General features: G+C 39.7%; 1 protein-coding gene across 1 annotated transcript; it reads right to left on the bottom strand.

Annotated features, from left to right (window-relative positions):
- Positions 1-21,686: 21,686 nt before the first annotated feature.
- On the bottom strand, positions 21,687-49,711 carry TNFRSF11B (TNF receptor superfamily member 11b). The gene is made up of 5 exons (XM_068525785.1): positions 49,478-49,711; positions 30,764-31,133; positions 26,753-26,944; positions 24,836-25,060; positions 21,687-22,898 (listed from the first exon to the last, which is right to left on the bottom strand). Exons 1-5 carry the CDS (start codon positions 49,505-49,507, stop codon positions 22,510-22,512), a joined length of 1,206 nt encoding a protein of 401 aa, XP_068381886.1. The 5' UTR covers positions 49,508-49,711; the 3' UTR covers positions 21,687-22,509.
- Between the last annotated feature and the right edge of the window lie 22,378 nt (positions 49,712-72,089).

Consider the following 72,089-nt stretch of genomic DNA (forward strand, 5'->3'; position numbering starts at 1 on the left):
AGAGAGATCCTCATATCTCCTTAAGGACCTAATTGGGATGGAAGAGCACAGTTAATAACTGGCGTAAGTGCCAATAAATGATCAGGAGAGACCTTCTAGGTGTGCTTCACCATCTCCTTTTCCTTACTTCCTCTCTTTCTGGTTTGTCCTGTTTTTAAATCCCTTCTCTTTTCTTATTTTCCCTTCACTAAACTCTCTCCCAATCAATAGACTCACCATGGCATTCTCAGGCATACGTCGCTAGCTTCATTAGAAGTACAGTCAGACTCGGTATAGAGGTTCTACATCTGCTGATTCAACCGACTGCGATTTCAGTCCATGGTTGGCTGAATCCACTGTTGGTTGAAATGGATGCAGAACCCGCAGATACGGAGGGCAGAATGAACTATACCATATTATATAAGGGACTCGAGTATCCTCGGACTTTGATATCTGTGGGGGTCCTGGAACCCATCCCCCGTGGATACTGAGGGACGACTACCCAGAGCCCAGCAGTTGTAGAAATTTAGTCCAGGTCAGAGAGTCTCATACCTTGCTGTGTATTGCAGTTACCTGGAGACCTAAAAAACGCTGATGCCTGGGGCCCAACTGAATTAATATCTCTGCAGGGAGGTGGGCCCTGGGCCTAATATTTTTAAAAAGCTTCCAAAATGTTTCTAACCTGCATCCAGATTACACTGGTTAAACATACTTGGAAAGCAAAGATACGACAAAGCTATACTAAAACTAAAATAAGATTTATGGCTCAAAGAGCTGCAATCATGTGGTTTGGCTACACTTGCTTGTTTCCTATCCATCAAATAACAAGTGTTTTTTGAGAACCACAGAAAGAGGGGCTGTTTATGCCCAGGCAAAGCTTGTAGGTGAGTTTCAAAGATAAAGTGAATGGCCATGAAACACTCTTAGAGCTAGTATTGGTTGGGAGCACACTCTGAGCCGTGTGCTACACTGGACACTTTTCATGCATTATATCATTCAGTGTTCTTAACAACTCTGTGGGGCATTATAATTCTTCCCAGTTTACAAATAAAGAAACATAGACACCAAGTGATTGCTTAAATAGCTCAAGATCTGACCACTAGTTAGAAGTGGAGCCAAAAAATGTGAATACAGGTAATTTGACTGCAGTCTTGTTTTTAATCAGCCTGTAATACCTCCTCTGTACACTGACAGATAAGATGAAAATACAAAAATTCCCCCAGGGGGATTAACCAAGATGGCGGAGTAGAAGGACGTGCTCTCACTCCCTCTTGCGAGAGCACCAGAATCACAACTGGCTGCTGGACAATCATTGACAGGATGACCCTGGACTTCACCAAGGAGGATACCCCACGTCCAAGGACAGAGGAGAAGCCACAGTGAGACGGTAGGAGGGGCACAATCAGAGTAAAATCAAATCCCATAACTGCTGGGTGGGTGACTCACAGACTGGCGAACACTTATACCACAGAAGTCCACCCACTGGAGTGAAGGTTCTGAGCCCCACGTCAGGCTTCCCAACCTGGGGGTCCGGCAACGGGAGGAGGAATTCCTAGAGAATCAGACTTTGAAGCCTAGTGGGAATTGATTGCAGGACTTTGACAGGACTGGGGGAAACAGAGACCCCACTCTTGGAGGACACACACAAAGTAATGTGTGCATCGGGACCCAGGGGAAGGAGCAGTGACCCTGGGGGAGACTGAACCAGACCTACCTCCTGGTGTTGGGGGGTCTCCTGCAGAGGCGGGTGGTGGCTCTGTTTCACCATGGGGATAAGGACACTGGCAGCAGAGGTTCTGGGAAGTTCTCCTTGGCATGAGCCCTCCCAGAGTCTGCCATGAACCCCACCAAAGAGCACGGGTAGGCTCCAGTGTTGGGTTGCCTCAGGCAAAACAACCAACAGGGAGGGAACCCAGCCCCACCCATCAACAGTCAAGTGGATTAAGGTTTTACTGAGCTCTGACCGCCACAGCAACAGGGAGGGAACCCAGCCCCACCCATCAACAGTCAAGTGGATTAAGGTTTTACTGAGCTCTGACCGCCACAGCAACAGTCAGCTCTACCCACCACCAGAGCCTCCCATCGAGCCTCTTAGATAGCCTCAACCACCAGAGGGCAGACAGCAGAAGCAAGAAAAACTACAATCCTGCAGCCTGTGGACCAAAAACCACAGTTACAGAAAGATAGACAAGATGAAACGGCAGAGGGCTATGTACCAGATGAAGGAACAAGAAAAAACCCCAGAAAAACAACTAAATGAAGTGGAGATAGGCAACCTTCCAGAAAAAGAATTCAGAATAATGATAGTGAAGATGATCCAGGACCTCGGAATAAGAATGGAGGCAAAGATTGAGAAGATGCAAGAAATGATTAACAAAGACCTAGAAGAATTAAAGAACAAACAAACAGAGATGACCAATACAATAACTGAAATGAAAACTACACTAGAAGGAATCAATAGCAGAATAACTGAGGCAGAAGAACGGATAAGTGACCTGGAAGACAGAATGGTGGAATTCACTGCTGCGGAACAGACTAAAGAAAAAAGAATGAAAAGAAATGAAGACAGCCTAAGAGACCTCTGGGACAACATTAAACGCAACAACATTCGCATTATAGGGGTCCCAGAAGGAGAAGAGAGAGAGAAAGGACCAGAGAAAATATTTGAAGAGATTATAGTCGAAAACTTCCCTAACATGGGAAAGGAAATAGCCACCCAAGTACAGGAAGCGTAGAGAGTCCCATACAGGATAAACCCAAGGAGAAGCACGCCGAGACACATAGTAATCAAAGTGGCAAAAATTAAAGACAAAGAAAAATTATTGAAAGCAGCAAGGGAAAAACGACAAATAACATACAAGGGAACTCCCATAAGGTTAACAGCTGATTTCTCAGCAGAAACTCTGCAAGCCAGAAGGGAGTGGCATGATATACTTAAAGTGATGAAAGGGAAGAACCTACAACCAAGATGACTCTACCCGGCAAGGATCTCATTTAGATTTGATGGAGAAATCAAAAGCTTTACAGACAAGCAAAAGCTACGAGAATTCAGCACCACCAAACCAGCTCTACAACAAATGCTAAAGGAACTTCTCTAAGTGGGAAACAAAAGAGAAGAAAAGGACTACAAAAGCAAACCCAAAACAATTAAGAAAATAGTCATAGGAACATACATAACGATAATTACCTAAAACGTGAAGAGATTAAATGCTCCAACCAAAAGACACAGGCTTGCTGAATGGATACAAAAACAAGACCCATATATATGCTATCTAGAGATGCACTTCAGACTTAGGGACACATACAGACTGAAAGTGAGGGGATGGAAAAAGATATTCCATGCAAATGGAAATCAAAAGAAAGCTGGAGTAGCTATACTCATATCAGATAAAATAGACTTTAAAATAAAGAATGTTACAAGAGACAAGGAAGGACACTACATAATGATCCAGGGATCAATCCAAGAAGAAGATATAACAATTATAAATATATATGCACCCAACATAGGAGCACCTCAATACATAAGGCAACTGCTAACAGCTATAAAAGAGGAAATCGACAGTAACACAATCATAGTGGGGGACTTTAACACCTCACTTACACCAATGGACAGATCATCCAAAATGAAAATAAATAAAGAAACAGAAGCTTTAAATGACACAATAGACCAGATAGATTTAATTGATATATATAGGACATTCCATCCAAAAACAGCAGATTACACGTTCTTCTCAAGTGCGCACGGAACATTCTCCAGGATAGATCACATCTTGGGTCACAAATCAAGCCTCAGTAAATTTAAGAAAATTGAAATCATATCAAGCATCTTTTCTGACCACAACGCTATGAGATTAGAAATGAATTACAGGGAAAAAAACGTAAAAAAGACAAACACATGGAGGCTAAACAATACGTTACTAAATAACCAAGAGATCACTGAAGAAATCAAAGAGGAAATAAAAAAATACCTAGAGACAAATGACAATGAAAACACGACGACCCAAAACCTATGGGATGCAGCAAAAGCAGTTCTAAGAGGGAAGTTTATACCAATACAAGCCTACCTCAAGAAACAAGAAAAATCTCAAGTAAACAATCTAACCTTACACCTAAAGAAACTAGAGAAAGAAGAACAAACAAAACCCAAAGTTAGCAGAAGGAAAGAAATCATAAAGATCAGAGCAGAAATAAATGAAATAGAAACAAAGAAAACAATAGCAAAGATCAATAAAACTAAAAGTTGGTTCTTGGAGAAGATAAACAAAATTGATAAGCCATTAGCCAGACTCATCAAGAAAAAGAGGGAGAGGACTCAAATCAATAAAATCAGAAATGAAAAAGGAGAAGTTACAACAGACACCGCAGAAATACAAAGCATCCTAAGAGACTACTACAAGCAACTTTATGCCAATAAAATGGACAACCTGGAAGAAATGGACAAATTCTTAGAAAGGTATAACCTTCCAAGACTGAACCAGGAAGAAACAGAAAATATGAACAGACCAATCACAAGTAATGAAATTGAAACTGTGATTAAAAATCTTCCAACAAACAAAAGTCCAGGACCAGATGGCTTCACAGGTGAATTCTATCAAACATTTAGAGAAGAGCTAACACCCATCCTTCTCAAACTCTTCCAAAAAATTGCAGAGGAAGGAACACTCCCAAACTCATTCTATGAGGCCACCATCACACTGATACCAAAACCAGACAAAGACACTACAAAAAAAGAAAATTACAGACCAATATCACTGATGAATATAGATGCAAAAATCCTCAACAAAATACTAGCAAACAGAATCCAACAACACATTAAAAGGATCATACACCACGATCAAGTGGGATTTATCCCAGGGATGCAAGGATTCTTCAATATACGCAAATCAATCAATGTGATACACCATATTAACAAATTGAAGAATAAAAACCATATGATCATCTCAATAGATGCAGAAAAAGCCTTTGACAAAATTCAACACCCATTTCTGATAAAAACTCTCCAGAAAGTGGGCATAGAGGGAACCTACCTCAACATAATAAAGGCCATATATGACAAACCCACAGCAAACATCATTCTCAATGGTGAAAAACTGAAAGCATTTCCTCTAAGATCAGGAACGAGACAAGGATGTCCACTCTCACCACTATTATTCAACATAGTTCTGGAAGTCCTAGCCACGGCAATCAGAGAAGAAAAAGAAATAAAAGGAATACAAATTGGAAAAGAAGAAGTAAAACTGTCACTGTTTGCGGATGACATGATACTATACATAGAGAATCCTAAAACTGCCACCAGAAAACTGCTAGAGCTAATTAATGAATATGGTAAAGTTGCAGGATACAAAATTAATGCACAGAAATCTCTTGCATTCCTATACACTAATGATGAAAAATCTGAAAGGGAAATTATGGAAACACTCCCATTTACCATTGCAACAAAAAGAATAAAATACCTAGGAATAAACCTACCTAGGGAGACAAAAGACCTGTATGCAGAAATCTATAAGACACTGATGAAAGAAATTAAAGATGATACCAACAGATGGAGAGATATACCATGTTCTTGGATTGGAAGAATCAACATTGTGAAAATGAGTATACTACCCAAAGCAATCTACAGATTCAATGCAATCCCTATCAAATTACCAATGGCATTTTTTACGGAGCTAGAAGAAATCATCTTAAAATTTGTATGGAGACACAAAAGACCCCGAATAGCCAAAGCAGTCTTGAGGCAAAAAAATGGAGCTGGAGGAATCAGACTCCCTGACTTCAGACTATACTACAAAGCTACAGTAATCAAGACAATACGGTACTGGCACAAAAACAGAAACATAGATCAATGGAACAAGATAGAAAGCCCAGAGATTAACCCACGCACCTATGGTCAACTAATCTATGACAAAGGAGGCAAAGATATACAATGGAGAAAAGACAGTCTCTTCAATAAGTGGTGCTGGGAAAACTGGACAGCTACATGTAAAAGAATGATATTAGAATACTCCCTAACACCATACACAAAAATAAACTGAAAATGGATTAGAGACCTAAATATAAGACTGGACACTATAAAACTCTTAGAGGAAAACATAGGAAGAACACTCTTTGACATAAATCACAGCAAGATCTTTTTTGATCCACCTCCTAGAGTAATGGAAATAAAAACAAAAATAAGCAAGTGGGACCTAATGAAACTTCAAAGCTTTTGCACAGCAAAGGAAACCATAAACAAGACGAAAAGACAACCCTCAGAATGGGAGAAAATATTTGCAAATGAATCAACGGACAAAGGATTAATCTCCAAAATATATAAACAGCTCATTCAGCTCAATATCAAAGAAACAAACACCCCAATCCAAAAATGGGCAGAAGACCTAAATAGACATTTCTCCAAAGAAGACATACAGACGGCCACGAAGCACATGAAAAGATGCTCAACATCACTAATTATTAGAGAAATGCAAATCAAAACTACAATGAGGTATCACCTCACTCCTGTTAGAATGGGCATCATCAGAAAATCTACAAACAACAAATGCTGGAGAGGGTGTGGAGAAAAGGGAACCCTCTTGCACTGTTGGTGGGAATGTAAATTGATACAGCCACTATGGAGAACAATATGGAGGTTCCTTAAAAAACTAAAAATAGAATTACCATATGACCCAGCAATCCCACTACTGGGCATATACCCAGAGAAAATCGTAATTCAAAAAGACACATGCACCCGAATGTTCATTGCAGCACTATTTACAATAGCCAGGTCATGGAAGCAACCTAAATGCCCATCAGCAGACGAATGGATAAAGAAGATGTGGTACATATATACAATGGAATATTACTCAGCCATAAAAAGGAACGAAATTGAGTCATTTGTTGAGACGTGGATGGATCTAGAGACTGTCATACAGAGTGAAGTAAGTCAGAAAGAGAAAAACAAATATCGTATATTAATGCATGTATGGGAACCTAGAAAAATGGTACAGATGAGCCAGTTTGCAGGGCAGAAGTTGAGACACAGATGTAGAGAATGGACATATGGACACCAAGGGGGGAAAACTGCAGTGCGGTGGGGATGGTGGTGGGCTGAATTGGGCGATTGGGATTGACATGTATACACTGATGTGTATAAAATTGATGCCTAATAAGAACCTGCAGTATAAAAAAACAAACAAAACAACTAATACTAAACTTTCATTGGGATATTTGTATGGAAATATGTTAATATAAATGTTTCAGACATTACATGAAATTTCTAAAAATCTTATATTTGTATTTGTATGGAAATATGTATGGAAATATGTTAATATAAATGTTTCAGACGTTAAAAAAAAAAAAAATTCCCCCAAATTCAGTGTCTCCCAATTTTGGCTGCATATTAGAATCATTGGGGGAGTTTTGTAAAAAAAAATCCTTTGCTCAGGTAACACCTTGGACCAATTTAATCCACATTTCTCAAGAATGGGACCCAATCGTTTTTGAAGTGCCACAGGTGATGCCAGTGTGCAGACAAGATTGAACACTACTGGGTTAGAGGAAAGAGAACAATGCAGGTGAGAGCCCTCAGGGAAAGCTTCATAGGTAATGGGTTACCTGAACTCAGCATGAGACAGAATAATGCCCTCCCCTGGCCAAAGATGCCTATGTCCTAGTTTCTGGGACATCTGAATATGTTACCTTATATGACAAAGCAGAAGTAAGGATGCAGGTGGAATTAAGGTTGTTAATCAGATGACTTTAAACTGGAGAATTAGCTTGGATTATCCAGTTGGACCCAATGTAGTCGCATGGGCCCTTAACTGTGGAAGAAGGAGAACCAGAGAGATGACACCATAAGGACTCGGCCCACAGTTGCTAGCTTTGGAGGTGGAGAAAGGACTCAAGGAATGCAGATGGCCTTCAGAAGCTGGGAAAGACAAGGAAACAGGTTCTGTACCAGAGCATCTAGAATGAACACAGCCTTGCCAACACCTTCATTTTACTCCAGTGGAATTCTGACCTCCAGAACTGAAAGAAAATTAATGATACCCCTGTTCATGGTAATTTGTTCCAGCAGCGATAGAAAGGTAATATAGTACCTTAAAAAGGAAGGGTTTAGAGAAATGAGAGTGAAAAACACCCCCTTAACTGCAGATTAGATTTTCTGTGTCAAATAACCTAGGTACTGAGCACCTTACATCTCTGCCCTATGCAATGCCTCTACAATGTAGGTATCTGTAGCTTGCAGTTGAGTCAGGATTCAAACCTAATCCTTCTGGACTCTGGAATCAGTGCTCATTCCAGTTACCATCCTGTGTGCTTTTCCTTAAGACCATTTAGAACTCTGGTTGCTTTTCTGATCTTTCTTGAGCAAAAAGCAAGGAAGGGTGATATCACAGGGGACCTTATGGTATAGAGAAAAGGATTCTCATACAGGTTGCTCAGAGGAACAAACTACTGCTAATTACTGGGATGTTTAATGAAGATTGATCTGATAGTTTTGTGCAAGAAGGATTGAAGTAGATGAAGCTGGGGCCAGGCAGATCAGTCAGGAAATTGGACAACAACTTAGGCTCCTATGGGTTTGAATTCTGAATGGCAGTGGTAATGGTGGTAGTAGAAGTGGAGAGGAGAGGATGAACCCAGGAAACCTGGAGAAGAAAATCAGCCCAAGGGAAATTAACCTACCTAAGAAGAGCAGAGAAAAGGCAAAGACAACTTCAGGTTTTTAGTGTGGCAGGCTTAAAGGGTCGTTGGTGGTGCCCATGACAGAATTGAGATGCTAGGAAAGAGAACAAGTTTGGAGAGTGGGATAGGGTAGGGTGGTGGTATATAATAAAGAATTTTACTGGCCTTTGTTCCTGGGAGACTTTAAATCCTTAAACTATCCCAACTGTTGAAGAGTGTCTTTATTATGCTTATATAATTACAGATGGTAGACTCCTAGATAGTTTTAGTGTAGGGTGTGGTCATAAGATAAACCAACCATATTGATTAGTGTTGCAACTTTTGAGTTATTTTGACTTCTGGGTTGTGGAAGAGGGCTAGAAATTGGGTTCAATCAATCATGCTCATGTAATAACACCCCAATAAAAACTCTGGACAGTGGACCTGCCTTGTTGGTAAACACATTATTCATGTGCTGGGAGGGTGGTGCATCTGATTCCAAAGGGCAAAGCCATGGATCCTCCCAGGACCCTCCCAGATCTTGTCACTAGGCGTATCCTTTATAGTAAACTACAGTCGTAAGTACAGCGCTTCCCTGAGTTCTGTGAGTTATTCTGGCAAATTATCAAACCTGAGGGGGTTGTAGGAACCCCTTCTTTGTAGCCAGTCAGAAGTGTGGGTGGCCTGGGGACCCCCTGAAACTTGTGGCTGGTGGCTGGGCAGGCTTGTGGAGGACGTTTCCCCTTAATCTATGAGGTCTGTGCTAACTCTGGCTAGTTAGTATCAGAATAGAATTTCTGCTCACCCACTCGGGGGAAAACAGAATAGGTGGACACTAACGCAACGTAACTATCTGTGGGCAAAAATCAGAATTGTGTGAAATCAGTTACCCCTCCACACTAGGGCAAATGCACAGAAAGAAAATGCAGAGAACATTAAATGCAACTTTTAAATGCCCACTTCTTGATTCTTAATTTACTGCTGTCTGACTTCCCCAATGCGTTTGGACCAGCGTGATACAATGAAATATCAAGAGTTTTAAAGATAAAATGGAGTTCAAAATCTATCTCTGTTACTTCCTTGCTATGAAATAGTGGGCACATAATTTATTCTCTTTGGGCCATAGCCCTTTATCTTTAAAATGGTAATATTAAGGCCTAATGTGTAAAGCTGTTAAGAGAATGAATATAGGAAGGTAAGATCTTGGCACATGACAGATACTCACTGATTGCTATTTTCTCCTGTCCTTTAAGGTGATTTCCAATTGGAATGGTTCTTTGAGAGAGATTTTGTTTTATCCAGATTCATCAAAAAGGAAGTCAAAGTGATTGATGTGGCTTCACTGAACACTCAAAGAACTGTCCAACTTTGGGGGGATAGGTTAACTCAACCTCTCAAATGTCAGTGACTGTTAGACTTTTGTCTTGAAGAGAGTCTTCTCATAATTGAAAAATTCACCATCTCTGCTAAGAACGCGAAGAGACAACATCTCTGCAATGTCTGCATCTGCTACCTTCATGGTGCCTGCGATTGCTTGGTGCTGCATTTGTCACAAACCATCTGAGCTGCAGGTGCACTGTGTCCGTACTCTGCATAGCACCATTGTCATAGGCACTCCAAAGCTTCAGTGGGGCCCAGAATGAAAGCCAGGCCTGTGGATACCTCTTTGTGTCCTTAACTGCCTTCTCTTGACTTGCCTCTCTTCCCATTTTGGGATGAAGTGGTTACAACTCTGAACCAAATACCCAGCATAGTTTTCTGGAGGAATGCCCCTTTCTTTTTTCCCTCAAAATGATCACACAGAATAGCTGGGAACCATCCTTTTTATGAAGTTTTAAAAAGCACTTGTTTACTATGCCATGTAATGTGTTAGAAACTTACATGGGATGTCCAGATAAGCTTCTGAGATTTTAGTCTATGGATTATGCGGACAGAGAGGCTGAGCCCCAAAGCAATCATGTTGCTTAGGAGAAGAGACAGGATTTAAAATCAGGTGTGTCTCACTTTAAAGCCCTTTCCTTTACTAAAGGTTTATTAACTCACGTGGACCTGCTCCTGAGAAAGACAGCTACTTATTTCTAAGTGGAATCTGCCCTTATTTTTTAATTCCCAGACCCCATCAAATTTTATTTTTTCTAGAAACTTTATTGTGAAATTCCCTATTCTTTAAATGTGGCTTAATCAACAGAGGCAATTTTCAAATAATCGGGAAAACGTATAGTGCCAGTTATACCCAAGTGTGAGTCTGCAGGCTTTACGTTTTTTTAATACCCAGTTTCAACTTCATGGTTTGGGTTTAAACAGAAATTTATTCTGGAGACTTTAACAAAGCTGCTTCTTTTGCCATCTCCTCTTAGTAAGCAAATCCTGGATGTGTTCCTTGCCACGAGTGCTTAATGGCAGAATACATCATGCCACCATCCAAGGCAGATTTTTTGAGTGGCATATTCTCCTGGCTGGAGGGGAAAATCTGATCCAGGTGCCACAAAAAGCAGATGGAATTTTCCATACAAAACCATTACTCTTGGATTCCTGGCTAGTGGATTTTGTTTTTCAAAAATGTGACTTTTTCCTCTCTTGCCTCTTACTGTCATCCTATTTCAGGAGTGATGTTTGTCATCTTGAGCTAAAATCCAAAGGTGTCATCAGGATAGATCGTTGTAGGAAGTATAAGACTTGGGATAGCTGGGACTAGATCAGGCAAATATGGTACCCAGTCCATGCAGTAGATAATAATAGAGATCTAATTTAAAAAAAAAAAAAATGGTGGCTGTCAGGGGAAATCAGCTGGTAGGGCTGTAAGGATTTAGTGAAATAATGACATCACAAGTGGGTTAGGGAGAGTTAACGAATTGGGTTGTTGAGATTTAATGAGATGATGTCTATTAATGGGCTGAAGTGCAGGGTTATGTTCCTAGCACGTTTTTAAAGGGCATTTACTGTGACTTCCGAGGTCATTGTAGAAGCAATGGCAAGTTGGAAGATGAATCAGGGACTTCCTGGCTTTTGGCTTTACAGAACACTGTGTTCTTATTTTATTTTATTTTTATTTTTTAAGTAATTTTTATTGCAGTATGCTTGCTTTACAATGTTGTGATAGTTTCTGCTGTATAACAAGTGAATCAGTTATATGTATACATATATCCACTCTTTTTAAAATTTCCTTCCCATTTAGGTCACCACAGAGCACTGAGTAGAGTTCCTTGTGCTATACAGTAGGTTCGCATTAGTTATCTATTTTATACACAGTAGTGTACATATGTCAATCCCAATCTCCCAGTTCATGCCACGCCCCCTTCCCCTCTTGATAACCATAAGTTTGTTCTCTACATCTGTGATTCGATTTCTGCTTTGCAAATAAGTTCATCTGTACCATTTTTCTAGATTCCACGTATGAGCAACATTATACGATATTTGTTTTTCTCTTTCTGATTTACTTCAGTTACAAAGCATTGTTTTCTAAGAACCTAAATGGACCCAAATCTGGGGACAACAGGAAAGCATGTAATAAATGATAGCGATTATTATTACTGCTGTTGTTATTATTACCATTAGCATCAGTATCAAGAGACAGTTAAACTGTCAATTGATAAGTGCGATGATATTGAATAGATACATGCACAGTGTGATTAAGTGCACCCAAGGAGGGAAAGCTAGTTGTTTCCCATCTTCATTAAGAGAAGCACAAAGTTAAACAAGAGTCTTAGTAGAGTTCTGAGTCTTAGGAGGTCTCAGTTCTTCCAGCTATGCAATTTAATGTCTCACAGCCTCATTTGGATCCTTAAGGATTATTATTTCCAAAATTGCCCAGTAAGAATTCTAGCATCCTACTCCTAACCCATGGAATCAAAGTCATTCTGGAAGGGTACTGGCAATGTGCATTTTGAATAAGTATGCTTATATTAGGTTATGTCTGATAAACACTGGGTTAGAACAATCTAGAAAGGCCCACCTGCTCTAAAATTCCAAGTAAGAATTTCTATTAAAGAAACCATTTTTCCCAGTTTCAATTTCAGAGTGAGAGCAATTAAGTCCTGGAATTCGGTTCCATTGGCTGCGTGTGTCCATGGGTATATGTCGTGGGGGAATCACTAAGCAATAAGATACTTTTAAAATTATTAAATCCGAGGTCATCACTCTCCAGGATGGTTTAGGAATGGCTGGACCAGGGGATGAGGGATGAACAGATGACCTCATGTTGTCTCTTAGAAACCTATGATTCCATCAGGATGACATGGGTTTTATGCATGATCTGCCCTGTTTACCTCCTCTTTTCTGAAATCAGTGAGTCATAAAAAACCAAAATTGCTATAGAAATGTCAATTTGGAAGACGTCTTTGTTTTAGTTAGAAGGATTTTTGTGGAAATATGACTTAAGCTTTTGTGTCTCAAAAGATGAGGTGGATTTCCCTGGGAAAAGACTCAAGAAACCCAAGGAAATGGGAGATTTATTTGGTATTAAATACTTGGAAAAAGACAGAATCTCAATCCCTTAGTCATAACCAAATGTCCAGTGATGGCACTCCTCCTTTGATGACTCTTTTGGAAAGATTAACGATTCTTTAAAGTGATCTTCCTCTTCCACTCTGGGCTCCCACCCCCAGTCTGAGTTGTGTATTTACTTCATGGCTGAACTGTTCTCATAGTCACCTCTTCTGCTTTAATTGTCTCTAGCCTATTTCTGCTCCAATCCATTCTATACACTCCTGCCAGGATAATCTTCTTGAAATGCTGCCTTGCAAACTTCAATACCTTTCTTAAGACCTCCATGGCTCCTATTGTGTTCAGCTGTAAATATTATAAAACTAAAGATTCTCAGGTGGATAGGACCTCACAATCATCACAGTTAGCTCCTCAAATCCAAACATCTTTGTCTGGCATTTAGGGACCTCTTATTTACTCCACATATTAGTCAGGACTCTTGTTTATGAATGACAGAAACTGGCTTGAGTGAGAAGGAAAAGTCAGTGGTTCACAAAAATAAATAACAGGAAGAAAAAGTATGGCCAGAACCAGAGGCTTGAACATCATTAGGATTCTTTGCCTATCTCTTCTTCTTAGTTCTCTCTGTTAGCTCCCTTTCTCTGTGGGCTCTAATGGCTTTAGGTTCACATTTTTATAGTTTTTCATTGAACAAAAAAAAAAAATTCAAGTAATTCCAAATGCACAAATCCTAAAGAAGGTATCTCATTGAATACCTTGGAATAACAATGGGGAAGGGTTGAGGCTGGCAGAAAGAGAGGCTATTAGGATCAGCTCCCATTGGAACTACCTGTTGAGTTTGGGGTGGAATGGGAGAGAGTAGTTCCTTAAAAGAAGGAGGTGCTTACCAGACTAAAAGGAAGAGTTTTGGGTAAATCAAGCAATTTTATCTATAACTATGTGGGTTGAAATAAACTTCTACAAGCTAGGTTAATATTACTCTTTGAATTTTTATATAAACTACATGAGTCTAGACAATGTTTCTTCAACATGTTATGTACATTTTTAGCCTCTGTGACTTTTCCAATACAATTTCTTATGTCTAAAATATCCTACATGTTCTCTCTGCCTAAGTGTGTCTACAAGACCTAATTGAACTTACTGCTTCTTGGCCTTCCCTGAGCTTAAAAGATGACATTTGATGACTGTGCCATGTTTATACAAATCAACTGGCATGAAGTATATCCTGTCTGATATTAGCAATTACTCTCTCACGTGTGTATCCTGTCTTCCCAAATAGAGTATAACCATCCTCAGAACAGATGTATTTAAACTCAGTTACAGAGATGACTGCTGCTGGCTATTATTATTGTTAAATCCCTATTTTATGGTTTACTAGATATGAAGAGAGAGAGAAATTTGGCAAACAACAGCAAGAAAGTCAAAGAATTAGAATATAGTTGTATTCAATATCAACAGTCATAATTATAGTAATTGAACTGATAACAGCCACTGTTATGAACTTTGATCAAGGGAAAAGAATAGTAAAAGTTTATCAGAGAGTTTGGCTATCAGTTTAGGAAAATCTTCAAAGGTGCTAAGTATTTTGAAAAGAGCTACTTCCAGAGCTATCTCTGCATTGGTAAAGGAGTGTAGAGTTCTCTGTTTTTAAAGTCCTTTCTTTCACACTCATCTCTACACCTGAGCATAAATACCTTTGTGCTTGACAGGGATGGTTTCACAATTAGCAAATTAAAATAACCTAAGACTACACTCTTGAGAGCAATGATGGTTTGCCACTGTGTCTCTTGTTTAAAACTGGGTATAAAGTACATTCTATTGAATACTCTAATTTGGCACTCAAATATTTTTTCAATAAATTAACAAATTAGATTTTTATCATATGAATAAAATACTGAAGATAGTCTATTGAATAAGATGCTTAGTAAAATAGGTAGAATAGGAAAGCATGGGTATATAAATTAAAACTTCATAGAATATTTTTCATGACAGGTCTAGAATAAGGATTTAAAAATTGTTTCTTGGTCTGAATCCTTTTTTTCCATAATACTAACTCATTAAAAATACTTAACAACTTGTGTAGGTCTCTGGATGGACCAGAGGAGATAGTGGGTCTGAACTCATGTGGATAGTTTTAACTCCCATCCAATCTTTCACATCAAGTCTTTAAACAACAAAATTGACTAAGTTTTGGCTTCCTCCTGGGAAGAACGTGTAGAGCTGGAGGATGTAGAGAGCTGGAATGAGTGATGTTCAGAACAGAACTAAATTCAAATCCACGACTTTTAAAAAACCCATTAGATGTACACCACCAATAGTGAACTCTAAGGTAAATGATGGGCTTTAGGTGATACTGATGTGTCAGTGTAGGTTTATCAATTGTAACAAACCTACTACTCTGGTCTACTCTGGTGGGGGGATGTTGATAATGAGGGAGGCCATGCATGTGTGTGGGCAGGGAATAAATGGGAAATCTCTGTACCTTCCTCAATCTTCTGTGAACCTAAAACTGTTCTTATACAATAATCTTAATTTAAAACATGCAAACACTCACTGGAGACCTGAGGTCACAGAACAAATAACAGACCCGAAATCTAAGAAGAGATAGTGATTCCAGGGAGAGAGGACATACAAATATGTGCTTACCTGGAATAGATGTAACTGGACACTAGTAAGAAGAGCTTAGTAGTTGGAAAATTGATGAAGGCTGTGTGTGGGCTGGTGGAACAGTGTGAGACTCCTGGGTGCTGCAGAAACTGGGGGAGTCTGCACCCGTTTGTTGGTTTGCAACCTCAGGAGCTTCCTGGGTGAAATCTGAAATTGGCCCCCATACATGGAGGGCAAGGAGAGACCAAAGAAAGAGGAAGATCACTCCAAATCGGTAGGTGGCAGGTTTAAGAAGCAAGGGAACTCATATACAAGTCCTGTCTTGGGTAACTGCAAGATGAGTAGATCTCTGATCCTACCCACAAGAATCTTAAAAGCTTATGCAGAGGACTTAACAGGATTTAGTCACATATTCAGTCCAGATGGTCTCAATGACAAGTTACTCTTTCAAGCCTGAGTCCTTGAAAACAGTCCCACTCTGAGAATGGTGGGCAGAGCATATGTTCCAAGGACAGGTGGGGTGAGAAGCCTCTGATTGCCCGGGTCCAGCTCTTAGGTCAACTGGGGGTCACATCCTCTGGACCACGTCCTCTAACACTTTTGCAGGCTCTTTCTCCATGAACGCCACTGAGCGTTCTCAGAATAGATCAGAAAGAATGGTAAGATCTTGGAGGGAGGGGCAGTAGCCCTATAGGGAGAACAAGACACCTCACCCAAAAGAATAAAAGCATTAATCTGGGGAAAGGGCAAAACTGCTGGCTTTAGGATATCAGGAAGCACTCCTTGCAGCTGAGGAAAGGGAACAGGAGGGGGAAAAAATCTATTCTGGGGAGAGAGTGCAGAATTAAGTGCTGAACCCAGAACTGCAGCCAGGGGAGGGGCAGCAAAACTGAGAATGCCACACACCCCAGGGACACAGGCGTGCTTAAGGGCATTAATCAGAACAGTGGTGACTGCACTTCCCACCCCCGACCATGAAGCTAAGAAACTTCAAATGACAACAGCAAAATACCGCTGGGTGAGGGTTGGGAGAGGAATGAGAATGTGCAAAGAGAACCAGTTTGAGGCACAACTCAAAGGGAACACCTGAAACTCAGGATCCAACAGCCATTGCTCTAAGGTACATCAACCACCTTAAAAACAAGTGTCTGTAGGGATTGGAAACCTGTGATGCACTGTGTATAACCATAGCAGCAACAGCAGCAACAAATCACAAAACTAGTCCAATTACTAACTGGATTAATGGAAAGGCTTCCTTTACAATTCTAGCAGAAGGAAAGGCATGCTCATATCCAGGTATAAAAACTATTTACCTCAGTTCCAATGACCTATCCAATATATTTGGCTTTAACAAAAAATCATGAGACAGACAAAAAGGCAAGTAAAATATCAGCGCATTCTCAAGTGACAGAGTAATCATCAGAAAAGACAAAGTCAGTAGTTAAGACAGTATGAAACAGTATAGTACTGGCACAAAAACAGACACATAAACCAAAGAAACAAAGTAGAGAGCCCAGAAATGAATTAACAGTTATGTGGTCAATAAATTTAGAGGCAAGATTATACACTGGGGAAAAGACAGCCACTTCAATAAATGTGTTGGGAAAACTTGACAGCTACATGCAAAAGGATGAAACTGGACTATTTTCTCACACCGTATACAAAAATAAACTCAAAATGGGTTAAAGACTTAAATGTAAGACCTGAAACCATAACACTCCTAGAAGAAAACATAGGCAGTATGACCTTTGACATCAGTCTTAGCAATATTTTTTGGGATATGTCTCCTCAGGCAAGGGAAACAAAAGCAAAAATAAACAAATGGGACTATATCAAACTAAAAAGCTTTTGCATAGCAAAAGAAACTATCAACAAAGGAAAAGGTCACCTACTGAATGGGAGAAGATGTTTGCAAATGGTGTATCCGTTAAGGGATAAATATCCAAAATATGCAAAGAACTCACACAACTCAAAATAAAAAAAAACAAACAATCCAATTAAAAAATGGACAGAGGACCTGAATAGACATTTTCCCAAATAAGACATACAGATGCCCAACAGACACATGAAAAGATGCTCAACGTCAATAATCATCAGGGAAATGCAAATCAAAACCTCAATGAGGTATCACTTCACACCAGTCTAGCATCAACATATATACACTACCGAATATAAAATAGTTGGCTGGTGGGAAGCAGCAACATAGCATGGGGAGCTGAGCTCGGTGCTTTGCAATGACCTAGAGGGGTGGGATAGGGAGGATGGGAGGGAGGCTCAAGAGGGAGGGGATTTGGGGACATGTGTATGCATGTGGCTGATTCGCTTTGTTGTGCAACGGAAACTAACACAGTATTGTGAAGCAATTATACCCCAATAAAGATCTATTAAAATAAAAAAAAAATAGTTGATCTAAGGAAACAAAACCAAAAAACAAGTTTTTTTGAGGATGTGGAGAAAAGGGAAACCTTGTACACTGCTGGTGGGAATGGAAGTTGGTGCAGCCATTATGCAAAGAAGTATGCAGGTGCCTCAAAAAATTAAAAACAAAACTACCATACAATTCAGCAATCCCACTTCTGGATATTTTTCTGAAGAAAACAAAAACACTAAGTTGAAAAGATACATGTACCCATATGTTTATTGCAGCAGTGTTTACAATAGCCAAGATATGGAAGCAACCTAACTGCTATCAGTAGATGAATGGATCAAGAGGATGTGGTATATATACAATTGAATATTATTCAGCTATAAAGAAGAATGAAATCATGCCATTTGTGACAACATGGGTGGACCTAGAGGATAATATTCTAAGTGAAATAAGACAGAGAAAGACAAATGCCATATGATTTCACTTATATATGTTATCTAAAAAACAAAACAAATGAACAAACATAACAAAACAAAAGCAGAGTCAGATACAGAGAACAAACAGGTGGTTGCCAGAGGGAGGAGGATTTGGGGAAGTTTGGGGATGAATGAAAGGTAAGGGAGATTAAGAGGTACAAATTTCCAGTTACAAAATGAATGAGTCACAGGGATGAAATGCACAGCATGGGGAATATAGTCATTAATAATGTAATATCTTTGTGTGGTGATAGGTGGTAACTAGACTTACGGTGGTCGTTTTGTAATGTATAGAAATATCAAATCACTATGTTGTACACCTGGAGCTAATGTCGTGTTGTAGGTCAACTATACTTCGAAACAAACTCAGAAATCTCATCGGAAATGAGATCAGATTTGTGGCTACCGGACAGCAGGGTGGGGGTGGGTAGAGGGAGGGGGAATTGGACGCATGTGGTCAAAAGGTACAAACTTGCAGTTATAAAATAAATAACTACTAGGGATGTCATGTACAACATGATTAACATAATTAACACTGCCATATATTATATATGAAAGTTGTTAAGAGTAACTCCTAAGAGTTCTCATCACAAGGGAAAACATTTTTTTTCCTTTATTTTCTATCTATATGAGATGATGGGTGCTCACTAAACGTATTGTGACTATCATTTCATGATGTACAAGTCAAATCATTATGCTTTGCACCCTAAACTTATACAGTGCTGTATGTTGATTATATCTCAAGAATACTAGAAACTGAGTGAACTGATGAGGATGATTATAATTTTTGTGACTTTCTGTTTGAAGAAAAAAAAAAAAAAATCCCACAAGGACTCAGAGGCAAAAACTGTACAAATCAATTTTCACTGCAAAGTAAAGGAGCTGTTACAGTGGAGGATTACTGGACTGAATGTCAATATTATGACATAGTATGAGTGTGTTTCATGTTTGGTAATTGCAGTCATTGTTGCTTTTGTTGTGGTCATCAATTTACAATGCTTGGTGTCAGTTTATTTATCTCTTGTAAAAATAAAATACAGTGTGTGTGTGTGAAAAAAAAAAAGATGTCACTCTTTCCATCTGCAAAAAAAAAAAAAAAAAAAAGACTGTGTGGTACTGGTGAAAAGATAAGACTTACAGATAAATGGAACAGAATAGAGAGTCCAGAAATATACCCACAGAAATATAATCAACTGATTTTTGACAAAGACGCAAAGGCAATTAAGGAAGAAATGCTTGTCTTTTCAACCAATCCTATGGGAACAAGTGGATGACCATATGTAAAAAAAAAAAAAAAAAAGGACTTCAATACATATCTCACATCTTATGTAAAAATTCACTCAGTTATCAAGGTTAATATCAACAGTAATTAGTCATGCTGATATCATTTGCACCTGGTATGATGTGAGAAGGGCCATTACCTATGTGATATTCTTTCCCCAAATCCATAACATCATCTATTCACGAGAAAACAGACAGACTGAAATTGAGGCATATTTTACAAAATGGCTCACTAGGGATATTTTATATTGGCTTTTCAATGATTCTGTTAAGTCTAAAACTATTTCAACATTAAAAGTTTTGAAAAAGAGAAACTGACATGAATTTACGTATTATATTTCCCTTGGAGGAGAAGCTTGAGGCAGACTGAACCCAAAGGAGCAGCAGGTAAGCCAATCAAACTAACATTTGAAGGATTTATATTTGATACCATTAACTACCAAACTTTTCTTAAACTTAGCTGATGTATATGAGGCCATTTCATTTTCTGTGCACGAGAACTTTGGTGGAAGAACTGGAACTTCTGAAGGGAACGTGATGGCTGTTAGTTAACCCCTGTCCTCCTACTTAACGACTTCAGCACTTAATTTCCACAATATTTTCCACTCCCCGTATTGCAGCCTTGGGACTGATTCTCCAGGTTTGAGCCTCTTGACTTTACCTCTGCCTTTTCTTTCCCCAGATTTATGAGTTTGTGTGACATTTACCTGGATCTACCCTTCTGTCAAAGCGGCCATAATGATCTGGTTTCACAAAGGTAAGGTCGATCTGTGTTACATTCTGAATCATAGAAAAGTGAGAGAAAAGAGAAACACAGACTGTGAAAGGATGGGGTATAATGGACCCTGTTCCCAGTAATATCCCCTTCTTGGGAACTGCAGCTGATGAAGAGAGACCCTCACTAGCCATGTATTGAATATTTATACCGGTTCTCACCTAGGACAGCCAGAGTCTCTCTGCTAGGAATTTGACATTTTGAACTAAAAGATACAGAAATATAAGACTAGGAGAAAGTGTAGGAACTTCTGCCATCAAGGAGCCCAGAGTTATCTTAATTCTACTGTTTCTGAGGCTTGGATACAACCTGTATTATTACCTGTAGCTGTTCTGGCAAATTACCACAAACTGGGTGGTTTAAAAGAACAGATATTAATTCTCTCATAGTCCTGGAGGGCAGATCCAAAATCAAGATATCAGTAGGGCTGTACTCGCTACAGAGGCTCTAGGGGAGAATCTGTTCCTTTCTTCCCTGGCTTATGGCTTATTGGCTGGTAACCACATCACTCCCAGCTGTGCCTCTGTCTGCACATCATCTTCTCTCCTGTCTTTCCCCTCTATGTGTCTCTTATAAAGACACTTGCCACTGGATTTAGGGCCCACCTGGATAATCCAGGATGATTTTATCATCTCAGGATTCTTAATTACACATACGAAGAAAGATCCTTTTTCTAAATAAAGTAACGCTCACAGGTTCTGGAGATTATGACATAAACATATTTTGGGCAGGGGGCACCACTCAACCAAATACACCATGCTTCCAATTAATTTTTTCTTATTAAGTAGTGCCAGTTTCTATTACTTGCAACCAAAAGAACTTAAATAGTTTGGTCTCTTGATGCTAGTGGCAGTAGTTATAAGTTGTTTGTGCCATCTGTATACTAAGCTTGACTTCAGAAGTTCTCCAACTTTAGTGTAGTAAAAATTACTTTGGAACTTGTTAAAAATGCAGGTTTCTGCCCTCCTTTCCAGAGTTTCTCAATAAATTGGTCCAGGAATCTTCATTTTTAACAATTCCCAGATGGTCCTGATGATAAAAGAAAGGGAAAATTGTGAAAGCTCTGACCCATTCATGTCCCGTTCACATAAAAGCAAGAGGAAAAGCGATGAAAAATAATTTGAAAACTTTAATGATGTTGTTTATATAGTAAAAACATAAAATCTTTTAAATAAGGTACATTCAGTTTCTCAGAGCATCTAATATTCAGATAATTTATATTTCATACACTTTCCAACATTAAACAATTGACTAAATAATGCATTTTCTATAAAATGATAATTCAGTTTACACAGGTAAAAGTATATTACAAAAATACTCTACACAGGAAGAATGGCAGTACCTATTAGGAAATGTTACAAATGTTCTGTTAAAAAATATATTTTATCTCTTTCATTTGTCATAATAATAAACAGAATATATATTTTTTTCTTTCTAAAATTAAGTCTTACACAGTTTCCCTTCAGGATGGTAATATGTACAGACCTTATATCTGAATGAATATAAATAGCAAATACTATAATAGTGTTACAGATATATTAGCAACTTTTACAGAAAAAAAATGGCTTTCTAATAAAAGCCTCTAGTACAGCTGAATTCTCAAAGCTATTTAAGTTAGACATTCCCATGTTTAGTAAGGCACAATGGAGTCTAGTTTATTTCCAGTTGAATTACTGCAAGCAGTAACAAGGAAAAATATAGTCAGTAGATATTGGACCAAATCTGTTAGTTGGATAAATTATTTGGGGTTTATTAAACTTTGGGGAGAGATGTGAGTTCTTTCTCCACACCATAGTTTCTTTTCAGGCACTGTGGCCAAATCTAGTCCTCGGTGATGAGAAAGAAATCATTGTACCCTCCTCAAGCGCCTGAGAAACAGTTTACTCATTTATTGGATCTGGTCCATGGTGAGGAAACAGCTCAATGACCATTTCCGGTTATAAGCAGCTTATCTTTAATGATTGGACCTGGTTCCCTATCATTTCTAAAAATAGCTTCTGATATAATCTGTACATGGTGAAACTGTGAAGGAACCTGATGGTCTTCTTCAGACTCTGAGTGACAGTTTTGGGGAAGTGGTATGTCTTCAAGTGCTTTAGGGCATGCATCAGGCCCTTGCGGGTGTCTTGGTCATCATTTTTTATTCTCCAGAGGCTGAGAAGCTTCAGGATTTGATCACTTGATTTGCACGTCTTCATTGTTTTCTCAATGTCTTCTGTCGTCACTTTCTTCCCCGGCAAGCTTTCCATCAGCCTTCGAAGCTGCTCGAAGGTGAGGTTCATGTGCCCAATGTGCCTCTGCACGCTCTTTTCACAGAGTTCGATATCTGCATAAAGCAAAAGCCCAGAGACATTCACGTAATCCACCTAAAGCCACCGTGAAACTACCCTGAGGCAAAAGGAGGTTCCCCAGAATTTCATAACTTTAAGGATAACCTCCTCCTTTCCCTTTGGGGAGGACTTAAGTAATGCTAGTTATTTCTGAGAATTGAGTTAAATATTATTTTGTGTTACACTAGGATAATATGCTTTCCTATATTCTAGGCATCCAACACAGCTTTGTGAAAAGCCCAAATTTGGGAAATAACAGTGGGAAACTACAGACACACCGTTTTCTAAGAAAATTTGGAGAAATTAAAAGTGTAACCTTTTAGGAAAAACACAAAGTTAGCTATTTTATAATACAAACTTTCATTAACTGATACCCAATATATGTGCTATTTGAAGAATTAGGTCCTTCAAACGGTCTTTAATAAATAGCACCAGGAGATCATCAGCACAAAGGAGGAGCCGTGAAAACCCAATAATATGAGGCCAAAGAATAGTAGGATACACATGGCCTGGAGAATATTTCAGTAATGAGCTAGGACATAAACATAAGAGGGAGTAAATAACGTTTCTATTGATGACATGAGTCATTTATTATCTGTGGGCCCGAAGGCAAGTCTCTTCATCTTTCTGGGCTGAAATGTCCTCATTTATAAAATAGGAAATTCGGTCCCTTCCAATTCTAACAGTCTCTGATTCTCTCCTTCCCTCTCTTTTTGCTTCAGGGCTGATTATGCTTTCAAAGAATACATTTTGTTTGCCAAAAACAGAAGACAAGTTTACTCTTTGCACAAGTGAAACCATTCAACTGTTAAAACTGTTAGTCGCCTAAGATCTGTTGCCTCAGTTTCAGATGTTTGAGGCTTTAAGGTTGCATAGGACTCCTCAGTCATTTAACTACATGTGAAGAGCAGAATGGCTTTCTCCTTGACACTGTCTGCATTATGAAAACGCTCCCTCATTTTTTCTGCCATGTCCTCCCAATGCTAATTAAAGTCAGAACTTTTTCTACTGTGTATCCTAAAGCTTATGGTCCACACTGGATGAAACTTACTTCCTTTTCCCCTCCGATTCTCTCCCATCGTAATACACACACAAACACACACACACACACACACACACACACACACACACACACACAGAGAGAGAGAGTTTCTAAAGGAGATTCTTTATAAAACTCTAAAACATGAGAGTACTTGGTTTTAACTAGCCCTTTTCTCCCAGAAGCTCAAACACTTTGCAGACCTTATCTCATCAATCCTCACGACATACGCTATTAAAATGGAAATCTTAAAATAGGCTGTGTTCAGATGCAGAGAACAAACGTATGGACACCAAGGGGGGAAAGTGGCGGGTGGTGGTGGTGGGATGAATTGGGAGATGGGGATTGACATGTATACACTAATATGTATAAAATAGATAAATAAGTAAATAAGTTTTAAAAAATAAAAATAAAATAAAATAAAATAGGCTGTGTTGTGAGGATTAATGAGAGGATACCTGTAAGACACTTAGAGGCTCTCTGGAGAGAATTACCACATAAATACAACATAGTTTCTTGGTAGAAATGCAAAGGAAGATCTAAAATGGTTAAAGAACTTCTAGATAGGCCAGAAGGGATGCTCCTGAAACTGCTAAGGGGATCCAGAGTCAGATTTCCTGAGGTCTAGTCCCGCATTTGAAATGTATTACCTCTCCCTTTAGAGAGACACTTGAAAAAGAAATTGGGGAGTAGAGGAGGTGAGAATAAAACCTCACATGACTGCTCTAGGAATAGCGTATCCACTATCACTTGATGAATACGTTTTCAGTCCAACAATCATTCCCAAAGGGAAACATCATCCACACAACTAAACAGGTACATAGTCTTGTTTCTGTTGTATGATAAACAGGTGTCCTGATTTCTGATCGAGTTGTTTATTTCAGGTTACCATACCTTGGATGATCTTCTTGACCATATCTTGGTCTTTGTTTTGATGCTTCCATAACTTCAGCAGCTGGAAAGTCTGTTCTCGTGAGCTGTGTCGTCGTTTTATCCTCTCTATGCTCTCTGCGTTCACCTTGGTGCCAGGCAAATTGTCTACCAGGACGCTGAGCCAGTTCGGGGTAAGCTTTGTGGGAACAGCAAACCTAAAGAATGCCTCCTCACACAGGGTCATGTCTAAAGGAAGGTGGGAAAACCAAGAAGATTTACTCAATAATTGGATTCTTGGACGTCTAAGGGACAAAAATAATAATAATAATAATAGTAATAATAAAAACCAACACAGTTGAGTTTTCCAGGATATTGCATGCTAAAATGAGAAGTTTGAATAAAATCAATCTTCTGTTGCCTGGTCTTAGTGGCAGATCACCAGTCCAACTGGGTTTGTCCTTTCTAATGTTCTTTTAGGGCATTTTGTGGGGGGAGAGTTTAACAAACATCTAATAAGAATGTATTATTGCTATAAATAAATTACAGCAAAAATTCTATATATATAGCATAATGTGTATATATATGTTAATATATACATTAACATATTTTAATGTAACTATGAAATATTTTGTTAAAGGTTTAGCTGGTGTCTACAGGTTACTTCAAGATCAATGCCAAATCACTGTCTTTAAGGGAGCTTGAAAAGTAATCTGAAATAGTGTATTATTTTCTGCACACACACAGACACATAGTTTACCTTTGGGAACAAGGATGGATACAGATGTATAAGCGTACATTAAGTGGGAAAATAATCAAACACAAAAACATGTCATTTAGAAAAGAAGTGCAATGGCCTGAGTGTCTGGGTAGGGTTGGTATATCCCAGGGATTAATAGTTTATTTTTGGATTCATTAGGTCTGGGTTTGAATCCTGACTCTGCCATTCAAGTTCATACATTAACTCGAACAAACTTTACAGTATTTTTATAAAGATTAAAGTCCATATAGCAGAAGTGTCTGGCATATAGTAAGTGCTCAAAGAATGATAGAAATAAAATTATAAAATGAATTAAAGAGAATGTTAGAGGTCACCCTTCTTACTATCCCCTCCCTCGTTCCATTATTTAATAAGAAAGCAGAAAAGCTGAATGACTTATCTAAGATTTTTGCAACACTGTGAAAGAATGTTGGAACTGGGTTTGAATCTTCAATCTCCCAACCCACATTCCTATGTTTTATATACTTCTATGTCGCACAAAAAGATGTTTGGGGAGAGTGAAGCTGATTAAATGCTAAAAGGTCGATCCTCCTTGGTGTGATGAGTCCTTGGTAGAAGGTCTGAGGTTAATGTGGTGGTAGGAGTGGCAAGGTGAGGACAGCAACATGATTAGTGCCATCACCAACATGAGGTGCATTCAGGTAACTTGAGCTTGGAGCTACTGACCTTTCCTGAATAAAGAGTTTAAGACAAGTACAGGAACTTAGAACTTCCACGCAACAGATGCAGTAATACCCTAGGTAACAAAGCCAGTATTGCACTTCTAATTTATCATCTATGTATGTCACTGTGCTTCTTTGTTGCCAATTTATACTTTGGCTAATAATACGGATATTCTTAAAAGTGATAAAAATGCATAGCTTAAAAAATTCTGCAATTTGGACTCTGATCATCGAGCCTTAAACAAAATCTTTACACCACCCCGTTCTCCGAGGGTAACATTCGATTCAAGTGTGAAAGTCAGGGTTTGGAGCATGATTGTGAAAAGATGGGAACTTTTTGAAAGATTTCGAGTTGTGGCTTCAGCGATGATGCACAGGGAATAGCCTCAGTTGGTTAAAATTCAAGAAAGGGAAAATATAAGTTTGACTAAGAAGGGCCGGAGGGTCTTGTATTCAACTCAGAGGTGGTACAAAACTGATACTTTGAAACATAATTACCTATTCCACATTTGTGAGTCGATTCACTGTTTCCAGAACATCTATTGTCATGCGTTGCATTTCCTTTCTGGGTTAGAAGGAGCCCAAATGCACTGCAATTTGTGTGCTTTCTACAGGGTGCTTTAGATGACGTCTCATTGGAGAAGAACCCATCTGGACATCTTTTGCAAACTGTATTTCGCTCTGGGGTTCCTACAGAAAATACCAAGCCATTTAGCACATTCTTCTCAAATACTTTCGCAGCAGATACCATCTTAACAGAGTTTGGATAAGATTTTTCACTTGGTTTTTACTGCTACTATTATATTGCACAGAACTTGAGTCATTTTCATTTTTCACTTCATTAGACAGAACAAAACTTCTAGAGTTAGACCCTTAGGCCGTCTCTCCTACTTGTAATACAAACACAAATGTGTTTTGTTGTTACCTACAAGCACAAAATTGGGGAGGAAAGAAAAGAAGGGTATGATGTTCAATTAGTCCTGCCTGTGCTAAACTGTCAGTAAGATCTTTTCATCAACCATATTCTCCACACAATTATTCCTGGGAAATCATGAAGATAACTGCTGTGTAACTGCTGTAATATCATTCTTTGAAATCAGTACCCATGGAATGCCGCATCGTTAAATTCCAATCAGTTCCTACTGAAGTTCCTTCTTTCCTGAATCCTAATTGTGAAGCAACTCATAAGTATGCTAACCTTGAGAAGTAAAAATTTACAGCATCATAATAAACTTTTGAAGGTGGCAATAAAGTTGACCGTAGACTCAAAAGGGTAAGCCTGCAGTTACATAGTAAATGGAAGATGATATACCATTTGCTTAAACTGTTGAGTCTGAAAAGAGCACAGTCGTTAAAATTCAGGGAAGGGTGACTGTAAGGGCATTTTATTTCATGGTGGAAAGATACTTGATAAATTTGGGGAAATCATTGGCAGGAAAACTTGAACCAGTCAACAACTAAAGATGCTATTAAAAATAAATATCTTCAAACCCTTGACTCTATGCCTGTGTAGATCATACATTGCAGTGTACTTGCATATGAAAATACCTCCATCTAGTGTAAGCTAGTTGAACAGATTTAGACTTTAATATTCAAATGTAGCTTTTACAGGCCAATTCTGGCTGACGCAAAATACCAAATACTAAAGGGACAAATGAAAGCTACAGAAAGTTAATAAATTTCATTTATTAAAATTTTCAACCTCCCATCTCATTGTATCCTTTACCAAAACCAGAAAAAAAGAGCACAATGGATCGGTTTTAGTTTCAACTCTGGCTTCTTTCTTTTCTAAAGGGATTGATGATGCATTGACCAATAAACATGACAGACGGTTGGCAGAAAAAAAAGAGAAGGGGTAACCATGCATGAAACCTTCACATGTTAAATGCCATTTCCAGGGTTGCAGTGACATCATCTTAGGAACCACCTTAAAAAGAGGTCTATTTTTTTAAGTACTATCTTGCTACACTCCTCTCCTTAAATGGGATCCAACTTGATACCAAATTCTACAATATCTTAAGCAGAGGTATTTGGACAGAGATTCCATGGTATTCTTTCATTGCTAATATTCTGGGGTTAAATGATCTTGGACATCTGGATCCAAGTCTCCCTTTGCCAACTGCACAAAGAAGAATCTTGTCGTTCTTCACATACACGTTGATGGCTTGGGTGTTCTCATGTGTCCCAATGAGAAAGTCATAGGTACAAGACATTCTTTCAGGTAATTTAGCCTTTAAAGTTCTTTACCAAGAGGAATCCAAGAATTATAGAAGGAAAGTTTCTTAATGTATTTGGAGGCTTTATGTAATGACCTTTCTGAAAACGACTCCCCTCTTCTATGATTGATACAACTTCTTATAAAAAGATATATCCATCTAAGTAAATGATTTTGCCTTATTAATATCAACAGAAGCATACAAGGTACAATCTGGCAGGCAAAATGTGAAATAGAATGGCAAGAGGAGTTTTGCTTTTCAGTGGAGAATTCACCATGCTAGCCATAAGCAATTACATAAGAATTACAGGACTAACAGGATGATGTACAGTTGATCCTTGAACAATGGTGGGTTAGGGGCACTAACAGTCTTGCACAGTCGAAAATCCCATTATAACTTTATAGTCAGCCCGCTGTAGTCGGGGTTCTGCATTCACAGATTCAAGCAACTGGGATCGTGTCAGTACTGTAGTATTTACTATTGAAAAAAAATGTGCATACAAGTGGACCTGCGTAGTTCAAACCCATGTTTTCAAGGGTCAGCTGTAAAATATGGAGAGGAGAAGACAATCTGGCTTCAAAGCAACAACAACAAAGAATGATTATTAAATACTTTTTAGAATAACACTACAGAATCTTGCCTTGTCTTTGGACTGGAAACCTCGTATTTTCCATGAGGAACTCCTTTGTAGATTTCTAGGGAGGGAGTAGTGAGTAAATGAATAAATGTGTACCTTTGTACTAAGTCTTCTGGCTGCCTGCTTACTTCGTTCTACAAACAAATTTTCATGCTTATGTGAGAAAAATCCTTACTACTTCCATTATTTTTCAAAACTTTCTAGTTTCCAAGCTGCATAACCCCTGCTTAATTAATTTTCCTACATATATAAATTACTGAATTGAATTAAATGGATCTGTTTCTGTTGGATGGGCTTCCCCCTCTACATCTTGGCTTAGCTTTTGAGTCCCAAAGTATCATCCAATAAAAGCTAAGAAGTGTCACCAATTTCTTCCTCAGATACTCATACTAGAGGCATTTTAAGGAACTGTCATGCAATTTGCACCTTCTGTGATTAACTTTATAAAATTCACAACTTAGGAAACTTAGTAGTTCAATTTTTGAATATGTTTCCTTTGTAGGCCTTTAAACCTAAAATGTTTATAATAATTTAGACTCTATATTACAACTTCTGAAAGTCAAAATAGTTACGAATAATTAGCATCCTCAAAACCAATGACTGTCAACCAGGGGTGATTTTGCCATCCAGGGGACATTTGGCAACGTCTGGGACATTTTTGGTTGTCACAACTGGGGGAAGAGTGCTATTAGCATCTAGTGGCTGAAGACCAGGGATACTGCTAAACACTCTACAATGTACCAGACAGCTGCCCACAAAAAGAATTATCCAGCCCCCAAACGTTAGTAGAGCTGAGGCTGAGAAACACTGCTTCAGACTGTGTAATTGGAATCTGTACCTATTACTGCTTCCTCCAGAAAAGTAAGTGAATACTCTTAATTTTCCCAGGCCAGGAGAGCATGCAGACTATACCGAAGCTTCGTGAATGTAGCAAAAAACAAAAAAAAAAAAAATGGGTTGCAACTTTAAAAAATTCAGTGCACACTGGCCTTAACCTATGCTATGCAAAATGCAAAAAGAGAAAGTACTTTGTTTGTAGACAAGTACTTACTCTTGGCTTGACAGTCTGCTTTGTCTAAGATAAAGAATAAGCTCATTGAAGAGACGCTGCTACCATCTTTATCCTCCCAGACACTCAACTGCCATGCCAAAGGAAGAACTAGCTTCATTTTTAATAATGAACTGCATTTCCCCTAGCCATTCTCATTTCTTACATAATTAATTATAACTACCCATTGTTAGCATGCCAGAGCCTCATTAATATCAGCATAATTACTCTCTTGGTATCAATTAACATTTTTGATGTTTGTCAGAAAGCACTGCAGTTCGCAGCTCTCCATGCTGAAGTGAAACACAGAGGTACAGCTCAGCTATATACAGTGCAACTCAGAGTGTGTCTCTTGCATCTCATTAGAGAGTGATTTGCTGCATTTGAGATTTGTAACTAAATTGCCCCTTAGTGGCAAAGTGTTCCTCTGAGGAATGGTTCTTTGGCAGCCATCCAGACACATAGTACATACCTAGCAGGTTCCATTACCTTTGCAATTTGCTGTCCTGCAATGTCACCAGGACAAACGTGTTCCCTTAACCTTTCCCTACTACCTGACTTTGTATGATGCTAATGAATTTGGCCACATGTTGGAAGCGGATGCATACCAGTGTGTAGCACTCCAAATCCAGAGGGACAGCTCCTGTGTTTCAAGCAGAACTCCAGCTCCAGGTAGCGCCCCTCCTCGCATTCGCACACGCGGTTATGGGTGCGATTGCACTCCTGCTTGACGTACTGCAGTTCTTTGCACACTGGGCTGCAGTACAGACACTCGTCACTGGTGTGCCAGCTGTCTGTGTAGTAGTGGTCAGGACAAGGGGTACACAGGGTCTTCCGCCTTGCTGTGCAGTGCTGTTTTAGGGAGGTGCCAGGAGGACATTTATCACACATCAGCTGACGAGAGGTTTCGGGGTCATAATGAAGGTACTTTGGAGGAAAGGTTTCCTGGGTGGTCCATTTAATGGAGATGTCCAGGAACTAGAAGGAGAAAGGGAAATCATGGCATGTTAGCATGGAAATGGGGTGGTCCTTCTGTGCAAAAGCATCATTAACCTCAAAGAGTCCTTTAATACCTGAAGCCTCATGCCCTTCCTGCCTACTGAGCTACAACCACAGAAAGTGAGTTCAGAAGCCATAATTCTTGCCTCTAAGTAGCTTAATCTCAAAGACCACGATGGCAATAGCAGCAAAACATATTAAGTAAATCTAGCTCATAGATGGCTGGAGTGGAAAGCTCATCAGAACAGAAATGATTACACTTAGATGCACCGCTAAATAACCCATGTGCCCTGAGTGACACTTTACCTCCCTGGGCTTCAGGCTTATCGCTAGATTAGTGAGTTGGGTGAACTAGTGGTTCTCAGAACAGCTATACCAGAATCACGTAGACACCTTGATAACATGTAGATTCCTGAGATTTATATCCCTAAACATTCTGGTTCCACAGATGTGAAGTTGGGGCTGGGGATTTAAAGATCTACTGCTGTGATTCCCATGTATGGAGCCCATACTCAATAAATATAATTTATTCACTTGATGATGGTTATGTCCCAGGCTCTGTTCTGGGCAATTGGGATACAGTAGTGAATAAAATAGTCAATAAACTCTGTCTTATGGAGTTTACCATCCAACTGGGGGAGTAAGAAAATAAATAACAAATTAAACATAAATTATACATTAGAAAATAAGTGTTGTAAAAAATGATCAAGTAAAAAAGATTGGAAATATGGAGGGGAAGGTGGAGAGATTACAAACTTTAAATGGGGTGGTCACAGTAGCATATTTAGGACGAGATGATATTTTTCTTTTAGTTTTCCCGTTCTAAGATGTAATGATTCCAAACATATGGTAAAGTAAACAGTTGGTGATTACAGTCATTCCGATCATTCATCCACTCATGCAACAGATATGTACTGCATGCCTACCAGAAATATACCAGAAATATGCTGGTGAGTAAGATACGATCTTGGGACTTCCCTGGAGGCGCAGTGGTTAAGAATCCGCCTGCCTGGTGGGCTTCCCTGGTGGCGCAGTGGTTGAGAATCTGCCTGCCAATGCAGGGGACACAGGTTCGAGCCCCGGTCTGGGAAGATCCCACATGCCGCAGAGCAACTAGGCCCGTGAGCCACAATTACTGAGCCTGCGCGTCTGGAGCCTGTGCTCCGCAACAAGAGAGGCTGCGATAATGAGAGGCCCACGCACCACGATGAAGAGTGGCCCCCACTTGCCGCAAATAGAGAAAGCCCTCGCACAGAAACGAAGACCCAACACAGCCATAAATAAATGAATAAATAAATAAAATTTAAAAAAAAAAAAAAAGAATCCGCCTGCCAACGCAGGGGACATGGGTCCGATCCCTGGTCTGGGAAGATCCCACGTGCCACGGAGCAACTAAGCCCGTGCACCACAGCTACTGAGCCTGTGCTCTAGAGCCCGTGAGCCACAACTACTGAGCCCACACACCCCAACTACTGAAGCCCGCGGGCCTAGAGCCCGTGCTCCTCAACAAGAGAAGCCACTGCGATGAGAAGCCCGCACACCGCAACAAAGATCCAATGCAGCCAAAAAAAAAAAAGAAAAAAGATACGATCTTTGTCTCTGTGCAGCTGGTAATCTACTGGAAAATTCCTAGAATTTTAAGACATATTTCCTCCATAACATCATATGGTGCAGTCTTGAATCTCATAGGTGAATGATGTCTAGAAAATTAAATGACTACCTCTCTTAAGGTTAATTGGGAAAAACTTCAGGGAGCAGGCAGGGTTTCAGAGGTTTCCATCCATAATGGCCGAAGAGCTGTGTGCATAGGAGAAAGAAGATTTTGCAGGCAAGAGTGCTGCTTGGGAAGGCAGCTCCAAATGGGTATTCTATCTTGTAGTCTAGATCTCAGAAGGTCTTCAAGGGAACACTGAAGTAGTTCTTCACACTAATTAGAAGAAAAAGTGTTGTTTGTGCGTAGGGGTGGTTTGTTTGGGTTTTATTGTTTGTTTTTGGTACAGGGATCAACACTGACTGTTTTCAGGCTTTGGGAAGGTGGCAGGCCAAACACAATAATTTTTTCCAAACTCTCTTCTTTGCAGAACTCAGGAAATCTCACAGAAACCCATTGACCTGGAAAAAGTGTGCCAAGCAAGGGAAACAGCACTCCCTTTTGAAAGAGGAATAACAAAGGTAAAGAAAGGCCTTTTTCATAAGCATTTGGGCATTTTAATAAGTAATTCTATTCACTTCTTATTGGGACATGACAAGGGTCAGGGATGTCTGGACCTAATATGAGCCGATAAACCAGATTGAAAGAATAAAATATCTCACGTAGGGCCATGGACTTTTTAACTGAGAGGAATTTTCAAAGTGCTGTGATGTAAGGGACTCCTAACCAGCAAAAAGTAGAATACAGTGCAAAACCGGGGCTGCTTAGGTGGTATTTTCAGGATGCTCTCATGACCCGAGGGTTTTGGGGAAAAGTATGTTCTTGAATTTCCCTGGGGTTTTCTATTGGCTCAGATAAACTGGGTCAACATTAGGAGAGAGAAGTGGACCAGTAACGAGTGCAAGCTCTGGTTTGGTATGGATTTTTCAGAAATAGATGGAAACTATTCATTCAGCACATATCTATTGAGCATCTACTGTGTACCAGGCATTGCGGAAGATCTTAGCATATGGTGGCACACAAAACAAAGATGCTCTTCAAACTGCTCACAGTCTAGTGAGGAGGCAGAGACCATAGAAGTAAAGGAATAAATAACTACAAATAACGATCAATGTTTTGAAGGAAATGAAGCAAGATGAACTGACTTTGTTGCTTCTTGGTCATTCGAATCATATTATGCTATATTTTTCAAGGCCCCTGTGTGGGTTTGGCTCCAATATTTCTAAAATATTCAACACTAGGGAATGAAGTTTTCCTGATGCAACTCGCAAAGACACAGGAAAGCAATGAAAAATGCTTTTTTTCTCTTGATGTTCACTTTCAGTTTCCTGAAAAGCCACTTTTGAGGGTTCTGTTCCCTCAAGAAGCTCAGCTCAGAGGTGCATAGGGACGCCTTTGTCTTGCTTGCTGCTGCTGAGTGAGCCCCATCCTGGTAGGGCTAGCACTCCTGAGACTTACCCCCGCCTGACTTCCTATCACCCCCCCTTTCTCACACCAACATGGCTCATTTACTCATCGGCTGAGCCTTTTCTCTCTCACCAAGAAGTGATGAGGGTGAGATGGGAAAACCGCACAGATGGTGCTTGTGTTGCTCACTACAAGCAACCACACAAATGCAAGACCTGACCAAGAACACTGATGCCATTTGTATTTTTCTAGGCAGTTGGACATGACACTGTTGGTTTCCTGAAACCATGCTTAGGAAATTAGTTGCCATCTCTTCAAAATACAGGGAAGCTTAGGTGAAACGAATCCACAGAGAAAAAACAAATAAATCAGATTGACTTAAGGATTAGAGAGCAATTATAACGGTGAAGGTCATTTCTCCTCGGCTACCGCATGGAATGATCGTATATATTTTTTAAAAATCGGAAGGCCGTAAGGAACTGCAGACTTGTTTTCAGCAAGTTCCATGGGCCTCTGTGTTTTATTTGAAAATTTTCCACTTTGGTAAAAAGAACTCTGTGTGGCCAAAATTGGATACTGAGTCTCCCTATCTGGTTAGCCCCAGTTCCTGCACCGAATTTCTGGAACCAGTTACTGGACAGAGGATGGGCAAAATTAATAAAGCTCTTCATCTCAGTCCTCTCTCTCACTTTCTTCTGCCTTTCCTAGAAAAGCAATGAAGAAGAAGCCAAAGGAGGACAGAGCCTCTTAACACTGGCTCTATCTCCTTTGCCAGCTGATAATATTTGAAGTCTAAGAAGAGTTCAAAAATAAATTTTTCTGTGAAGTGCATAACATAACCACTGATGAATATCTGCAAAAGCTAGGACACATACATAGGTGTCTCTGCAGAAACATAAAGTGCTGTCTGTAAAAGAGGCCAGTCTGTTTTGGGTTATGCTTGATTTTTAGAGAAAAATTAAATGGAATTTTCTCTCCATTTTTTCTTTCTTCCTCTTGCCATTCCCTATCCGTCCATCCTCTGGTGTAGACCCCTAATCCTTGAAGGGAATCCAAAAATCCTCTAACCTAGTGTTTCCCACCAGTCCAGGAATCCTTCCTGAAGCCCCCCGTGTCTCTTTTCTTGAAAGGACAGTTCAGGCTCCATCTGTAGTAGCTTTGTCCCTCTCCTCACCTTCCATTTTTCTTTTATGTTGGACTGTGTTAAAGAATGTTCTCTTTCAAACCCAACCATCTTTCCTCATCTATCAAATATTAGCAGGTGATGGTCGTGGGTGAAGGTGATGGGTGGGCTGAATTAGTTGTTCTCTGAAGCATTTTCTGGCTCTACCATTTTTCTTTCTATCACTGTAATATTGACAGAGTTTAAGTAGCCAATGAACTTGGAAACATGTTTTGCTCTAACCCCCCTCCTACTTCTTGTTCCACTCTTTTATTTGTAAAACCCCTTTTGACAATATTTTGCTTTACTGTGCTTCACAGCACAATATATGCAACTGAACTGAATATTTACAACTGAACGTTTGTGGCAACCCTGTGTTGAACGTCCATTGGCGCCATTTTTCCAACAGCATTTGCTCACTTTGTGTCTCTGTGTCACATTTTGGTAATGCCTGCAGTGTTTCAAACTTTTTCATTATCATTCTATTTGCTGTGGTGATCTGTGATCAGTGATCTTTTTCTTTTTCCCCTGGCGTGCCACGTGGCATGTGAGATCGTAGTTCCCCAACCAGGGATGGAACTCGTGCCCCTGCAGTGCAAGCACAGAGTCTTAACCACTGGACCTCCAGGGACTTCCCTGTGATTAGTGATCTTTAATGTTATTATTGCAAAAAGATTACGACCTACTGAAGGCTCAGATGACAGCATTTTTTGACAATAAAGTACTTTTCAATTAGGGTATATACATTGTTTTGTAGACATAATGCCATTGCACACTTAATAGGCTACAGTATAGTGTAAACATAACTTTTATATGCACTGGGAAACCAGAAGATTCATGTAATGTGCTTTATTGTGATATTCCTTTGATTGTGGTGGTCTGGAATCGAACCCACAATATCTCCAAGGTATGCCTATACTGCAGAACTCTCTTATCAACCTCCAATTCTCAGATTCACCCATGCCTTCCATTCCTCTGTAAAACCAAGGGCTGCCCCAGCACGCTGAATTCTTAGCCATGCCTTCTCCTTTAGCATTCCAACTCCCATTTGCTCTCTTTAAAAAAAGTCAGTTGTATGTTTGCTGCTGACTCTGTTGATGCTCATTGTATGTATGTGTCTGTATATGCTATAGTTGTAACTATAGTTAGGAGACTCAAATATTATGTAAACCAGTAAACATGGGCGTGAAAAAATTATTTTTCTATGAAAAGTAAATTGAATGCTTGGGGGATGACTTGATAAAGATGAGGCATGGAAAAACAAAACAACAACAACAAAACCCTACCATAGAATTTGAGGTAGCTGAGACAACTGCAAAAACAAAATGGGGAAAACATCCAGAAGGATTATATAATCAATTTATTTCAAAAATGTCTTTAAGTTCCAAAACTGAAATGGATGGGCAATACATTTTAGATAAGGGTTTTGTAAGAAAGACAGCATGGGACTCCAGGTAGCCAACACAGATTCTAAGAAAGGCCTTGACTGTATCTCAAAATACAGGTGAATGAATGTTTATTTAAATCTTTTAAGTCAAAATAAAATATTTAAGATATAGGTATGTAATTTTTATTATTAAATGCTTTAACTGATCTTTCAATTAATCACATAACTCTTAGTCCCAAACAGAAAATTTCTAACAAAATTCCCCATATTTAGGAGTTATATGGTAGTGGAAAGAAAAAAGGGCAATATGAAGGTAGAATTCTGTTTTGTCTATTCCATTCTAACAAACACACATTAAATCTCTGTGCCAGGCGGTGAACTAAAAAATAATCTTTATAACACATTGGTTGGTACCTACTTTATGATGTTTTCCCATTGTCATCATTAGGTCTCCACAAGCTACAAAATGAGTCTTAGAATGACCAACCATCCCAGGTCACAGTTAATTAGTAGAGGCAGAATTAAAACCCAGAGCACGTGCCATAGAATACTATTGTTTGGCCGAATCCTTTAACATTTACTAAATGCTCTAACTTATGCTATAGTCTTCATGCATAGTCCAAAAGTAAGCCCTAAAATGCTAACTTTTCATTCAGATTCGAGAGCATAGTGTTAGGAGATCACGAAAGTGAGAAGATCAACCAAAGCCTTCCCAAAGTCTAGATGGACTGATGATGATTTTTCTTTCTTTGTGCTAAGACTAGCTCTTGTCCAAAGTTACTGAGATGGAAATTTCTTAGATGACAAGTGATTTCACTACAGCAGGCTACCAGTATGTGCTTCTCCTTAAAGGATACAAGAATACACTTCCTCCAGCAAATTTATTTTTGCATGATGCAATGCAGCCAGTCGCATACCACTGGGCTTGCTCTCTCTGGTATGCAGAACCATGAGTGACCCAGTGGGTTTCCGTTTATGGAAAATTCATTAAAAGGAGCCCACACAAAGCTTGAAATAACTACTTGGTTTGGGAGTTCCTTTTGTGATCCCTCGTCATGATCTTTGCCGCAGAAAACTATTTGAGGACTATCCAGAGTTAGCTAAACTTCTGGTCAGTTTGGAAACCATAGTATTTTACAGTTCATCTTAGCCAAGAAAGGAAACATTCAGGATATATATCATGGTGAGTTTCCTAAAGATCTCTTGTAGTATAAACTATAAAGCTTATTTTTTTAAAAAAAAAAAAACCCTCTTTTCCTATGAAGGTTAGTTTACTTGACTTTCTATAGTCTTATAGTGTAGTAACTTCTTTCCTATTTCCTCCATTCCTTAAATAATTTATCTATTCATTCATTCAGTGAACACTTATTGAAATAATTACTATGCTCTGGAAATATTGTTAAGCAATGGGGTTGAATAAGTTAATGTTCCTGTTTGCTAGAACATTCATCCAAAAGCCTAGGCTGATGTAAAATACTCATAAATCACTGCAAAACAATTGGAGGTAAAACAGAGGAAAAAGAGGATCAAGAAAAGGCTCACTAGAGAAACAGGTCAGAAATGAGGAGAAGCTGACATTAGACAGTGGTAAGGAGGAGAGGAAGGGATAGGTATGATATATTAGCTGATTGCATAGGGAGGGAGGTACTAGAAAGAGCAAATAGAGAACATGCCCATGAATTCTGACTACTAGATATGTGGTGTTGCCGTTAATTACCAACAGCAGGAGGAGGCAACAGTTATGGAGGAAGAGAAGGAATTTAGTTTTGGATCTTCCAACTATGAGACTCAAGTGATGATGTCGAGTAGACACTTAACTACATGTATTGGGTATTCAGGATAAAAATGCAGCTGAAGACACAGATTTCAGGGTTATGAACACATGAATGGCTCTAGAAACAGAGAATAGGATGGCATTACCCAAGGATATTGTACATAAGCAAAAAAAGATTAAAATGTTAACCTTTGGAACCTACAGACATTTGCAAGATGGGATGAAAAAGAGGAGGGAAAAAAAAGTAGGGATATCACAGAAAGTTTCAAGAAGAATGCTAAATGGATAATGTATAATAATATCTAAAAAGCATACAGCTTTTAGATCCATTAGATTGATGTGAATTAACAGGAGCACTTTTAGCTGGAAACCTGCATACCAGGGTTCCAAGCTCAGTTCGACCACCAGCTTAATAACCCTTGGCCGTTATCTTACCTCTAAAATGAGAATAATCCTTATTTTATCTATCCCTATACAATTGTTTTAAAATTAGTAAAGGGACACAAATAAACTTGGTAAAGAATAAGATTCCAGACAAGAATGAGTCATTATTACATATGCTAATTACATAAGAGTTGGGAAATGGGGGACATTTTGAATCAGACTCATTTTAGGAGACATTTCGAAGCTTCTTGTTCAGTAGGGAGTAACACACCTAAAATATGCCATAAGTCGATTATCTATCCTATTCTTAATCATCTCCAGGAAAAGCATCTCTGACTTGTTTTTAAAATCAGTTTCAGTATCTGCCCAACTTGTATCACTTGCTTGGTCTAAGTAAAATATTTCAAGGCAGTTCCACAGATTTGATTAGAGGGCTCAGATAGAAAAGGATTTGTTTCCATACACCTTAAATGCTTAGCATGGTGCTTATACATAGCAAGTATTCAATATATCTATTTTAATTTTATTCAATTCAATAGATATTGAGTACCTACTATGTGTAATTAGGATTACTGGTGATTCTACAGACACAGATAAATAGCCTCCATGTAAAGGATAAATTTTCAAGGACAAGCACAAAATCTGCAGTTTTCTCGTCTGTAAAATGAGAGTGATGACAGAATTTGCTTAAAGGAAGATTTTTTTTAAGCATCTTTCATTTTGCTTGACATTTTGCATGTACTGTTCCACTTGTATTTAGCTTCTATTTTAAAGGTAAATGTGTAAAAAAGCAGGTAGCTCATTTGAGAGGTTTATCTCCTGCTGCCAGTTCCCCACCTGAGGGTCTACCACTGCTTAATAATTTCCACAATAGCCAGGATTAGGTCTCTAGGTAAGGATGTAGAGCAAATGCGTTAAATCTGTTCATCTACTAGGAACTGATTTGCTGCCAACAGCTTTTGCTAGGTAAACAGGAGAAAGGAAACACAAGCAATTATGATTTATTAGATGAATCACTGGGCCAAATTTTACACTCTTTTGCTTCCCTTGGGGCTGAAGAACTGTCTCCAGGTAAGACTTAACTTTAAATGTGTTTTTTTGGTTCCCTTCAAGAAGTTTACTTTAGTTGTTTGGAGGCTTTTTAAATTAATTAGCAGTACCTTGTTTATGTTTGGAATCAACCAGAATTGTCAGAACAGATTTGCTTATGAGGCTTGTGCTGCTTCAGAGGAGTTTTACAGATAATTAACATTTGATAAATTAACAAATAAATGAGAGACTCTCTAAGACAAAAGAACTTGTAATGCAGGTAAACACTTCAAACTTCCCGAGGGAGATGTGTAGAAATCTCCCACATTTTGGATCTCAGATCTTAATATTTCTTCTCTTGGACTTCTATTAATCACCAGATTTGAGATATAGCATCAATTCTGAAAATTTCAACTCAACAGCAGGGCTGGTTGCAATTTTCCTTATAATTATGTCCATTCAGGCCCACTTGACAAGCGTAAGGGTGATATCACTAGTTCAGTTTTCCAGCTACAGTCCTTGGCATTTTGAGCTCAGAATGGGCAATACATTTCAGTATGTTGATATTTTTGAACATCAGTTTTTAAATTCCATTTTATATCTACCTTTCCTCAAAGATAATACATTGCTCACATCATCCTATGAGTCAACCTGGTTGCTAATGATCTAGATCGAAGCCCAATCAATAGATGGTCAAGGGCAGCTGGTGAGAGAAAGTTAGAAAAAAACAGACATGGTGGTTATGAAATGGAATAGAAACTAGAAATGGAAATGGAATAAAACAGGATGTGATTTAAACATGTAGACATTTATCTTGTGCCTACAACATGCAAAACATCATACTGGAAGCCCTGGGTGATATGCTGAATAATAATAACATAGTATATTATAACATCATTACATAGTAGGCTCTATACTGAGCCCTTTCTTCACATGCGATTGTCATCCATCCCCTCCAACCACCTCTGAGGTGATAGTATTAACCCCATTTTATAGATGAAGAAACAGTCTCAGAGAAGTTGAGTGACTTGTCAAAAGTCACAGAGCTAGTACACATCTAAGCTGGGATTCAAATCCAATCTTGTCTGAACCTAAGCCTTTAACAATTGACTATTCCCCCGGGAACCTGCAGTATTACGAAGGAGATGGGCATATAAATGATCACCTATGACACAATGTAAAATTCAGTAAGATCTATATTTTGTCTATCCGTTCATACATCCATCCATGCCATCCCATCCCCTATCTGTCATCTATCTATCTATCTATCTATCTATCTATCTATCTATCTATCTATCTATCTATCTATCTATCTATCATTTATCCCTGTGAATAAATTCTTCTCTCTCTTTGGTCCTGGAATGCAGCAGTTCACACAGCCTCTCTGGAAGATGGTCTTGTGAGACTGAGCAATCAGTTGCACTTTATACTAAGCAGCGGCTTCTCAGTGATGCATCCCCTTGAAGTTGCCTTCCTTCCTTTTTTGCTTACTCTTCTTTCGCCCGCTCTTGCTTCCCTAGGATTGCACTTTTCTAATAAGGAGCTAAAATATAAAGTGTTTGCCTCATGCTCTATGCCCTAATGGGTCTGGACTTAGAATTCAAGTCCAGTAAGGAGGGCAGGACATTTAATTTCAACGGAAAAAACAAAGACAAAAATATGGTGACCCCCTCCAGCTGAAGGAGGAGCTGAAAAAAGGATGAAAAAATACATTGCAATCACTTTGACCAAGGATATGACGCTGAGCCGCATCCCAGGACATTCTTAAACCCGGCAGAGAAGAGAACTCTGGTTGAAGGAACCCAGGAGCTTTGCTCTGCTTTATGGGTATTTTTCACTGGACTCAGCTGCTAGATGTAAGCTCCTACAGGACAGAAAAAACTTCTCAGCCAGGTCACCTTAGGGAAAATTACTTAACTTCTCTGAACCTCAGTTTCCTGGCCTGTAAAATAGATACCAATCTCCGCATTAGAGGATTTTTGTGAAAATGAAGGCTGTTAGCATTGCCTTCTGTCCAGGACCTAGGATGATATAGAAATTAATATCTGGAACATGGTTGGTTTGCTGTGAAAGAGGGAAAGAGAAAAAAATGTGGGGGGTCATATATGGGCAATTAAGTGCTCCTATGTGGAAGTGACTTCTATCATTTACACTCACAAGTCATTGCCAGAACTATTCACACCCCTACCCCCTTCCTCCCCAGAGAAAACTAAGAAGTACAATCTTACCATGTTTCTGGAAGGGAGGAGAATGGAAAATGTTTACAGACGGCACTAACGACTACATCATTGTTCAATAACCATCACTCGCACTTTCTAGTTGACCTTTATTTTAGCACAATCTAGTTGATTTTTTTCCTTTTTACTGGGTGTTAGAAGAGACAGGAAACAGTGTGGGAGCAGAGGGATGTGTCTAACAGCCCATGTAGAGTTCCAATGCAGTATTTAATGGTCATGCCAACCCACCCATTATCATGCTTATTTCACCTGAACGTTTGACACTTATTCCAAAGAGCAGTATGCAGTTGTCAAGTACTTCCTTGTGAATACAGATTGAAACCTCTGCTCAAAAGGAGTCTAAGGAGATTGCTGGTGACCATAATTATACCGCTTTAGTAAATCCTGAGGGTATGTCTTGGACCTGGCTTCTAACTATATGGGATATGAAAATACACACATTAATGGCTTCTATGCTCGCTGAAGACAAAAAGGACTTGTTTCAGAATGAAAAAATAGTTTTTGGTTTAAAAGAATATTCTGTGATCCTAAAGCCCAGAAGTCTTGCTACTTAAAAGCAGGAGACATTTCAAAAGCTGCTTCCTCTTGTGATCTCATTGACTTAAACAGAATTTCTTATAAATGAAACCAATTGGGCAGAAGAAACTTTGACAATTGCAACAAAATAGATTTTTTAAAAATATTTCTTTGGTATACTTTTTTCATAGATAACTAAGTCCATTTAATTTTTGTATGTCTGGAATATTAGCTAGTATATACTAAAACTTTTTGATTCATTTTTTAATGACAAAGGCTTAAAACTAAAGCAGACCTTCCACACATCACCTGGTCCAACACCCCTATTTTAGAGATGAACAAAGTAAGACTCAGAGAAGTGAAGTCACTGACTGGACCTCAGAGTCTAAGGCAAAACTGAGAAATAAGATCCCTTGCTTCTTGTCTGCTGTTGTAGAGCTCTTACTGTCATTACACCTCACAAATGAATTCCTAAGTTACTTTTGTTGGTGTTGGTGTTGGTGGTGATGCCAACTGATGGTGGAGGGGGGCTTTCTAAAGAATAAGGTCTTGATATCCATATTTTCTAAGAATAAAATAGTTTTTTTGAACAAGAAAGTACCATTACATGGCAAGGGAGATTTGGGGATCAAAGACCAGAGAAGAAAACTGAATTTACTAAAGGCGGTCACAAAGCTTAGATGAATTACTATCTTGTTTTAAATCTAAATTCATCTTGACACAGATTTTCCTACTTTAAAGTTGATTATTAAAGAGGCTCTTATAGAAAATGCTTCCAAGGTGCAGACTAAATTGTAGGGAAAATCCTAAGGCAGTAGTTTTTAGTTTTAAAGAAGATGCTTCAAGGAAATTAAACAATGTTTTCACAGTATTAAAACTATAATACTAAAGAGATGGATTTTTTTAAAATCCCAATAAGAAAGTAATAAATCAGGGCTTTCTGGAGCACACTACTTTTTTGGAAGTATGACCTTCAGAAATGACCTTTCATTTCCTCCTGCATCTTCTATCCATTTATGGTCTGGCTGATTCAGGTGCTTCTGAGAAATTAGGGTGAAAAAAAAAACCTACCCAAGCACCTGGAAAGTTATGTCACCTTGTAGTTGAGAGAAACCATTTTAGTGTGTCTGTAGACTGTTCTGGCCTTTGGAACATTCATTTAGCAAGGCCAGGTAAATGTGAGAGGGAGTGGGTACCACACAGCTTCTTACCTAATGTGTTGTAACACTATTCTTATCCCTACAACTGTCTAAAAGAATTCTTTTTTTAGACTTTCTATGCTAGTTACCCCAAAATAAATATTCTGTGGTAGTGAGTTCCAAAAACTAATTACATGTCACATAAAAATACCGTGTGTATTTCAAGTTGGCTACACCTCACTCTTTCTTCTTGCATAGATAGTTTACAGATGTTGCTAGGATTTCTGATTGACTAGTTCCTGCTCTTGTGGGTTGCTAAGTTTTATTTTGATTTTTGTTTTCTTTTCTAAACATGGCTGCTATTACTGTTCATATTTGCATTTTGTTTACCTGACTATCAATATCAGAAATGTACTCTGGAGCTGCTTCCTCCTTTCCTCTCTTGCCCTGTGAAATATCCTTCCCTATGGCATAAAAACAAACAAACAGAAAAAACAAACAAACAAAAAACCCATTCTATGCTCATGACCCAGATTTTCGTATCTCAAGTGTAGGCTTCCCCTGTGCTCTGAACTTTTTTGAACCCAAATGCCTATTTGACATCTCCATTGGGATATTTTACGAATGTATCAAATTTATCAAACCAAGAATGAACGCTTGATGGGAAGATCAAAAAGGGGATTCAGCTGAGGTTAGGTAGCACCTGCAAGGGTATACATATAAATCTGGTTCATTTTTGTTGCTCTCTTAAGAATGGACCTCCACGACGGTATTGGTATGTATCTTCAGAGTAGGAACGGACAAAAGAATATTTAAAATACTGGTCAGGTGGGTAGGGTGTTATATTTATATTTTGAAATAGATCAAAGCTAACATTAAAATGTTAGATCTCTGACAGTAAGCTACATTCTGTTGGGATATCCATGGAAATTGCTGGTAGGTTATACAAACACCCCAGCAAATCTCACCATAGCTCCTTTGACTCAGCAAACACACATTTAGTGTCAGGCACTGTGCAGACCTGGGGGCTGTAAATATGAATCAGATGAAAATTTATGTTTGCAAAGAGCTCATATTTTGTTTACCACAGGTGTAGTACTATCCCCTAGAAGTTCTGGAAATTTGTGGGTGATTTCTATTGTCACAGTTTCTATGTGCTGCTAAATGTCCCCAATGATCCAGAATAATCCCATGTCCCACATACTTTCAAATGTCCTATTGACTGATATAAGTGATCTAAGTTAAAAAAAAAAAAACAAACCTATTTATCATTATATGAGCCTGGATTCAAACTCCATTTTATATATTTATACACACACACACACATATATACACATATGTAAATATATATAAATATATATACACAAACACGTATACATATGTATATACATATAAAGTGGTTTTTGCATGATTTTTATACGTATTGAATTTTCTAGGAATTTAACAACATAAAATTTGATAGAGGGTTGTACTTTGTTTTGTTTAAAACTTTAGCGAGATTTGTTCTCCATTCAAAAAATCACAGCACCAAAGCCAGGACTGATCATGGTTTTGAACACCAATGTGACACATGTGCTCCCGTCTTTGTTCCTCCTAGTCTGTTCATGGCAATTCTACGTAAAGATGCTAATATAACATTACTTCACTAAGTCTTCTAGTGAAGCTTATTTTATTATAAATTACTTTCTTTGTATTTCTCCTTTATAGTATAGTTATGCCAGTATATTGATTTTTTAAAATTCTGTATGTAGGTAAAATATATGTGCTCTAAGTTTCATTTCAGGAGAGCAAGGGAGTTGTTACAAAGGGTTTTTTTAATAAGTGTATGGAAGAAGTCTGATCTGATGGAGAACTACTGCTCTACAGGGTAAGACACTCAAGTACACAGATAATGTTGGCATCTCTGCTCCATAGTAACAACATCAGGGGTAGCCAAGCATTATTAGGTAAGGCGTTGAATAATGCAAACATAATTTTTTATGAAATTACTCTTTCTCTGAAATATACTTTCCAGTCCTCTTTTTTGGGGCTGCAAAGGAGAAACTCAGGCTAAAGGAAATACTGCTGGTCAACGAGATGCAAAAGGAAATAATGCTTTTCACAGAAAGCTTTCACAAAAAGGGAACATGCAGGCGGGGGTGCTGAGAGTTGCTTAGAGCAAAACCCAGCTGGCAAGTTAGTGGATAGGAGAGCAAGAATATTTGAGTGTGTGCTTAGCGCCCCTTTGATAGACACTGCCATAGCTCTCCTTCTAGAAACAAGTGGATAAAACATCTGGCACAGAAAGCCTTCTTCCCTGACCAGTGGAATTTGACAACTGTGGTTTTAACCTAAGAAGTAAAATTAAAGACCAGATTGAAATTAGGAATTGTGCTGACGGTTCATGGGTGATAGAGGCCAGAAAGGTTGCTAGGGACAGAGGTTCAGGACCGTTGTGGACTGAGTATATGTTAGATTCTCCCCAAAACTTCAGAGTTATCATTCTCTTAAACAAACAAACAAAAAGGCTAGACAGATATACTCAACCACGGGGGGAGGGGAAGGAAACCAAAACAACAACAACAAAAGGAGGACCGACACATCAGGCAGTTGTCCGGGGAAAAAACATTTACTACCCCCCAGTGCTTCACCCCGCCCCCCAACCCCAAGCCCTGGTGTCTCACATTAATTCAGAGCTTAGCTTTGAGAAGACCAATGGATGGTTCTAGAGCTCCATGATGGGACGTTTCAGCCACCAGTTAAAATCTAGGCCTAGACCGGGATATTCCCAGTCTAGGGAGTCTCCTTGAGCAACCACGAAAGAAATGACTTGGTGATGTGACCACCTCATCTTGCAGAGTAGGTCTCTAATTAGCTACATCAGTGAGCATTCCAGAAAGCCCATGACTATGGCATTAGTCCTAATGACCACACCCCCTCAGTGCTTGCTTACAGGCATATCCTCTGCTCTCACAAAAAGAATCTAGAATTGTAACTTTGCCTCACAATTTTACCTTCTTCCACTTCTTACATTCAGGATGCCTTGATTTTATCTCCAACAGTGAAACATTCTATTGCTCCTTCAAGGTAATAGTTGGTGGCCATCTCTCCCTCCTATGAGCTTCGTCAGCACTTTGTTTACATAATTCACTTGGGTCTAGAGCGTCCTACAGTTATCTGTGAGCATAAGGCTAGAAGCTAGTGTTAATATGGAACAGGAACTTTATGTGGTTATCTTGCATGTGTGCATATTATTATCTCTACTTTATAGAAAACTAAAACTCAAGAGAGATGTAAATTGCCACACAATCTTTTATGGTACTGGTATTTGAATTTTGATCCAAAGTAACCAAACTCATAACCACTGCACAACAACTTTCTTTATGAGGTCCTGGAAGGCAGGATCTTTTATGTTCCCCAGTCACCTAGTACTTCTCCTTTTGTTATTCTTATTATACATCCAATATCTGCTTTCCCCATTAGGCTATGTGGTCCATGTGGACAGAAATCGTGTCCATGTTTTCCATTCTGTCCGTAGTGCCTAGTGGCATGCCTGGTACAAAGGACTAAATAGCTGTAATGCTTCCAGTTCTTAGAACTACATCTTGGTGTTTACAGAAGGGCATTTGGACTCTTCATGTGTAAGTACAAAGTATCTTTTTTCAATTATTTATAAAATAAAGTCAATCTCAGAAACTACGGAAAGGGAAATCATTCCTATTTAAAGTATTTACTGTGTTCAAGACACAATAAAAGGTTTCTCTTCTGATAATGCTGTATCATCTACAATTAGTAGATGCTGTATTATCTAAATATATATCTTCATCCATATACAGACCAGATATCAAAACATTTGTCTACTTATTATTTTGAAACACTTATTATTAAGTATATATATTATTTAATGGAAATTCTAAAATTTAAAAGTTACTGATAATATGTTTATTATGAATTACATCTTTGACAGCATATAAAAGGCTAGGAAGAATAAAAGGGTACCCATTTTAATAGCAGAATTATTTATACTAGCCAAAAACTAGAATGATTAAGTCAATTGTGGTGTAGCCAGACAATGGAATACTACACAGCAATGAAAATGGATGAGCTTTTGTACATCCAACACTGGAGACGATCTCACAGTAGAACCTTAAGTGAAAGCAAACAGATGCAAAAAAGTACATAAAGTTCATTTACATAAAGTTCAAATATAAGCAAAACTCATCTCTGGCATTAGAAGTCAGAATATTGATTCCTCTGGCCACAGCCATAGTGGTGACAGGGAGAAAGCCCAGGAAGCTTCTAGGGTGCTGGTAATGTGGTGTTGCTTGATCTGGGTGCTGGCTCACAAGTGTTCACTTTGAGAAGCTCAGACACTTATGATTTGTGCAATTCTCTATATGTGTCCTGTTTTAATAAAGCTTCACTTTTTAAAAAGCTCTGCATACTATCCATATTAGTGAAGTTATTTTATATAATATACATATATACATACACACATACACATATAGGTATTATATGTAGTGGTACATAAGATTAGCATACTTAAGTGTGGACTCCTGTTAATCTACCTTTTCTTTAGTGACTTTGCTATTTATTTACTTATTTATGTTTGTGTATCCCAGGAACTAATTGGAAGACTTCCTAGCCTTCCATTCACTCTTTGTGGGTTGGACATTGATATTCATGCAGTTACTGCAACAACTTCCAAAACACATATGTGGCTTAAATATGGATTTTCCTATCCTTTCATGAATGTCTGATTCATGTCTCAATGCATTCCACACTCTAGTGACATAAAGGAAATAAGCCATTGGTCATAGAATAATCTACATACAAATCTCATTAATTTGATTGGTCAAAATCCAAATTAAAAACAAAAAAAGAAGCTAAAAGTTACAGAGATTCCTTCTTTTCCAAATTGCATGTGTAAAATAACTTTTAGTTCTATTTAGTGCTGAACTTCAATTATTTAAACATATTTTAGAACCTAATTAACATTATCTCACCAATATTTTCCACATTACATTCAAATTGAGAACTGAAATATCCCATTTTGATAATAAAAAGTTAGTAAAATGTTAAACTGCACAGTAAAGAATGTGTGTGCATGTGCGATCCTTTCTCTGGTGCCACTTATTCAAAATTTCCCATAGCATTTGCTTAAGTGGGGAATGAGCCTAATGATATATCATATTCACTGCATCCAAACTTCATTCTAATTACAGTAGTTTTAAGAAGACTGACATCTCCCAACTTATCTTGATTCTAAGAGACCACTTTATTGCTAATGATAATAATAATAATGATGGTGATGATAATGACGCTCAGGTTAGCTAAGCAAAGATGGTATGAACCATCTGAGATGAAGAAAGACAATGAATAGAATGGATAAAACTCATTCCAGTAAAAACGGTCCAGAGCTCGTCTCTTCTCCATAAACCCAGCAGGAACTTTCCAGTGTAAAGGGACACCCTAGGAGAAGCACAATCAGTTTGAAAGAGGTCTCCTGTTCCAACCTGACCCCAAATCTGTCCCGGGAGAGGAAGCAAGTCGAGCTTTTTCCCCATCAGTCCTCGGGGAGGTCGGGAGACCGGGAGGCGAGAAGCCTCCCCCGGCGCCCGGGGCACCGGTGCCCGCGTCCCCGGACCAGGGACTTACCACGAGCGCGCAGCACAGGAACTTGTTCATTGTGGTCCCCGGGAAACCTCAGGCGCTCGGAGGCGGCGGCTGCGGGGTGAGCGCTCCGGTGCGTCTCTGCAGCCCGTGCACTCATCACGTTATATATATATAGTGTCCCGGCAACAGGAAGTATCGGCTTGGCTTTGATCATTCATTCCCTATCTGGACCAAACTTTGCACCTTTCTTTTTTAGGAACCTTGGGCGGGAGCGGGGGAGTGGGGCTGGGGTCCGGGGTTAACGCTTTCAGAGCCAGGAAGGAAAGAAACGGCGCGGTGGGGGGTGGCGGTGGGCGGTGCTGGGACGGGGATGTCTGGCCCCTGGGAGGCGAAAAAAAAAAAAAAAGCCACCGGGCTGCGGAACAAGGCGGCTGCTGTCTCCGCGCGGCTCTGAGGTTTCCTGACCCCTTCCCGCCAGCGGCCGGCCTCCTGGCAGCCGCGGCCGGCGGTGGGAGGGCTGGGCGCACGCTGGGTAGCCGCTGTGCTGGGCTCCTCCACCCCGAGCGTCAGATTCAGCCAAGATCCGGGCGCAGCCTGCAGTGCGTCCCAGACACTGTATTCCACTCTTGTCTGACCCCCTCCTCAGCGGTTTCTGAGCCCTCCAATAACAAGCCTTCTCATTCACGCACTGCACTGTCTCAGAGCACTGCTCTGGGAGTTTGCAATCATTAATCTCCAAGGTTGCATAGACACGTGAAGAAACTCCTCTAACTTGTCTGGTTCTAAAGCTCATGCTTTTTCCTATTCACTGTTTGTTGCCTGGGGTAGTTAGAGCCAGAGAGAATCAGCCCAGGAAAACTTCCTGCCTAGGGCAGGAAACACCTTGCAGGCTGTGGGATACATTCGCCGCTCTTTTCTTCATCAACACCATCATCATCAAAGGGTTATTGGTACCTTCTTGTCCTACCTACTGAACTTCTGGAGTTGCCTCTTCGAGGTCTTTCCACCGCCCCCAAGCTGTTGGTGGAAGTCTGGTGCTTTTCCTGAAGTGTTCTTGTCTCCCCCATCCACTCCCACCAGCTGCTTATCTGAAAGTTGGACCTGATGACATCTAAAGTGTAGACTCATTTTGAGGGCTTGCAGTTTACTGATTTGCTCTCAGGTTGCTACCAGAACTCTTTGCTTGCGGATGCTGAAAAACCACTGCAGAGCCAGTCTCCCCAACAGGGCCAAGTGTTCAGTTCTGTCTCCTTAGAAGGTCAATTTCTGCTTTTCACCAGAGTTCAAGGAGAGGAAGGTGAAGAGAATCAGAAGAGTGGCCCGAGGGGCAAGTATTACCAGCAGGGATCAGAGTATCTGCCCTTTCAAACCCACATCTTTCCACCAGGAGGTCAAAGTGGATCCATAGATAAGAGTAGAAAATATTTAGAGGGAAAGAATTCAGCTCTTCTGCTCTGACTGTGAATTACAGAAGACAGAAGATCTTATTCAGCTTTCTCTCTCCAGAGCATGGTGGTTTCTTAAGTGAACTAGTGAATGAATGAAGGTCAGGGAGTGGGGACAAAGTGGTATGACTCTAGACCTGCCCCTCGGCTTTTTTTTTTTTAAAGATAGATTTTATTCATTTTTTAAAATTTTATTTATTTTTATTTTTGGTTGCGTTGAGTCTTTGTTGCTGCACAGGGACTTTCTCTAGTTGCGGCGAGCGGGGGCTACTCTTCATTGCGGTGCGCGGGCTTCTCATTGCGGTGGCTTCTCTTGTGGAGCATGGGCTCTAGGCACGTGGGCTCAGCAGTTGTGGCTTGCAGACTCTAGAGCACAGGCTCAGTAGTTGTGGCGCACAGGCTTAGTTGCTCCGAGGCATGTGGGATCTTCCCGGACCAGGCCTCGAACCTGTGTCCCGTGCATTGGCAGGCGGATTCTTAACCAGTGTGCCACCAGGGAAGCCCTGCCCCTCAGCTTTTGAACTTCAGTTTGACATCTACAATCTGAGCTACTAGCACTTAGACTGACCATGGGACTCAAGTAAATTTGAGTGTTAGTAGTAAAGCACTATGTAAATGGCAGTATTACTGTCTTTCTCAGGATAATGCTTGTCTGGGATACTATCTGAAGGCATTTTCCTTGAACTGTCATAAAACGCTAATGTGCAGGAGTCAAGCCTTGGTGAAAACTGATCAAGGATTGAATCCCACAGTGTTAACCCTGGGAAAGTTTTATGACTGCCTAAGCCTCAGGTTGCTCATCTGTAAGATAAAAATAGTACTGCTATTACAGAAATGTGGGAAGGAGCAAATGAAAGCATTTTAAAAAGCATTCCATAAATGAAATTAATCACTACTTGTGAGCACTAAATAAAGGAATGCATGTAAGATAACTCAGCACAGTGCCTGGCCCATAGGAAATATTTACTAAATTACAGCGCTGATTGTTCCCGGGGAGTAAGTAAGATACCAGGCTTTAGAGCCAGACTGACTCCTCTACTTGAACCCCAGATCTACTACATCCTGGCTCTAGGACCCCGGGCAAGTTTTAACTAACTTATTTGTGTTTCTGTTTGGTGTCTTAATCAGTATAGTGAGGATAAAAATCATACCACCCTCAGAGGATTATAAGGGTTATTATGAGGATGAAATTGGATAAAACGTGTAAATCACTCAGCATAGTGTTTAGCACGTAGTAAGTGCTCACTGACTCTAGCTATTATTATCATTCTTATCCGAGGTGCTCGTAGAGACATTTATACAAGCACAAGGTAAGGCGAGACTACAAGCTCCTGAGGGCAGGAATCATATATTTTCCTGTGATATTCCTTGAAACTTTTAGCTCAGCGTCTGGCCTCCCTGTAACTATTTGATAAATAATAGTAATAGTGGTGGTGGTGGTGTGTGTATGTGTGTGTGTGTGTGTGTGTGTGTGAGAGAGAGAGAGTGGGAGGGAGTGTAATTCACTGTCATCTTGAGAAAAGCCGGGACACCATTTGTCTAGAGTCACAGAATAGTCTGTGTATCCACTGTGCATGTCGGGGCCTGACCGTGGGCTGTTTATTAATCACCCACCGCCAGGAAACAGACACTCTGAGTTATCCGTCACGTCATTTGTTATATTCTTGGAGCAATCTGTCCGGTCCCCCTGGCTCTTCCCATGTGACCCACTACAGTGGGCAGCAGGCCCTGAACACTCAGAAGCTGGACTTCACCTTAAGCCTGGATTGGAAGGGACCCGGGCATTCGGGACTGAATCCAAGTGGGAAAGTCTGAACATTCACTTGGCAGACAGACTATATCCATCTTCCTGTGACAGATCCTTCACTGGCAGGGGCCATTGAACAGAGTGTCCGGTAAATTTAACCTTCTGTTTCTGGGCACCAGAGACGTGTGATGCTGACTTTCTAGGTGACACCTAATCAGGTAACCCTCGTCTTCTCCTCCCTGAACTCTTGAGTTTGGCCCCATGTTAAACACATTTTCACTGCACGTATTTCTGATGGTCCTTGCTTCAGTTTCAGCCATTTGTATGGCTTAAAGAAATGGTGCCTGAATATTGGGAAGCCCAGGAGGAAAACACTTCCACTCTTTAGCATAGCAGCAAAGCACCTGATACAGGAGGCCATTTATAATCATCATTATAACAGAAATGCCTGAAACTCAAGACAGGGATTGACTTAGGTCCTTTGGGAGACCACGGACACAGTGGGCTCTGAAGTGACTGATTGAATGTCTAGAACATATTACACCTGGGCTCCCACACCTGAAAACTGGAAATACAAGTTCTGAGGTTACGTGGAGGAAAGGTTATTAACTAGAAGAACAAGAACATATTCCTTGTTATTTCATTGTTATTAAATCTTTTTCTGATCTTGTAGGAGAAGGAACAGAAAGAAAAGAGGAGAAATATGCAGTTAACCTATTGATTTTCTTTTGTTAATGTTTGCCCGTTTCTTCATTAACAAACACAATTTTAACTATTAATGTTCTACACAAAGCTATTTAACTTTCAAGGTTTTATAGACTCTGTACAGAAATGGACATGTACGTGCTTTCAAAATAACGAGCAGAAAGGCAAGCACTTTCTGCTTGAGTAAGTCACCCATTGCTTAAGGATCTGGAAGTGCTGCCAGGGGTCAGTAAGGGCTAGTTATGGTTTCCCACTCAAGGGTAGTGTGACTCCAGCATTGTCAGTCATTCATTAAAATAACCCTTTCGTTGAAAGCTGGTATTAGTCAAACAATCACACAAATATAAATACATGGAAAGAAATAAGTCACAGTTGGAGCAACTGAGCCAGTATGATTTTAAGCCACATCTCATGTATGTTAACTAGTAGTGAGAAGATAGCCCTTGGGCAGGAAGGACAGGGTGTCAGCGGACCTCGAGGTGAGAGGAAGAGAGTTGTAATTTCCAGGAACTAGGAGAAACCCAGTAAGGCTGGTACATGGAGAGCAAGGTGCTGCCTAGGCTGGAAGAGGCTGCAGAGACGAGTGGTCAGCCTGACAGTGGTCAGGCTGCAAAGTGTAATTGATTCTAGTCTTTCTCCAAAAAACCATAGGAAGCCCTGGAGGGTTTAAGCCCGGGAGTGACATGATCATTATAGCTTCTGTGGGGTGGAAATTCTCTGACCTTCATCCTGTCAGCCTCAGGGTCATAGGTCCAAACATAGTCATACAAGAGAAAGCCCTCTTAAACTAAAAATCACAGCATAAATTGAGAAGTATTTTTATTAGCTTAACTAAGTTTAAGCTTTTTTAAATGCCTGCATATGGTAAAAATTCAAATAGTATTAACACATATACAGTGGAGGGTAAATTTCCATTTCGCTTCAGACCTCCACTGCCCATTTACAGAAGCTTCTGCTATGAATGATTTTTGGATGATTGTTCAGATCATATACAAATACATGTTTATGGATAGATATCCTGTTGTTTCGTGCAGAAAGGAGCATACACTACAGTGTCCCAAAGGTTGCTTCGCCACTTGACACTGTTTCTGTTCCATACCGGCACTGTGTCTGAGGGCTTCAAAAGAGAGAACTTAATACATGGAACTGGTTACACAGGTTATAGAATCGCTGAGAAGTCAGACAGAGGATGCTGAGGCAACCAAGACGTGAGCAACAGCATGAAGCTATTACCTCCCTACCGTGGTGGGTCAAAGGGAAGAGTTGGGGGCTTGTCTCACCAGAAGGAAGCCGGAGCCACAGTGGCTCTGTCCAGTGGGATCTGAGCTCTATGGAGACAGAGTTGCAGTCAGAAATACTGCCCCTCGAATCTCCTTCAAGAGCCTTCCATTGGCCAAGCACAGGCAGGTACCCGCAGACATGGGATGCAGCATGAGCTGGTGGGCTCTCCCGTGATACAGAGAAGAACAGGGGGATGGTTTGTGAGGGTGAACAGACTGAGGATGGGCACAGACATATATACAAATGTCCCATTCTTTTTCACTGTAGTACAATACTCTGGCCTATGACTATATCGTAATTTACTTAACTAATGCTCTACTGATGGACAATTCAGCTGCTTCCAGTATTTTTCTATTACAGACCATGTGGCAGTGAGTATTCTTATGTGTCCATCTTTGCACATTTAGGTGAGTGGACTTTTTAAGGATAAACTCTTTGAAATGTAATTGGGACCTTTGTCCCAATTTTTTTGTATATGTATTTTACATTCTGTATATGTATTTTACATTTTGATAGGTATTGTCAGATTGTCTCCCAAATACCATACTATTCTTAGTATTAATCTTACCACTTTGTGTGTGTGTGCGAGAGGGATAACTTATAAAAAGTGAATACTACTCCCTGTAACCCATGTCACATAGCATTGGAAGGAGCACTGCATTCTTTAAGTGGGAAGCCTGGTCTTTCAAGCTCTATAAAGAAAGCTGCCTCATTTATGATTCAGGGCTTAGCAACTTCTATCAGCCCACCAGGAGAAGTGGAGGGTGGGAAATCTGTCTTAGCTTGGGCTGCCATATCAAAATACCATAGATTGGGTGGCTTAAAATCCAGCGGTCCCTGAACTTTTTGGCACCAGGGACCAGTTTCGTGGAAGGCAGTTTTTCCATGGACGGGATGGGGCAGATGGTGCAGGCGGTGATGCGAGCGATGGGGAGCAATGGGGAGCGACGGGGAGAAGCAGATGAAGCTTCGCTCGCTCGCCCGCCGCTCACCTCCTGCTGTGCGGCCCGGTTCCTAACAGGCCGCGGACTGGTACCCGCCTGCAGCCCAGAGGTTGGGGACCCCTGGCTTAAACAGCAGACATGTATTTTCTCACAGTTTTGGAGGCTGAAAATTTGATATTGGGGTATCGGCTTCTGGTGAGTCCTCTTTTTCTGGCTTGTAGGTGGCCACTATCTCGCCATGTGCTAGCATGACCTCTTCTTTGTGTGTGTTCAAAGGGAGATATCTCTCTCTTCCTCTTCTTAGCAGTTCTGTAGACCACCACCCTTATGACCTCATTTAACCTTATTTACCTCCTAAATGCCCTATCTCCAAATATAGTTTGCATTGGGGGTTAGCACTTCAACAAAGGAATTTGGGGGAACACAATTCAATCCATAGCAGCATAGGTCTCTTCCCCTCTTTTAGGATTTATAGTCCCATGATTAATTTTCAAGGGAATTTAGACTTTTGCAATACTTGCTAGAGTGCGCACTAAATATTATGAATACAGAACTGTAAAGTCACACTTTTTCTCTCCCTCAAATTTCTTTTTTCCTCCTTTTCTGGATTCTCTTTTCTCCCTTCAGTCTAAGAAAATAACCTCCACAGTTCAGGCAGTTTCACCTTATGATTATATTTCCTTCCAAAATGCATCACCCATTCGCAGATTCTGGTTTCTCTGACTGTATGAGGTTGGCAAGCTACTAGCAGGGGGAAAATCTTGTACATTCTTTGATAAAGGTTCTTAATAGTAGAGTTCAATTACGTTAAATAGCATAGTATATACCCTGCCTGCTTGAACAGAGGAGAACATATATCAAGCCTTTCCGTGCATGCAAAACCCATCACAATTTTCTGTTTGAAATTTCTGTCAAGACAGTGCCAAATTCATGTTAATTCTGGGTGGGGAAGTTTGGAAAAAGAAAAAAAAAATCTCAATAGACCAAAACACGGTGTCTGTCATTCCTCTGCAGCCAGAAGAAGAAACTTAACTCCTTGCTTATAAACACTTTGACCTTGTCTGCCAATAGCTCCAGTCACTTCATCCGGGGTTTTCTGAAACTTAGATACCCATCTAGTGTCTACTCAGTCCCAGGAAATGGGTTCCTTAATTAAACAGGGATGCATATCCCAAACAACCACTCACCTGAAGGCTTCTGAACAAATATATCTGATATTTGCATATCAGAAGAGTGTTAGAAAATACTGCCTGCCTACTCAGAGTTTCCTCTTCAAAAGTCCTTTAGGAAATTTGGTCATCTCTAGGGTCAATTCAAAGATTCTCCCCTTCCCCCAACCCCCGTGCAATTTGTCTGCACCTGGCTAATGAAAATATGATAGATAAGAATCCTTAGAACCATTTTCTTAGTAGTCACTTAGGTGCTTCTACCTGGGAAAGTCCCCTCCTTTAACTGAAACAAGCCTTTAGAAACAAAAGTTTTGATGTGATCATTTTCAGAAAAACTAGCCTGCAAGAGAGAATTGCTTCCTGAAACAAGAGTTTGCCTAGAAAAGACTTAGCCTAAAGGAGCATCTGTAGGTGAATATTAAGCTTAAGAGGGGGATGAAGTTATTTAATATTCAGCTGAAGGGGCACTATTAACATAACCAGTTTCAGTACACATAAAGTACTTTATCATTTATTTATTCAACAAATAAATGATAAAGTACTTAGTACCCAGTAGGTGCCAGACACTGCACCCCCGATATAGACAGAAATAGTTACCACACTTCAGAAGCTTTCAGTCAGGTTGAGGAGAGAGAGTAATGAAATAAATCAGGAAATAAACGCTTTGGTTGGTGATAAGCCAGTTTCAGAGAGTGATAAGAGGGTTGAAGTCCATAATTCAAGTTAGTGTAATGGTGTGTGCCTAGAAAGGGGCTACTTTAGCTGTTTCTTTGTTTATAGATTTTTGAAAGTACTTATTTATTTATTTGGTTGTGCCGGGTCTTATTGCGGCACATGGGCTCCTTGGTTGTGGCATGCAAACTCTTAGTTGTGGCATGCAGGTGGGATCTAGTTCCCTGACCAGGGACCGAACCCGGGCCCCCTGTGTCGGGAGCACGGAGTCTTATCCACTGCGCCACTAAGGAAGTCCGTAGCTGAGTTTCTTAGGGAAAGGCTCTCTAAAGAAGCAACTTCTGGGCTTCCCTGGCAGCGCAGTGGTTGAGAATCTGCCTGCTAGTGCAGGGGACACAGGTTCGAGCCCTGGTCTGGGAGGATCCCACATGTCGCGGAGCAACTAGGCCCGTGAGCCACAGCTGCTGAGCCTGCGCGTCTGGAGCCTGTGCTCCGCAACAAGAGAGGCCACGATGGTGAGGCGCCCGCGCACCGCGATGAAGAGTGGCCCCCGCTTGCCGCAACTGGAGAAAGCCCTCGCACAGAAACGGGGACCCAACACAGCCAAAGATAAATAAATAAATAAATGAATTTAAAAAAAAAAAAGAAGAAGCAACTTCTGATCAGACAATGGAATGATGAGGGCATTGCATATTCTGGGAGGTGGACCTCCAGGTAGAGCAAAGAGCAAGTGTGGTAATGCAGGTGAGAAATGTCAGTGGGCTAAAGCTAAGGGAATGAGAGGGAGATTTAAAGCATATGTGCTCAGAGAGGTGGGCAGGGCCAGACCATGCAGTGTCCAGTGGCAGAACGTAGCAACAATGCCTCCATCAGGCAAACAAGTATTCCTAGAATCAGAGGTAGAATACAGGACAGTTCAGGGATCAAATCTAGGGCATTGGTACTAAAAATATTTTATTTCTAAATATTTTGTTGTTTTTGATGTTATTGTAAGGGGGATTTCTTTCTTAGTTTCTCTTTCAGATAGTTCATTGTTAGTATATAGAAATGCAACTGATTTTGTGTGCTGATTTTATATCCTGAAACTTTACTGAATTTATTTATTAGTTCTAACAGCTATTTGGTGGCGTCTTTAGGGTTTTCTGTATATAAGATCATGCCATCTGCAAACGGATCATTTTACTTCTTCCTTTCCAATTTGAATGCCTTTTATGTATTTATTTATTTACTTTGGCCTAACTGTTGTGTCTAGGACTTCCAGTACTATGTTAAATAGAAGTGGTGAGAGTGGACATCCTTGTCTTGTTTCTGATCTTAGAGAAAAGCCTTTTAACGTTTCACTATTAAGCATAACAACCGATATCAAAGAAATACAAATGATCGTAAGAGGCTACTATGAACAATTGTATGCTAACACACTGAACAACCTTGAAGAAACAGAAAACTTCTTAGAAGCATACAACCCATCAAGACTAAAATCAGGAAGAAATAGAAAGTCTGAACATACCAATTACCAGTAAGGAGATTAAATCAGTAATCAAAAATCTCCCAACAAGTAAAAGCCCAGGGCTAGATGGCTTCACAGGTTAATTCTACGAAATATTTAAAGAAAAATTAATACCAGTCCTTCTCAAACACTTCCAAAAAATTGAAGAGAAAGGAACACTTTGAAACTCATTTTATGTGGCCAGCATTACCCTGCTATCAAAGCCAGGCAACATTACAAGGAAAGAAAATTACAGGTCAATATCCCTGATGCATATAGATGCAAAAATCCTCAACAAAATGCTAGCGAACCAAATTCAATGGCACATTAAAAGGACTCAACATGATTAAGTGGGATTTATCCCTGGGATGGAAGGATGGTTCAACATATGCAAATCAATAAATGTGACACAGGGCATGAACAGAATGAGAGATAAAAATTATATGATCATTTCAACAGAGGCAGAAAAAATGTTTGAGAAAAATTCAACATCCTTTCATAATAAGAACTCTCAGCATATTAGGTATAGAAAGAATGTACCTCAACGTGATAAAGGTCACATACGACAAGCCTAGAGCTAACATACTCACTGATCCTAAAAATAAAGGACAGAGAATTGGCTATATTCTGTATTCCTACAAGGGTGTAGAGGGTGTTAAAATATTTTAGCCAGATGTTCCTCCACATATTTTTTCATTACTACACCCAAAGGAGAAATTTTTAAGTCAATTTAACTTGAGAGAAATTAAATACTAAGGCATCAGATGTTTTCAGGTAGGGTTGTGCTTTGGAAGAACGTGAAACCCTTGCAATATTTCAAGCTTTTTTTACCCCTCCCCAACCAAACAAATTTTGCCCACTTGCGGAATATATGTCTCCCACTGAGAATGCATGCTTTAGCCAATCCCGTGACGTAAATACCTATGATTTCACCCATGAGAGCCCATTTTACCACCATTATGCTAAGGAAGGAAGTCTTTGGTGTTGCTGGAAGATGGACAGCGCTGAATTCCTGGAATGTGGACCTTCTGTTGAAATGCTAATTCACCCTCTGGAAAGTGGGAATCCTGGTTAAATCAACTGTCTACATGTACAGGGTAGATTAACATGACTAATGTGTATATAACATCACACTGTGCCAAAATATTTGAAAATAAATTTCAGACCTACTAACAGGAACTCAGAGCAAGGGAGTGGCAGAGAAAAGAGTTGTGTACAGGGAATAGCTTAGACTATGATAGAAGAGAAAGGATGGGATTTGGCTCTGGAGGAATGTAAACAATGTGTAAATGAAAAGCAGTTTCATTTACAAATTCTGTCACTACAGTTCCTCCTCTAGTACATGAAATGGCCTTTGAAGGTTCGTAATTCTGTAGGTACCACGTGGCAGTCCATAAGAATTATGTAGTCAATAGAACCTGAGAACAGTCAAGGCCACCTTTTGGGTCCTGGTAGGAAGGACATTATCTGTGTTATGATTTTTTTCTCTTAAAAGACATGTTGCTTCTGTTGGGAGGAGTTCCAGTAGAGGCACAGACGTACTTACACTTCTAAACCAGACCATTTGAAAGGATTTTGCACAGTGGGACCAAAAGCTGGTCCTAGACATCATGACTTAGTGGTTCTAACCCCAGTCACTATGCAGCAGGAGAAAGCCTCATGACTGGGGCTTTCAAGCTCATAAGAGCTACGGGTCTTCTGGCCAAAAAAAAACATATGTTAAGTTCACATAAATTTTGCATTCACTTTCAGAAGGTTCATGACCTATGACTCCAGTAGGGAAACTGATTTGGAATATGATGAAACATTTTGTGGCACCGTTTTAAAGAGATGTTTGTACCTTGGTTAGTAATAATATTGTTGTATCATCATTTGTCATGTTTCAATATTTATATTTCCTGGGTTCTCGTCTAGGTCACCCATCCTGAATTTTCAATGTTACATAAATGAGGGTTGTTTTCTCCTCACTAGTGCATCATTGTACTAACTGAGTCTATAAATGGGCTCACCCTTTGACACTGTGTACTCCCAGCACAGCTCAGATCTCAGGGCAGCTGATTCTCCTGTCTCAGGGCAGCAGGTGTGGGATGTGTGATTGAGTCATTCAAGGATGTCAAAGAAATATTTGTTAGAGGGAGCAGCAAACAGTGACTGATTCAGTAGCTCCTTGGGTTCCAAACAACCTGGTACTTACCACAGTTTACATTTGAAGGAAGCTCTGCTGCTTCTTTAGTGGTTGTTAGATGTTGGGGAGATGAAAGGAACACAAAAGCAGAAGTCCCAAGGGGCAGGCACAGTGGGAAGTGTGGAAGAGGGGGTTTTTGTGGCCTTCCCTTCAAACGCAAGTAAGATAAGGTTTAGGTAGCTTGGAATAAAGATCAGTTTAGTAGCAAAAGTTGTCAAGTCATTTGGGGCGCTTTTAGATGAAAAACAATAGAGCAGAGTGTAGCTCCGGTTCTGAGGCTGGACTCTTTGCATCTGAATCTTTGCTGCCTTGCTCTGTGTCCTTACATTTCTCTGGGTCTTAGTGTCTCCATCTATACAATGGAGAAGCTAATAACAGTATTCATTTCTTAAGATTGTTCTGAGTATTAAACGGGAATATATATGTGAGACACCTAGAACAATGCCTGGCAAGCAGTAAGCTCTCCACAAACATCAGCACTTCTCTGTAATCAAATTCACTGAGGTATTACTTTAGAATGATTGTACCTGTGCTATGCAGACACGGCTGTCTAGGCCATCGAAAGGAGAGATTTTATAGTTTCAAAGACTGTTCATGCTACAGTTACTACCTATTTAAAAGTATAAACTAGATATTTAAAGCAGAAAATCTCCCCCAGCAACCACGGCAGTCAAATCAGCTGAGGCATACGCATCCAGGAGTGCCTGCAAAGTGTTCAATCCTGTGCAAGCGCTGAGGAATCCTATGGAAAGTGGATGTCCAGGTGTCTTCCTTGCCTTCTGGGAGTTTATCACCTGGTCTCTTAATCAGAGTTTGGCCTATACTATTACACACGCTTTAAAAAAATTACAGCAAAGAAGTGGTACAGGAGGTCAGAAGGCATAATGATACGAGTATGGTATGAAGTCTTTAGGAGTTGAGGGGGTAGGAAGGATACATTTGAAATGGGATTGATGGTGTGTGTGGGGAGGGGGCGGGAGGCTACCTGAAAAGGCTTCCTGAAAGAGAAGAGCTTTGAAAAGTAAGCAGGCTTTTTAAAAATTATGATTGATTGATTTATTTATTTAGGCTGCGCTGGGTCTTAGTTGTGGCATGCGGTCTTAGTTGCGGCACGCATGAGGGATCTAGTTCCCCAACGAGGGATCGAATCTGGGGCCCCTGCACTGGGAGCGTGGAGTCCCACCCACTGGACCACCAGGGAGGTCCCGAAAAATGAGCAGGCTTTTAAGAGGCAGATACGAGAAGGAAATGGATTCCAGGCAGGAAAAACTAGGCTCCTGGAGGCCCAGACGTGGGCAGGGGTGGGGTGCGTTGGTGGTGGTGGTGGAAGAATGGGTAGCGCAGGGTGCATGGTCCCAGCAGAGGGAAGGTGAGAGGCACAGGTGTGAGAGGACCTTGTCTTTGTGCTAAAGCAACAGAGAAGGAAGAGGCTGAAGGAAGTGTGGATGACTTTGAATGCCAGGTGCTACTGTTGTTTTATGGACAGTGGAGGCTCAAAGGGTTTTTGAGCATGATCAAAACTGTGCTTAAGAGATCATTTGTAAACCACTTTATTCTTTTTTTTCTCACTCTTTTTTTTCACTTTATTCTTTTTGAAGTACTTTTTCCACACCTTATTTCACTGAGTCCTTAAAGCAAGACAGTGCAAAATGTAAAGGAGCCATTCTTTGCCTCATATTTTTCTAGCCACACCATACACATTGCCAATAAAGCAGAAAGATCAAAAGATTATCCTGTTTGCTCCCAGAGAAGGATTAGGAGGAAGGGGATGGGAAAATATGGACCCCCTGTGAACCACTCTGCAAAGCCACTTGTTTGGAAATAAAATCTGCTCTCCATTCCAAACTGCGTCAGAAGTTTAAATAAGAATGATGTTCTTATTCCTAAAGTAGATCTATATGGTCATGCTAACTTTAAATATACCCTCTTATTTTACCATTTAAGCCATAAGACACAATCCAACATTTGTACAGTTCTTTTTAAAATTTTTGCTTGTTTATTTATTTATTTATGGCCCCAAGACTTGTGGGATCTTCGTTCCCGACCAAAGATTGAACCTAGCCCTCGGCAGTGAGAGCAAGGAGTCCTAACCACTGGACTGCCAGGGAATTCCCTGTACAGTTCTTTTAAATCAACAGGATATCATGAGATCATTTAATCATTTAACCTTTGACCAATAACTGACAGGTAGGTAAGTTAAATATTTCTATTAGAAAATTAGAAAAATTAAGAAAGTAGCACTCAGAGAGGACCAGAGACCAGTCCAAGGTGGCAAAGTTAGCAAGAAATAGACTTAAAATTAAAACAAGAGCTTGAACTCTAGATTCACAACTTCTGTGCTCCATTATATTTTGCTAGCTGTTTCTGCTTAACTGAATTCAAGCTATTATCCATCATTTGACAGTAAGCTTCTCTAGGTTAAAGGGTATTTTCAACTCTCATCAGAACTGTTCCTTGTCTGATTATTTGAGGCCTCTGGGCAGGTACCAAGATGGAAGATAATAAGTGGCTCGTCTGATACACGAGCTTTCTCTGTCTGCACGATGCAAAAACTGGTGAACAGCATTATAAGACCCTGCCATGGCTGACTTGACTATGAGACATGTTGCACTATGTTGACTTTTTGGTCTGCCTTCCTCTCCTCCCTTCTTCCACTCCCTTCACTCCCGGGCTGGAGGAGCAGAGAGAGCCTAACACTGGAGCTCCACCTTTTCTGGCTGGCTATCCATCTGCGTCAACGTGGTGTTGGCTTTGGCGCCTTGGCGGTTGGACTCGAGACCATTTTTGGGCAGCTGAGATGATTCCTTTCTAATGGTTTCTTGACCTGCAAAGCCAGGAAAAGGTTATTTTTGCTTAGAGAGACCTCAACATTTCAATGGGGAGTTTGGTTTTGGACATTTTTTAATGCCCTGCTTAGTTCTCAAGTAATGAAAAAAGCTAAATCATTTTCAAAGAAGTGACTTTGCAGGTTGGCATGTCAGTTCATGGGCCTACAGCTGATCTCATGCTCTCCGAGGCACACCTGTCTGAAGGAAGCAGGCAAATCAATCACCCCCCTGCTGTTTTGCCTTACCTAAAAGGCAACCCTTCCACGGAGCAGTGGTGGATGTAAATTCTGGCACCCATAAAAAAGTGTTGAGAAGCATCTGCAGTCTCTTTAGAACCTTATAAAGTTAACAGCTTTCCATGGAAAGGGACTGCTGGAGCAGCACATCCAAATCAAACTGGATGAGTAACCACCTATGGTAGAGATTAACTAGTGTGATGGAGAAAGCCCAAGATGAGAACTAACCTGTATTCCATGGGATGTTCCCTGTGTACTCCAAGGAGCAGTAATCGTCTCTGAATCTATTGCCAGTTAACACTCAAAAGAAGTTCTGTTGAGTGAATAGATGGATGCCTAATGTATCTATCACCAGGGCTTTTATAAAAACTTTTCCTTTTCCTGGAAGGCCCTTTCCCCAACAAAAATATATTTGGTCTCACATTCAGCCAACAAATACTATAAGAACCTGCTAGGTTCCAAGCATTGTATTCTGGATATGATGGATATAAATAAGTCAGGGTTCACATGTTCAAGGAATGTATAATTTAGTAGGGAAGACAGACAAGTGACAAGTTGAAACAGAAGGTGCACGAGATGAGCACAGAGTCTATGGGAGGTCATGGGGGCGGGAGAGGTGGGAGGTGGGGAAGCCCAGAACTGGCAAATCAAGACAAGGGTCCAACAGTTAAAATAAACAAACAGGATATCAACTAGAATTCAACTGAGGAGTTGCTGAGTAAAATGATAAAGGTAATAAAAACTACCATCATTTATTGAGTCTCCATTAAGTTCAGGGTCTTTTTACATACATTATCTGAAATGTCACATTTTATAGTAACCATTTTCCAAATTAGGAAACTGAGACTCAAGAACTTGCTCAAGCCCACACAACAAATGATTGCCAGGGCTGGGGTCAGGATATATCTGCCACCAAAGTTACTACATACCCTGTAAATACAAGGTTAGTTCTTGATTAATATGTCAGTTCTTTATGACTACGCACTTCTCTGATATTCCACTATCCCTCCAGACCTAATTCCAACCTAATTCATTCATCAATTCAAGGAACTCTCTGAGGTTATGATGCATCGAAAAATACCAATGGCATGGCAAAGTTTGTGATGTCTTTTTCTTTGTTCACGCATAAAAGTAACAATGCATCTTCAAGTTGGTGGCATCTGAAATTCCTGAAATATGCAGTATTGTGCTTATGTTATATTGCTTAATTTCTGTCTTCCCCAAATAGACTATAAGCTCCAAGAGGGCAGGACTTCTGCCTTTCTTCTTCATTTTTGTACTCCCATCACCTGGAATGTTGCTGAATAAATTAATGACTGATTAGATACTGAGTGTCAACTAATTATCAGTGGCTCTGTGAAGTGCTGGATGTAGAGTCAGGAACAAAAAAGACATGGCCTTTGCTCTCCTGGAGAAGATGCAAATTAAACAAACAAGTGAACACATAAGCACATAAATAAATGTGCAGTGTTATGTGGTAAATTGAGAGACGTGAAAATGTCGCAGGTGCTGTGGAGAGAATAAATGGGATGTTCTCCAAATTTAGACTGGAAAGTCAGGGATGCCCACTACGAGCTGATATCAAAAGGTGAAGGCAGCAAGTCCAAGAATCCATACTACTGCGCTACCTGACATGTGTAATAGCTAATGTTCACCATCCATCCTAGTCCAAAACGTTGTCTCCCCTCTTGCAACAACATGTGACACTTATTGTATCTGCATGCGTTTTTAGTTATGTTTTTGAAGATATCCTTTCTGTCCACCTAGATTACAAATGCATTCATACCTCTGGTGGAATAGAAAGAGCACTGGATTAGGAGATTTTGGTAGTAGTTCTAGCTTTGCCCCTACTTTACAGATTGGGAAAGTTATTTAAACTTTCCAGTCCTCAATATCCTTACCTATAAAATTAGGAGGTTATATTAAATAATCAGCTCATTTTAACGAGCAGTTATTGAGGATCTACTATGTGCTAAACTCCTGAACTTTCTGCAGAAAGACACAATCCATTCATTCAAGGTGCTTATGATCTTGAAGAGGAGACGGATATGTTGATGGCTTCAATATAGAGCAACAAAGAATTTCCCCTGCTTCTGAACTTTCAACTACTGTCATTGTCCTTCCTAGGTGTGAGCAGAGATTCTCCCTCTTAGTAAAGACATTTAACTCTGCCTGCCACCAACAGATGGGGCAAGTGGTCACATCAACTAGACCCTGTTGCATTGGACTTGAGAGCTAGTGAATGAGAGGGAGCTTTGAGAACCTAAGTTTTGTAAGAAAATAAGCATCTGTATGCCAGGGTAACATGGGAATTGAAAGTAAGGGTCATTTTGTTCCACCTGGATGGGGATGGGAGTGAGGTTGCTATGGGGTGGGCCAAAGATGCTATTGAGGGAAATTTCATAGGGCATTGATGTCTCAGTTGAGTTTTGAAGGAAGAAGAATTAAGCAGGTATATTAGTTGGGATACCTTCAACTGCAAAATGCAGACTAGCCATTTGAAGATGGATTTGATAAGAAATGCAATCATTATTCCACATAATTTAAATTGCAGGGGTTAGGAAAATTCCAGGTTTAGTGCCATGGCTCAAAATGTCATTGAGAACTCAATCTCTTTCTTGCGTTTTGGCTTGGTCTTCCTCAGAATATTGCTTTCCAGTCTTTAGCTTTTTCCTTCATGATTGCAAGATGGCTGCCTAATCCCTCAGCATTTTTTTTAAACAATTGTATCTTAAAAAGCTGAAAAGGGGTAACTTTTCTCAAAATCCTTTTAATCAAAGAGAAGAACCATGTTCTTTTGCCCTGTTTCCCCCGTTTCTTACCCCAGTCTCAGCAGACTTCCCTTCAGGTCACAGTGGCCATGGCTGGTGCTGTAAACACAAGGGAGGCTGGGAAAGCATGTACCTGGCATTTTCAGTCTCCATGTCGCATGGCAGATTCTGTCTGCTGGGAGGAAGTGTGCGTGTGAAGGGGGAGTGGGGAAGCGGGGAATGGTGTGGTTGCTGGGTAAGCCTCCAACTATGTCTTCCAAACAGGAAAGGAAGGAGTGGGGAGTTATTAATGGACCTCATACTCAGACCTTGACACCGCCCTTTGCTTTCTGAATTGTAGGCATTCAATTGATATTTGCTGATGGTGGGATCATTGTCATGGAAATGGAAAATCAATGTCAAGTCAGGTAACTGAGTAGTAAAATCAGTTATTCTTTCCAGGCCATGACTGGATGAAAAAATTTTTAGTTTTGTCACTTGAATGGGTGACTGTTGATATTCCTACTGGGTGGCTAAATTAAATACTAATTCAACACCAGGAGAGGTAGTGGTGGTGTTTTTTAAAAAACCATGTCTAATTTGGCAACAGTTATATAATCTAAAAGGAAATCAGGGAAAAATATGAGTTCAGTGGAAAAAGACCAGATCCTAGGAAATGAAAATTTACTGAAAACACCATGTGTGGGGCTCTAATGAAAAAAACAGAGTGCAAGATGGCCCCAGGGCTATGGAAAAAAATTTAGTATGTCCTAATGATGTACTTAGTGTCCGTTGATTACACATGGAAACTCACAAGAAGGAAGCAGAAAAGGACACCAAAGTAGTGCATTTAAAAAAAATCAACTATATATACAAGCAGACATTAACATTTTTTTTAAAAAACTTCCTTTGCCTTTCTCACAAGTACAAACAAAACAGAAAGCCAGAAGGTTGTCTTCTGACTATAACAACAACAACAAGAATATTAAATAGAGAATGAAAGAGACGCAAGTCATTGTGTTGGTAGGGTGTGGGTTATTTTAAATAATTCATATGAAGTAATGCAGAGAGACTGCAAAATTAGTATGAGCATGTCACAACACACCGATCCTTCGAAATAACTTCTCGCCATGTCTTTTTAAGACTGCTAAACCCTTTTGCAGAATTGTGAGAGCTTGTCTGGAGAACAGAAAGCATTAGAGGTGAATAAAAGTTATGGGTTTATTTCCCATTGCTCTTTCTTTGAAGAGATTGCTCCATTTTTAAGTGACTGGGACTATTGAACTCCAACCATAATGTATTTCCAGTGGGTTTTTTTTTTTCTTTTATCTAGAGTTTTATTCTTTTGCTCCGTTCCACCCTACTTTTCTTCTCATGAATGTGAAGGCATGTAATAACTCAAGAAAAGGGGCGACAAAGGACCACGGGTGGTTGATTATTTCCAGTTTCATGGTGAAATGTTTCCAGTTTCACGGTGTTTACTATGAGGTGTCAAGCCAGGTACCACATTTCTGCTGTTAAGTTTTCTTTCCATCTAGACTAGATTCACAAGCTTTTTGAAGTTGTTATATGTTTTTGTTGACCAATTTTCTAACACCACTTGGAGTTCCTAGATTCGTCCAGGTCCTTGAAGGTAGCGATGCAATTTCTGCCCTCCTTTCAGTATCTAATAAGACCTGATGCAGTGTTCTTCCTCAGGAGTCCGTGTTAGAGTTATGCAGGGGTCTTTTACCTACACACAGGCATCTACTTGCCTTAGTGCGCCAAATCAGAAGCTCTGCGGTTGGGCCTGGCAAAAACATACCTGAAAACACTTCTTTGAGTTATTCTGTTGTACAGGTCTGGTTCAAACCATTAGACTGTTGGAAATAATAAATTTACTCTCAAAAAAAAAGAGAAAAAAAAGAAAAGAAATGGAAAGAAAAGAAAAAGAGAGAAAACAAAGGCTGCATAGACAGCCCTTGTATCTGACTACTGTGACAGCTAACCTGTATGGGAAAACTGGGAATTAGCAGAGTATAATGGTTAAGAGACCAACTCCTTGGATTCAAATTTCTGCTCTGTTGTGTGACCTGCATCAAATTAATTAACCACTCTGAGCCTCAGTTTACTCATATTACAATGAGTATAATAATAATGCCTGTAGTAATTTGGGGGTTTAATTAAGTATTACATATAAGATTAAAAACGTATAAAGTATTTGCTGATACACCGACATAAAGTGGTTGTTCAAACAATGTCAACTGTTAGTATCTCAGTCTGCTCAGAGGCTCAGATCCGAAGTCAAATAATATCTTTGATAAAAAAATGAAAACATGAGTGATTGTAAATAAAGGCATGTTGTTTAATAGATACAACATTTTAAAGCCTGAGATCCATAGTGGGATTTTGTTTTAGGTCCTAGGTATTATAAATTTTGGGTCCATATTTAATATAAATAATTATATTAGCATTTAGAATGCCAGAGTCCCTTTTAATTGTATTAGTAAAACCCTAAGGTATCATAAAATGACATCTGGAAATTACTGGCTTGGTTAATTAAGGATGGTATTATTTCTGGTAGGTCATGAATGTTTTGGGCTGCACTAGCCAACAAGAGGATTAAGAATGCATTTAGTGCATCAACAAGAAGGCAGGAGAAGAAAATGGCAATTCTTAAAATTATTTGATAGAGATATTTCAAAACAAGCATTCAGTAGTCATCATAGACAAAGTTAGATATTCGTCTTAGTTCTCTATATTTATTCTGTACTTTAGAGGGTGTTTTTTTAAATTACAAATGGAAGTGGAGCACAATAATCTTTAATAATCTTTTCAGTGCCTGGGAGTCTCCTGTGGTTCTTAGTCTGGCCCTGAGTCAGACTCCCTTCTGGGGATGTGAGAATTCCACGTGAGTGATTTCTTTAGACCATGTCCTCTCATAGTGATGCCATTTTGGGGTGGAGTTAGTAGAAATGCTGTAACAAAAATCTTTGCTCTTATCCCCAAATGTATGGCATAGACAGTGAGGCATCTGGTTCATCCAACAGACAGGAATCACCTGATATGTAAATTCTCTTTCAGTAGCCCTGATTTACCATTAGACAGCTTTGCCAACTTTGTTTGTAATAGATGGTAAGCTCCACATACAACAGGAGCAGGTGGTCCCCATGGTTCCTAGTATCAATATCAGCAATGAGAGCATTACAGAATTTCAGAATTGAAAAGGGTCTTATGGTGGGCCAAATAATAGTCCCCCGACAGTGTTCACATCCTAATACCCGGAACCTGTGACTATCTTAACTTTACAAGGTAGAAGGGACTTTGCAAATTTGATTAAATTAAGAATCTTGAGATGAGGAGATTATCCTGGATTGTTGGGTGGGCCCAATCTAATCATAAAGATTCTTATGAGAGAGGCAAAAGGATCAAAGTTGGTAGAAGGAATTGTGACAATATAAGCAGAGATTGGAGTGATGGAGCCATAAGCCAAGTAATGCCAGCAGCGTCTAGAATCTGGTAGAAGCAAGGAACCGATTCTCCCCTGAGGTCTCCAAAATAAACCAACCCTGATGATACATTGAGTTTATTTTATTTTATTTTTTAAAATTTTATTGGATTATAGTTGATTTACAATGTTGTGTTAGTTTCAGGGGTACAGCAAAGTGATTCAGTTATACATATACCTATATTCATTCTTTTTCAGATTATTTTCTCATATAGTTTATCACAGAATATTGAGTAGAGTTCCCTGCGCTATACAGTAGGTCCTTGTTGGTTATCTATCTTATGTATGGTTGTGTGTGTATGTTAATCCCAAGCTCCTGATTTATCCTTCCCCATCCACGTTTCCCCTTGAGTAACTATAATTTTGTATTTGATACCTGAAAATCTGTTTCTGTTTTGTAAATAAGTTCATTTGTATCATTTTTAAAAAATTAGATTCCACATATGAGTGATATCATATGGTATTTGTCTTTCTCTGACTTACTTCACTTAGTATGATGATCTCTAGGTCCATCCATGTTGGCATTATTTCATTTTTTTTTATAACTGAGTAATATTCCATTGTGTATATGCCCCACGTCTTCTTTATCCATTCCTCTGTCGATGGACATTTAGTTTGCTTCCATCAAAAGTCTACAAACAATAGATGCTGGAGAGGGTGTGGAGAAAAGGGAACCCTCCTACACTGTTGGTGGGAATGTAAGTTAGTACAGCCACTATGGAGAACAGTATGGAGGTTCCTTAAAAAACTAAAAATAGAACTCCCGTATGATCCAGCAATCCCACTCCTAAGCATATATCCAGAGAAAACCATAATTTAAAAAGACACATGCACCCCAATGTTCATTGCAGCACAATTCACGATAGCCAAGACATGGACACAACCTGGCGATACATCGATTTTAGCCCTGTAAGACTCATTTTGAACTTGTGACCTCCAGAACCATATGATAATAAATTTGTGGGGTTTTTAAGCCACTAATTTGTGGGAATGTGTTACAGCAATGATAGGCAACTAATACAGACTTCATAGAATCATCAAGTTTTATTTTATTTTTTTGAGTGAGTGATATGAGGCCCAGAGACCTTGGCCATTCATTTATTCACTCATTCAACAAAAATTTATTGAGCTGCTAACATCTGCCAGGCAGTGTGAGCAGTAGGCATATATGATCCATGCTATGCCTCTCTGAACCTTTCTCCCAGGACCCTAGGCATCAGAATCTGGAGCGGAGAGACCCCCAGAAGAAAGATGTTTGGAGCTGATGAATACTGATGGTGGTAGGCCTGATCCCCAGAGATGCACCGTTTCCATTCCTTCCAGGGCCTTGGTAGTTTGCTTTTCTTTTGATTTTTTGAACTGCCCAGGACTTAACAAATTCCTTCATTTACACAAGTTGGCTAGAGTGAGTTTCTGTGGCTGTTACGCCAACCCTAATAAATTTTCTAAATAAATAGTCAGCTGATAGTGACCTCTGATCATGTCAAAGGTTTGTGATGGTGTTTTAGACCAACAACTTATTTTTAGCAAGCTCATCTGATTCCACAGAAATAGTCTTCAGGTCATCAGCGCACTGATGTTTCAGCCCCAACAAGCTAAGTCCACATCTTAATCTCAGCATTTGGGAAATATTTTTCTCTGTCTACGTGGGAAGAAAAATGTGAACCACAGACTGAATTTGCAGTTCTCTGATGTCTGAGCTGCTCCAATGTGTTATGG

Source organism: Eschrichtius robustus, chromosome 17 (genome assembly GCF_028021215.1).
Source record: "Eschrichtius robustus isolate mEscRob2 chromosome 17, mEscRob2.pri, whole genome shotgun sequence".
Lineage (NCBI taxonomy): Eukaryota > Metazoa > Chordata > Mammalia > Artiodactyla > Eschrichtiidae > Eschrichtius > Eschrichtius robustus.

Bases quoted from the DNA above. Each gene is read 5' to 3' on its own strand.
- TNFRSF11B (XM_068525785.1), bottom strand. From the start codon at position 49,507: ATGAACAAGTTCCTGTGCTGCGCGCTCGTG. The intron at 25,061-26,752 runs GTAATTATGTTT...ACCTTCCTTTAG, and splicing joins GACTCACAAATGTGGAATAG to ACATGACCCTGTGTGAGGAG. The intron at 22,899-24,835 runs GTATGGTAACCT...TGCTTTATGCAG, and splicing joins GGTCAAGAAGATCATCCAAG to ATATCGAACTCTGTGAAAAG.